General features: G+C 52.6%; 2 protein-coding genes across 2 annotated transcripts; one reads left to right on the forward strand and one right to left on the reverse strand.

Moving 5' to 3' along the window:
• The first annotated feature begins 8,016 nt into the window (after window positions 1-8,016).
• Window positions 8,017-53,746, forward strand: SETD1B (SET domain containing 1B, histone lysine methyltransferase). Its single transcript, XM_084297326.1, has 18 exons — window positions 8,017-8,128; window positions 8,471-8,625; window positions 9,074-9,172; window positions 9,645-9,915; window positions 13,114-13,226; window positions 15,876-17,051; window positions 33,977-34,756; window positions 38,278-38,448; window positions 39,077-39,164; window positions 40,347-40,564; window positions 40,818-40,971; window positions 41,413-41,883; window positions 43,617-45,173; window positions 46,365-46,531; window positions 46,816-46,947; window positions 47,699-47,818; window positions 48,174-48,311; window positions 49,053-53,746. Exons 1-18 carry the CDS (start codon window positions 8,056-8,058, stop codon window positions 49,224-49,226), a joined length of 6,057 nt encoding a protein of 2,018 aa, XP_084153452.1. The 5' UTR covers window positions 8,017-8,055; the 3' UTR covers window positions 49,227-53,746.
• A 1,971-nt stretch (window positions 53,747-55,717) lies between these two features.
• Window positions 55,718-58,177, reverse strand: HPD (4-hydroxyphenylpyruvate dioxygenase; the record flags this gene model as incomplete). The annotated part of the gene is made up of 11 exons (XM_084297371.1): window positions 55,718-55,828; window positions 55,975-56,091; window positions 56,212-56,334; window positions 56,617-56,688; window positions 56,818-56,980; window positions 57,125-57,202; window positions 57,291-57,394; window positions 57,499-57,588; window positions 57,731-57,813; window positions 57,885-57,927; window positions 58,097-58,177. 11 exons carry the CDS (start codon window positions 58,175-58,177, stop codon window positions 55,718-55,720), a joined length of 1,065 nt encoding a protein of 354 aa, XP_084153497.1.
• Between the last annotated feature and the right edge of the window lie 1,995 nt (window positions 58,178-60,172).

A 60,172-nucleotide genomic window follows, 5' to 3' on the forward strand; every position in this document is an offset into this window, starting at 1 on the left:
AAAGAAAAAAAAAACAGCCCTGGCACATGTCCAACGTGTCCATCAAAAGTTGTATGGATCTTAAAATAACTGTTTGTCCCCCTGTTGGGTGTGAAGGTATCTCTCTTTGTACCCAGGCAGTTGGAACAAGACAGCAGACCAGTACCTCCCGGTCGTTATTCAGTCCCTGTATCCCATACGTCCTCAGAGCGTGCTGGAACACAGGTGCCATCTGTCAGGAGGTTGCGTATTTTGGCTGAGAAATTTCCTAGCTGTCTGATCTGCTGTACTTAGGAAGAAATGAAAAATGTCATGGCCAAAAAAAAAAAAGACTGAACTGGCAAATACCCAGGCTGTATTCCTCCTCAATGTTCTTTCGGTATTTTTAGCCTTGTTTCCTAAAATTAAGTCTAACGTGACCGTGTAGTTCTGTGCCATTTTTCCCCTTCTTCCTCCAGCCTCCATCAAATTTGGCAGTGGGTGAGCAGCCCCAAACATGCCTAGGTCTTGGAAGAGCAGCTGAGCAGAGCGGTACAGGAGGCACCGTGGAGCTGCAGGGGAAAGGCAGCAGGACTCTGCCCAGCCCAAGCTGGCCCCTGGCACGTTTCTGCTTGCTCAGCCGAACTGGAAGGTGAGTCTGGGAGATTTCTACTGCAAGTTCACCAGGGCAGAGCTCCGTGAGCTTAGCTGCTGAGAGAGAAACTGAAGAAGCTTCAAGATTAGATGATTCAGGTAGTATCACTAGTAGGAGATGGCTGATATGCTATACTTCAACCCCTGCGAAGCATTTACATGATCAGGAGTAGAGAATAAAAAACCAAGACGGCGCGATCACATGGAGTAAAATCCATCTAACAACGTCTCAAAGTGCAGCAGTAATCACCGTGTCCTACAGCTGTTATCTTTCTTTTATGGGTCCTGCAACTATCTGGTTCGGGCCCGGTGTTATTCAATAGCTATGCTATTTAATAGCTATGCTTTAGTCACCAGGGCGGGCGCACGCTGCAGCGAGCCTCAGGCTCCCTTCCAGCTCCTCAACTGGGCTTTCCTCCCACGGGCTGGGTGCGGCACGGGATGGCGTAGATCAGATCTCCTCCTGACTCAGTATTGGCAAGGCTGAGGCACGCACACACCTGGAACTGGGACACTCCTACAGCAGGGGCAGAAGCAGCGTTCATCAACGAGCTGAGAAGAAAACTTGAAGTAATTACATGTCCCCTACAGACCTGGTTGGTAACAGCAGCAGGATGTATAAAAAAAGGCCACTGCAAGCAAGAATGCTGTCTCAGGACTGCCCTTTTCAAGTGCAAGGCCATTGACAGAACAAAGCAGAAGCCGACAGGACGGGGATGCTGTCCCAGGAAGGAGCAGGTTGGATAGCATTTCAGGAGCAGTGCAGGAAAACCAGCTGAGCACGGGCTGGAGCAATCCCTGGCTGCGTAACAGAAACCTCAGCCGAGCACGCTGCCGGCACCGGGTGCTCTGTCTGGTTCTGGGTGCCCCGATCAAAATGGGAAGAACTGGAGAGCTCACAGGGAAGCACGGCGGCAGCAAGGACAGGATTGGTAAACCTGGACCCGAGGGGAGCTCTGTGAGCCTGCAAAGGGAGCTCTAAATGCTCAGTTACCAGTCTGTACACAGCTACACAGGGACAGAAACCTGGTAATGGAGCGCTCAGTCCAGCAGACAGACAAGCAGCAGTGTCTGATAATTGAAAGCAGAAACCAGACAAAGCTCACTTTTAGTAAGGTATCTTAATCTCCAGTCTGTCAGGTCAATTTTGATGGAAGCAATCTGCCAACTCTTATTTTACGCTGTCTCAGAGGCCATTTTAAAATGAAATTCTGATCTCTTTTCTAAGACGCTGCTATGCTATTGTTAAATTCTCTGAAATGAAAAAAGGCAACTCCCAAATATCTTATGACCTGCATAATGCAGGAAGTCTAACCAGATGAACCTAGGTCCCTTTTGTCCTTTATAAGCTATTAATCTAGTCTGCTTGCACAAGCAATGGATTGTGACATGCAAACCTTCGATATAAAGGATTCTGTGTACAAGCCAGTCTAAAACAAAACGCTGTAAACAGTCACGATCATTGTTTGGCAGAGCAGCTGCATATTTTTTATTTCACTTTGCCTCTCGATCTAATTTGCTTTAGTTGCTACACTTTGCCAAAGAAATTAAACAACTTCTTATTGATAACAGACACTAAAAGAATTAGCATAAGAGTTTTCGGCTCAACAATATAGGGGAGGGACGCTGTGGGCAAGAACAAACCCTGCTGCTTTAAGAATGTGCGTAGAGCCACCACAGGCCATTCGGAGGAAAAAATCTTTTTTTTTTTTTTTTTTCCCCTGAAAGATCTCTTTCTTTCTCTAAAGAGTCTCACGCAGTAAACCAGGGTCAATCTAACTCGGTATGAAAGTCTGGTTTGACCTTTCTGGGATTTAAACACGCTGTACCAGAACACTCAGCTTTTCAAATACGAGCTTCAGCCATTAAACCACCCACTCCGGGAGCGCAACTGGTCTCAACTGCCTGGGTGACTTTTAAACTACACCGAACATTACAGTCATTTAGAAACCCTGAAAACGTAAAGAAATTTTTTCAGTTCAGACTTACAAAAGCAATTTCCAGCAGTGCTGAGGACCCACACCAAGCACTGGGGCTGCTGTACCCCGCTCGCCGCCTCGGCAGGATCCAGCCCTGCCAGCACCAGGCACCAGCTCCAGGACCTCCAAATCGGAGCCGCTCGCGGATGGCAGCGTGGGGACACCCGTCCCCAGCGGGGACCGAGCACTCACCGAGATTACAGCCCTGGAAAAAGGCACAGGAAGGTGCACGTACAGACAAAGCTGTCTGAGCTCCCGCAGTATTATGGGCTGGCTGACTTGTTTTGAAGCCTGGGCTGTGTCAGGCAGAGCCAGTTTGCTTCAGGGTTAAATAGACTGAAATTGAGGTTTAAGTTAAAATGCGGAGATTGTTAATATCCAGATACCTACTTAGACGTCAGCTTAAAATCCCAGGGAATTTAATGGCCGATGCTGTTTAAATCAGCTAATTTTCTTAATCGCTTTACACGTTGATTGAACTCGTGATGCGAGTGGTAAAAAAAGAACAAAAACCAACAGTTCCAAATAGGAAACAGGACACCAGAAGCCACCCTGCAAACCCAGGCACGGCTCCACACCGTGCTCTGATCTCCGTGCTGCCAGCTTCGGCCATTTCGTCCCATGCCGGGAGGCCGAGGCGCTCCCCACAGGGCTGCCGGGGGGGCTGCTGGCACCGAGGGGCACCAGAGCCCGAAGGGAGCCCGTCTGCGAGCAGTTCGGAGGGTTTGGTTTTCCTTTTTCCTTTTTTTTTTTTTTTTTTCCTTTCCTCCTGGTGGAGATGTGTTGTGTTGTGCAGACAGGTTTGCTGCTTGCTCCGAACTGCCTGGGGTGCGGGGAGCACTGAAGACCGAAGAGGGGGGTGAGGGTGGGAAGGGGAAGGAGGAAAAAAAAAATAAAAGAAAAAAAAAAAAAGGAAAAAAGAAAGCGTAACCTGACGTTGTTGCGAAATTACCTCCTTGGCAGGGCAGCAGGGCTGGAGCCTCGGCACGCAGCACGGCACGGGTTTAACCAAAGCTGCGGGGCCCGGCGGCACTTACCTTCCTCACCTCCTCACCTCCACCTTCCTCACATCCTCACCTCATCTTCCTCCCCTTCCTCACCTCCTCCCCTTCCTCCCCCCCTGCCAGACCCGAGGGGTTTTGCTCGCTCCCCTCCCGGCCCTGCCCCATCTCGTTTTGTCACGAAGGACACGGCGCAGCTCCCCAACGAGGCTCACGAAGCTCCGAAAAGACAAAAGCACCAGAACCCCACGCCTCCACCCGAAGCGAGCTGCAGGGAAAGCTGCTCGGGATGAAGAAAAAAAAAAGAAAAAAAAAAAAGCCAAGGATGAAAAAACCACCACCAAACCCAAGCACAACAGGAACACCTCAGCGGGGCCATGGCGGCCCGGCAGCGAGCCCTCGGCTGTGGGCGCCTCAGGCCGGCCCCGCTCGGGCCGGGCCGGCTCCTCCCCGGCTGCAGGCGGCAGGAGGGACGGCAGCGGCCGCAGCAGCTCGGCGGTGGCGGGGCGAGGGTGTGGGGAAACCCGGGAGAAGGAAAAAAAAAAACAACCGAGGAGCCGTGTGACGAGCGGCGGCCGCGCTCCCCCGGCACGTTGGCGGGGCGCAGCCCGCTCCAGGCGGGGAGCCTGGCGACGCCGCCCTGCTCCTCCCGCGGCCAGCTCATTTGCCTGCCTTTCTCCCCCCTCTGATTTTTTTTTTCTTTTTCTTTTTTTTTTTTTTTTTTAAGCAGGAGGAGGTTGTTTGTTTCTCTTTTTTACCCCCCCCCCCCCCCCACCTCCCCACCCCCCACCGCATTAGGCTGCTTCCATCTTTTGGTATTTATAAAAAGCCAGCCGCAGGCTGCGGCTGAGAGGGGGAAGGGAGGCAGGCGAGGGGCGGGCGGCGTTATTTATAGGCTCCCAAGGCTTGGGCTGCATTTTGCGAGCTGCCTTTGTCCTCCCCGCCCGGCCGGCCGGCCTGGAGCCCCGCCAGCCCCGCCGCCTCCCCGCTGCTGCAGGGCGCTCCCCGGCCGCGGCCATCTTGTGCGAGGCAACGGCGGCGAGAAAAAGCCGCCGGGCGCCCCGCTCCCTCCTCGCCTTCGCCTTCCACAACCCCTCACAAAAGCCGTGGGGGAAGTAAGGGGGGGGGGGCGGGGAAAAAAAAAAAAAAAAAGCAAAAAAAAAAAAAGCCGTTTCCCTGCAGTGATCGCAGCGCAGCGCCGGCAGGCAGTGGGGGAGAACCCGGCTCGCCGCCGCCCCAGCCCTGAGGAGAACGCGGCGAGGAAGGAGAAGCCATGATGGCGGCTGCCCTCACACAACATGGAGCGCGACCGGGAGCGCCCTGCCCGCCGCCAGCCGCCCCTCCCGGCGCCCCGAGACGCGGTGCTTCCTCAGGCTTTTCACACAATAAAACCACCAGACTTCGGCGGGGAGGCCATTTCGTGGGCTGGGTGGCTGCACTAAAGCACAACTGCTGTGAATTACCAACTGCGTCACGGCTCGCCATCTGTAAAACTCAGGCTGCAAAGGGTCCCTCACTTGGAAGGCAACTCCCTCATTTTGGATTTACTTCCAGACCTCATTTTTCCCCCTCTCTCCAACCCACTGCCTCTCGGTATGAAGGATTTTACAGTGCTTTTCAGTGAGACATCCGCCATTAAGACTCACCGTCCTGAAAAACAGCCCCCCCCACCCCATTTTGTCACTTGCTTTCTTTTTTTTTTTGGTCGAGCTTCTGTAATTAGACGGATAAACATGTAAGGGAACCCTACCACCACCACCACCGCCTTTTCGCCTTTTTAAAAATCAACCTCAGTAACATCTTACAGTTCACAGGCAGATTTTTTTTTTTCCTCTTTTGTTCAATTGAACAGCCACGTAATGCCTGCAATGGATTCACGGCGTCTCTCCGCAAACAAAACAAAAAAAAAAAGCAGGGCTGCGGACAACCAAGCGCTTTGTGCAGAAAAAGAAATCCCTCCCTGAAAATAGGACATTTCAGATGTGCTGTAGATGTATCTGAGGAGAAGGAGATCGCCACCGCTCTTAAGACGACCATTAGGATCTCTCGCCCAGGACAATAACGTTAGCCGCACAGGCCTGGTCTATATGTTCCTCTGCAAGGGCAAAAGGGTTTACTTACCCGCGCACCATAGTTGAATGCAGCTCTGAAGGTGAAGTTGTTACGCTTTTTTTTTTTTTTTTTAAATATGGCTATAAATATATATGATCTGTATCACCACTTCTCTCATAAGTTTGCAAGTCAAAGCAGATCTTGTTGAGATTGTTATGGATCTTTATATGGCAGTGGTCTAGCATTAGGAAAAAAAATCAACCAAAAAGCAAGCTATAGAAAACGTTGTCCAGCTATGTTGACTGACCGTACGCAGCAAGGAGTCCTACTCGAGGCTTAAATCTACGTTCCCGTGGCAGATTTACTCTGTACATAAAAAGGACGCTCAGTGTTTTTCCACGGAGCACGCAGACGCTAAAAATGCTCTCCTGCATAATTTTAGGCTGCGTATGTTAGTGTGAAGACACCTGGTTAACAGTTACTGGTTGTAAACAGCTGTAAGCATCTCTTAGGTAGATATTTGGCTTTATAAGTAAAATATTTCAAAAGCATAAATGGGTTTAGATAAACAGACAAGAACATAGAGACATGCAAATGAAGGCTTAGAAATAAGGACCACTTCAGTAACATTAACATGAAAACTACACTTAGCAAGGACAGAATGGATTGGGTACTTACAACGTAAGCAAAGAGAAAAGAAAGCTTATAGTACAATTGCCTTTTTTTTTTTCTTTTGCCAGAATTCAGTATTCCTATGTCTATATTTAAAACGTTACCTTTAAAAGCACCAGAGGAGTTAATAAAAATGGCCAGGAGTTAAGTGTTTAATACAGGAAATACTTTCTAAAATTTATTGTTCAGTCATCACAAAGCTCTATGAAGCTTCGAAAAAAAAAAAAAAGAAAAAAAAAAAAGAAAAAACAGAACCCAAACTGAACAACGAAAAAAAAAAAAATCATGTATTTACTTTTTTTTGTTGTTGTTTTGCGTTCAAAATTGTTACTGCTGACAAAGGGTGTGCCATGACCTAGTTACACAAGACAAAGATGGATCCCGAACCATAAGGGAAAAAAAAATTTTTTTTTTTTGGGGGGGAGGGAGGGCAAAAAAAAGATATCTTCCTTCTTCAGCGAGCTCCTCTAAGCCTGCTGCCAGACCTTAAACACCCCCCTGGGCGCTCCTGCGGAGTGGCTCCTCAAATGGCAGGATCCCCCCTTTGTGGAACAAAGGAAAAAGCCCAGTTGGCCACGGCCGCTCCCTGCAGAAAGATGGCCGCCCGCGCCCGTGGCCTCTCCTGGGCCGTCTGCTCGGGGCCGCCTTTAGCGCGCCGCCTAAGAACGCCGGCTCCGATGCAAGCCGCGCGCTGATTGGCCCGCGCCCGCCCGCCGCCGCTCCCCAGCCAATTGCCCGCCCGCGGCCCCGAGCTGCGGCCCCGCGCCCGCCGCCGCCGCCGCCCGGCTCCGAGCCCCCCCCCGGGGGGGAACCGGGGATAAGGGGAGGGAGGGGGGGGGGGGACCGGGAAAACGGAGGGGGGGGGGGGGCACGGGGCAGCCGCGCGGCCTTTAAGCCCTGAACAAAATGGAAGCTCGCCGCTGATTGGCTGGCGGGGCTTTAATAGGCAAAACCGGCCCCGTTTTTTTTTTTTCTTTTATTTTTTTTTCCTTCTTTTCCCTCCCCCCTCCGTTCTCTCTCGGTGTCCTCCCCCCGCCGGGTGTCGCCGTGTTCTGTGTGTGTGTGTCCCCCCCCCCCTCTCCATCCCCGCCCCGGTCTTCGCCGAAGTCTCCCCGAAGTTGTCCCCACCTATCGGTCCATCTTGTTTAGAAACACTCAGCGCTAAGGTAAACGCAGCGGGCAGATTCCACGCTGCGAGAAGAAGAAAAAAAAAAAAAAAAAAAAAAACCACCCCGCCGCACATTAAACCGGCAGCGAAGAACCTCAAAAAAAAAAACAAAACCCGAATTAGACCGAAAATAAAAAAAAATCACCTCAGGGTGTGCCGCGGGGAGGAAGCGGGGGGGGGGGAACTGATGCCGGCCGAGCTCGGCGGCTGAGGGGCGGCCGGGGGCTGCCCGCCGTGAATGTGCAGGCGGCGGAGGGCGGTTGAGGCGCTCGCAGCGGTGAATTGTGGGAGGGCCGCCGCCGCCAGCAGCGAGCGCACACACACACACACACCACACACACACACACACACACACACACGCTCACCTCACACACTCTCACACTCACACACACACACACGCGCGCACAACAATATGTGGTGGCTCGCGAAAACGGCAGGCAGGAGCCTGGCGGGCAGCCCGCGCCGGTAACCGGCCCCCATGTGAGGCGGAGAAGGAGGAGGAGGAGGGGGGGGGGGGGAGAGCTGCGCCTTTTCGCCGCCCGGAGACGCACGGTTCGGCCGCCTCAGCGCGATGTCTTTCCGAGACACCAAGGCGGGGGAGAGAGCCAAGCACCCCGAGGATCATGGCAAAAAGCAGAGTTCAAGTGAGCCTGGGGCTTTTCTCCTTCCTTTTCCCCTTCCTCCTCCTCCTCCTCTCGCCTTTCTGCCTCTTGTCTCGCCGGGGTGGGAGAAGGGAGGGAGGGAAAGGAGAGGGGGGGGGGGGGACCCGGCTCGCGATTCCCCCATTTTAGGGCTCGCTTCGCTGTGGATTTCCTCCCTGCCTGGGTGTGTGTGGAGCTCGTTTTTTTTAAAAAAAAAAAAAAAAGGAAGAGAGGGAAAAAAAAAAAAAGGGCTCTTTGTTGGATATTTTTTTTTAACTTCACGGTTTTCTGGGTGTTTTTGTCTTTTCCCCTTCCCCCCCCCTCCTCTCTCCCCCCTTTTCCCAGGTTGGATCAACGGAATGGAGAACAGCACGCAAGCCAGCACTTCTGTCGAGAAAAGAAATCACCATTGGAGAAGTTACAAGTTGATTATTGACCCGGCTCTGAAAAAAGGACAGCACAAACTCTATCGCTACGATGGGCAACATTTTAGCATGCCGGTGAGCGGAGGGGGGGGGGGAGAGGGGGGCTGTGGTGTTTCCCCCTTTGTATCGTGCCCCCCCCCAGCCCTGCACGCCTCACCCCCTGTCAGAGCCGGTGTTTTGGGGGGCTGGGGGTCTCCCCGGGTCGTGGTCACCCCCCGGCACGGCTGAAGGGGGGCCTGGGGGGGACAGGCACCAAAGTTACCGCCACCTGACACTGTGCATTCAACTGTCAGGAGCCCTACGAGGAGCCCAAACCTGCAGCTTTCTTTCTGTGTTTCCAATCCGTGTGCATTTCCCAGCAGTATTGCAATTTGACACGTGTGTGTGTGTATGCGTGTGTGTGCTTTTCCCTTCCCTCGAGACAGCCCCTGCTTCCTTGGGGTTTATGTTTTTGTTTTATTTCTGCCTGAAATTTCAAGCACTGTTGTTGTCGGTTTTGTGCTTTTTCTCCTCCTCCTCCCAGAACTCGGGAATCGCTCCTGTGGATTGTGTCAGGGATCCCAGAATAGGGCGAATATGGACCAAAACTAAGGAGTTGGAGCTGTCTGTCCCCAAATTCAAGGTACTGCCCTGACTTTTGGCTTTTGCTTTGTATTCTTGTTTACTCGGGAGTGTAGCCTGACTTCCAAACAGTTTAATGAACCGTTTAAATGACAGTCGTCTCCCTATTAACATTATTATTCAGCAAACCGTTTAACAATAATCCTGTTCTATAAAGATAATGAGAAATCCATACATCTGCCTAACGAGATCCCTTGGACGTTTTGGAGCCGTGTCTGGGGGGCTTCTCCTTGGGTTGGGGGGCAGCAGAGGGGGGCTCTGCTGACAGCACTGCTCCAGCCAGGGAGCCAGCTCCGGTCAGCAGCTGTGGGTTCATCCCCTTCATCCTACAGCCTCGGAGGCAGCTTTCTTTCCCCAAAGTTTGCAGGAGGCTTTAACCCTCTCCCTCCTGTGCCATCCTAATGCCCTCCTCCGTGCTCTTTAACGCCGCCGGTTATTGTTACCTCCTCCTCCCCGCTTGTGCCCTCTTCCAGATTGATGAATTTTACGTGGGGCCAGTGCCTCCCAAGCAGGTCACCTTTGCCAAGCTGAACGACAACATCCGCGAAAACTTTTTGACCGACATGTGCAAGAAATACGGCGAAGTGGAAGAGGTGGAGATTCTCTACAACCCCAAGAACAAGAAGCACCTGGGCATCGCCAAAGTCATCTTCGCCACCGTCAAGGGTGCCCGGGAGGCCGTCCAGCACCTTCACAACACCTCCGTCATGGGCAACATCATCCACGTGGAGCTGGATACAAAAGGTGAGGGGCACGTTTCGGCCCGACGTGGTGGCGGTTTGCAGTGCCCGTGCCCATGCCCTGCCTCTCCTCGAGCAGATGCTGTTGCAGGACCACAAGGGCTCGGCGATTAAAAATACAGAGGGAGCGCCCCTGTCCCCCCGCGTGCGTGTCTGGTTTCTGGGCCCTTTGCAAGTCACGTGGAGCCAAATGTGTTGTCAGTTGCTAGGAGACAGCCCTGTAATTTGCAAAATGCTGCCATCCTGCCGCCCCTGCTCCCCCAGCACCCGCCGGCCGCTGGGTCCTGATCCTGCTCAGCCTCCTCCCAGGGCTGCCAGATCCCCTGGCTGGCAAAGTCTGGGGTTTGGGGCAAAACTGGGGGATCCTGGCACCCAAAACAGGGGGATTCTGGCGGTGGCAGCGGGGCTGGGTGCCGTCCTCCGCGTGCCTGGCATTTCATTGATGCTTCGTGGCGAACTCCCGGCTGGCAGCAGAGGAGTGCACAGCACTTGACAGCGTGAGTGTGCGTGTGAGTGTGTGTGCAAGTGTGAGGCTGGCTCTTAAAGCCACAGGAGCCCCGCGTCCTGCACGTAACCAGCCCCAGACCTGAGCACTGGGGAGCCCGTAAAGTTCCTGGAAGCGTGGAAACGCTGCGTCTTACTGCTTTCTCTCTTCTCTTTCCTCCAAGCCTGTTAGTGAAAGACTTGCCTAAAATGTGCCCCAATCTTAAAAATCCTCTGCAGCTGAAGGGGTGTAGACATAAACACGGAGTAGATCAGTTGTCACTTGGACTTACTCCTCATTGCAACCCCGGCACTTCCAGCTTAAAGCAGACCTGCTGCACGTTTTCTTGGGAAGAGGACGTTGTAAGCACCATTTTCTTCCAAAAGAGAAAAAAAAAAAATGTGCAATGCTGATGCATTTGTGCTGTATTACATGGTTTTGACAGTTTTGTGTACAACCTGTGCAGCAGTTGGTATGCCACACGTGGTAAGAGGCTGTAGTAGGACGTTAACTGACGTGATTGAGCTCCGGTAGAGGAAAAATCACAGCAGCACTCTAATATTTTCTCTTCTAAGCTAACCCTGGCTTTACAGATGTGTGCTTTGAAATTCTAATACCATTCCTTTTTACAGGCAGGCTCTTTCCCTGCTTACTTTGAAATTTGAAGGTTAAAATTCCATCAAACAAAAAATTAACCATTTGTAGTTTTAATAATGCAAGCTACAGCAGGGTTACAAGTAGAGATACCTTAGTGACAGGCATTTTAAACGAGCTGATCGTACTACATTCCTCCTTGTTTTCCTCCATTCATAAACTACTCACAAGTCTTGGACAGACAGCTGTTCAAGAAAGTTAGCTGCCCATCAGGGAAAAGAGGGCTTCTGAAGCTTCTGTTTCTTGGGAGAAAACATCAAAATCTTAGTTTTAAATTGCATTTTTGTTTCATTTGCCATCTGTGTGCTTCTAATCTGTTTTTTTTTTTTTATTTCTTTTTTTCCTGCAAATGTATCTGTTTGGCTCCAAAAGAGTAAGACTGTCAGTGTTTTATAAGCTCACAGAGTCAAGTGAAAATATGATTCCTAAAGTAGCATTAGCAGGTTAAGTCGTTCTTCATGTATATCTGCCTCTATATATATATATTTGTATGTATTTCAAGCTATATATAATATCCCAAATTTCTTCCTAGTATTCAGCTTTTCAAGAGCGTGGTAAAATTAATGTTTGATTGAAAGCTTGATTTTTGTAGTCTAGCAAAATAAATATGAGGAGTAAAAGTGTTTTATCTGTCTGACCTGATCACAAGCCTGGGAATCTGGAGCTAATAATTCCAGTTCCCTAATCTAAGACGGGCTAATTTAAAGCAACTTCTCTGCCTCACTTTGTCCCGCAGGATGGACACACTTAATAATTACCTGGCCTTAGAGAAATAGCTGAGAGTAGTTTCACGTTCATAAAGCTCTTTGAAAATGAGATTTGTGACTTTTATCAGGGATCCAAGAGGAGTCATGAAGCTTTCTAACAATTATTTTACATTTATTTAAAAAACGGTTTTCAAGTAAACCCAACGCTTCCGTATCCACGACGCTGTGGTTTCCTGGGGGTGTGCATGTGTTAATAATTCCAAGCATTTTAGGCCTTGTCTTGAAGAGATCTATTTTGTTATGACTTCACTTGAACTTAAACAGTTTACATAGTTGATGATGTGGCTCAAGGCTTTATGAAATGAGATCTGAGAACCAAATAACCTCATCTACAGCATTTATTCAAGAGAAGTCAGTCCTTTCCCTGTGCAGCATCAGGCTGTGGGTGCTTTGCTTTCAGATTGCCCAGAGTGATTTGCAGTCAGCTTGGGGTCTGATCCCTCAGCGTTAGCCAGGGAAGTTGTGCTGTTCCAGGGGAGTTGTTGCCTGAATCCATGCTCTGGGCTCAGGTGCTGGCCCTGTCCATTTTCCTGTCTATTCTTTATCTTCCAGAGCAAAAGCCAGCAAACAGTCTTGGAGTCTGGTTCTGTTCCTTTTGAAGCGGATGGCAAATTTCTTACAGACTGCAAAATAAGTAGGATTGGGGTTTTGTGGTCATGAAAAATCCAATTTTAAGAACTGGGTCTTACCTAGAGTTCAGGGATGAGCTGGGAGTGGAAAGACTGAGTCTCAGTAGCGATACAAGGGCCGTTTTGGTTCTCTAGCTTTTATTCTTTGAAGGATGCCATTGAGCACACCTTTAACTGGGGGGAAAAAAGGATCAGCCAGTGTCTTTTTGGAAAAGCACTGCTAACGGTTTTGTCCTTGGCATTCCCAGGCATCGTGTGTGCATTAATAGCAGCCAGTTTCTGCTAGCAAGGTGGGTTGCGAGAGCTTTCTGAAGTGGCTCTGGGTGTTGGCAGAGGCTTGTCCCTTTGGTGAGAGTTTCACTTCTCAAATCTGCAGACTATTTGCTTGGCACGTTGGAGAGGAGGGAAAAGTGGTGCTCTCCAGAAAGCATGGTAAAGAGCAGAGCTGCCAAGCAGACTGAGAAGGATTTAGGAAACCTCCTTGGCTTGGCTTGAGAAAGGAGTGTCTGACTTTGCTTGCCCTGCAGATTATTTAGAAACGATCCCTACAAACCTCGGAGGTGATGCTTGTTCCTCCGTGGCAGGGATGTGCAGATGCCAGGAGTACATATTTTCATGCAGGCTGTGTTATTTCTCTTTACTAAACTCTCCCGTTGTGGTTTGTGCAGGTGAAACCCGCATGCGGTTCTACGAGCTGCTCGTTAATGGTCTTTACACTCCTCAGACCCTTCCCGTAGGCACCGAACAGGACGCGTCGCCAACTGTGAATGAAACCCTCCAGGTATGGTTTGCTTGGCTTTTTTTCTAAGAGTAGCATTGTAGAAAATTCTAAACAGCCACTTCATGAAATTTAGCTTTTTAACACTATTACTTTAGCTTCATTTCTCCCACCATAGTTTCAGTGGACATTACTACTCCCCATTTAAATACTCCTTGCTCCTAATTGCCATAGCGTCTGTAACTGCAAACACAATGCATGTGGCCAGTCTCTGCCTGTGTCTGCGTAGCGTGGTAAGTGCTCTTTGTATTTCTGCATGAAAAATACCTGCTGAACCGACAGCACGTGCCCTGCTAATGTTAGAGATTCCTGCAGTTAGGGGGACAGATCGGGTCTGTCCCTGAGATGAGATTATTCACTTGAAGACAGGGGGAATGATTTAAGTGGTACATTTGGTGTCTGCAGTAGGCAATCCTTAGAGTGTGTGCTCTGCAGCTGGAAGAGGGAAAATACCAAATTTTGAGTAGTGCCATCAATTCTCCAGAATCTTAATTAGTCACCGGGATCATTTTTTAAGAAAAGCAGTGTGCAAAATTGCTGGGTTTTCTTAGTATTTAGGGTATGATTATCTGAATGGGTTTGTGCAGGTAGCTGTTCCCCTACAAACCCCACTAGAACGAGGGGGGTGAAGGGAAACGAAGCCTGTTTGTGTGGGGTCACCAGCCTCCCTGGCTTATCTCAGTCTACTTTGGCTCTGATCAAGGCTTGGGAACCCATTTTAAGGTATCAAGTTTTCAAAGAGATCTGGCAGAAGTTTTTGTAACTTTTAAGTATAAATTTATTCTCTCAACTTCTTTGTGCTCTTAGGGCTCCTTAAAATGCTGTCATTTCATTAAATTTGCAGGCAGGTGTTTTCAGGACAGATTAAGAGATGTGTATTGAATGTGAAAATCCCACTGATCTGAAAAAATAAAATCTTCCTGTCTCACTGCTCACCCCCATGGGAACGAGGCAAAGCCCCTGCATCTCTTAACAAAATCATAGAGGCTGATTCTTCCTTACCTCCCAGCCAGGTGTTTTTTAGGGCAGAAGAGGAATAAGTAATGATTTTGCATTGAGCAGGGCCTGGCTTTGCTTTTCTGCCCGTTACAGCACATCCCAAAGAAAATTGGCCAGACTTGTTTACTACTTTTTCAGGGTTAACAGCAAAATGCTTCATTGATGATATCCCCCCAAGTAATCCCTACTGTAATTAAGATAGATTCTCTGGATATTGTGTTTGGATATTGTATTGTTATCCTGAATTGATTTTTCCCCCAATTACCACCATAATTACTGCTTTGTGGGTAACTTTAACTGTTTGCATCTTGTTCCTGTCACTGGGACCTGCCAGCAAGCTTGTTTGCTGTGGTACTTCAGTAAAATGCTCCCGCCGTTTGCTTTCCCCCTCGTGCAGAACAGCAAGGACCTGACACATCTGTGAGCCACAGTCCCTCCCTTGAGACCGTATCCCAATCCCTCTGAAAAAGAGTTCACACCTCCACGAGAGGTGCGGAGATGTGGGCTTTAGCAGGGAGCACGGTGTGATGTGGCTGCTTGCTGAGCTGCTGAGGAAGAATCCGTCCTGATGTCCGTGTCCCTAGGGGTAGGTGAGAGCTCAGCTGGGGGTTGTGTGTGACAGCAGGTCCTCTGAAAGGCCTCTGCACCTGCCTGTGCCTGGGAGAGCAGCAGTCAGCACGCAGGGACACATCCCCGGGTCCTTTTTGGGAGCTGGAGCTCAGTCCTGCCTCTCCTGCTACCAGGAGGAGTCTCCGTGAGCTCTTGCTTTGCTTTATAGAAAATTGATTGTGGCGCTGATGTTCAGCAGGGCACTGTTATGACTCAGCAGTGTCTGAGTGGGAGCAGGGCTTCTCCTAGAAACCCCCTGAATGTGCCTGTGAAGTGAATTTCAGAGCAATGACTTGGCTGCTCCGCAGGCTTGGAGGGTTTCAGTTTTCAAACGCCATGTTCAGGAGTGCTCTACCTGAGCATTGTCTTTGTGCAGGGCTCACAACGTATTTTTAGCAGCTGGGAACTTTGTCTTCCCTTTCTGCCTGTAGCCTGCTCCTTCCTTGATGCCGAGGAACGTTTGGCAGAGGGTGATGGTGAGCAGCTCCTGCAGCTGGACCAGCACAGAGCCCTCTTGCCTTCAGCAGGCCTCCGCAGGCAATTTGGGGGCGATAGGGGGGTTTGATTGCAGGTTTGCAGTTTGCAGGTTTGCAGGTTTTGATTTGTTCACACACAAAGTTTTCTGAGATCTGAAACTCTCAGATTATGTTCTCAGACTTCGCAGTTTTAGCGCAGGATTTTTATCATTCCCTCCTTGCCGTGCAGACGAGCTGTGTGTAGTTGCTAGAAACCTAAAGGTAGCTGTATGGCTGCGAGTCTTCTGCTCACCTGATGCTCTTGGGCATACAAGGATACTGTTTTATCTGCTTTCTTCCTTCTCTTACAGACAAGTTCCTCTTTGCTCTTTAAATTTTTATTTTCTCTTTAAATTAAGGGGAACTGTTTGTAATGGTTTATGTTTTCAGGGATGCTGTAACCTATTTTTCTTTGCTACGGAAATCAATTCAAACTCTCAGGTACTCATCTCCGAAAACCAGGCGGATTAGACAAACGGCTTTTCAAAAGTGTGTGTTTTAGGTGCTTTTCTCTTCCCTCTTTTTGTAGTTGACAGATTCCCTGAAACGCCTGAAAGACAGCAACCTTTCCTCTGCGGGATCGTCCGTCACCCCGAACAGCAGCACGCCGTTCTCCCACGACACCGCCTATTCCAGCTGCCGCCAGGACACCCCCAACTCGTACAGCCAATTCACCCCGCAGTCCCAGGGCACGCCCCACACCCCGCGGCTGGGGACGCCGTTCTCCCAGGACTCCACGTATTCCAGCCGGCAGACGACGCCGGTCTATCACTTCGGGCAGGACAGTGGGTACAAACCCAGGAGACACGAAACCAAATTTACGGATGCCTACAACCGCCGGCCGGGACACCACTACGTTCACAACTCGGCGGGTGTCTTCCGAGGGACGGAGCATCAGTTCGGCGCGTTCAAATCCCATCCGCAGGAGCCGGTCCAGTTCTCGCACACTCCTCCCCTCAGCCACTCGGGTTCTTCGAGTTACAAGTCGGCCTTCTCTCCCTACCAAGCACCAGCCGTGTTCCCCCAGTCCGAGGAGCAGCAGTTTCCCCAAACTTCCAGGGAGACGGAGTACCGGAGACCTGCGCCGCCTCCTGCCGAGATGGTTGTGGAAAGCAGCGCTGCCACGAACATCGATTTCGTGCCGGTGAAGGAGAAACCGGAGGAACCTCCGCCCTTGCCAGATTCGAACTCTGCTCCTGAGCCGAGCACTGCGTCCTTCTCTCAGACCCCAGAGAGGAGCGAGACCCCTGGCACCCCCACCATGGAGTCTGAAATGCAGCATAACAGTTTAGACTCGAGGATTGAGATGCTCTTAAAAGAGCAGAGAACAAAGTTACCCTTCCTTAATGAACACGACTCGGACACCGAGGTCCGAATGGAAGGTAGCCCCATCTCCTCCTCTTCCTCCCAGCTCTCCCCGATCCCGATGTACGGTTCGAACTCCCAGCCCGGTTACAGGGCTCAGACACCTTCCTCGCGCCCTTCCAGCACAGGCCTGGAGGACATCAGCCCCACGCCCTTACCCGACTCCGACGATGACGAGCCCATCCCTGGGACGGCTTCTCTCAGCCAGAACTCCAGGGGGACGTCGGAGGCCGGCATGACCCCCATCGAGCAGCTCAACAGGACCTCCAAAGTCGAGCCCTCGGAGGCTAAAGAAATGGTGCCTGGTGACCAGACCCCAACGTCCGAAAAAATGGATGAGGTAAGTGAGCTGGAACCGGGTCACCAAGCTCCGGACCTGGGCACGGAGGTGCTCTTACGGTGTTTTTTTTTGTGTTGTTCCGAGCGTAGGATTTTCTGGTGGCTTTTTCTTTTGCTCAAGGCAGCTGGAAACGAGCTAAATGTGACACCAAGTGATGGGCTTAACTTGCCGGTCTCCAGGTTTCTTTGTTTCTGACAGCAGCCGGCTGCAATTTATAGCTTCAGGAGAGCTCGGGGACTGAGCAGGCCCTGGCAGTTTGGCCACTGCTCACGCTGTGAATGTCCCGAGTGTCAACAGACACTTAAGCCCCTAGAGCAGTTGATGGAGCACTTTCTGCCCTCGCTCTGGTCTCTGGACGTGGGGGTGTGCGTGCACACACTTGCTGAACGGGGCCGAGGTATTGGACGCAGACTTGGTGCGAGCTCTGCAGCTCTGTGCCAGCTGCCTGGAGCAGGAGGCAGTTGCTGGGCTTTGGTGCTCCCTGCGCTCGGAGGGAGCTGCGCGGGGTGGAGTGGGGCCAGCAGACAAATGACGTTGCGTGGTGTCTGTTTGGGACCTCTGCAAAAAACCTCTCAGTGGCGCTGCAGCAGACGTGTGGGTCCTGTTCGGCTGTGCCAAGGAGCAGTCGAAACAGAGCTTGGTAAATGCCAGAGCCTTTCTCCTCGGTGTTTAGGGTAGTAGTGCAGCAAGTGAAGCTGCTGTCCCTGCTGCACCAGGACTGTGCGGGAAGGAGACCCCAGAGATCCGGGATCTGATTTGGGTGAATGCCCCGAGTGTGAGAGATCGGTGCCACGTACTCGTGAGAGTTTGCTGGGGTTCAGCTGGCAGGGTGGGTTTCTCTCCAGTGGCCCACGGTTTTGAGGTTTTCACCCCAGAATTGGCTGCGTTTTAGGGGAGGGGGAGCTCCTGCAGAGTGCAGGTGGGGAGGGGAGGCGTGCAGCAGTAACAGTGCCTGTCTCAGGATCAGGTAGGAGAAAGTGTAACTGCACTGGATAGTTTGTGCTTTCTCTATGCCTTTCCAAACCAGCCTGGCCTGGAAGTTGTTGTTTAGTCTTTGAAACAATTCAATCCCTTGGGGTCTCCTCATCTGGGCTGGCCCAGGCTCCCCCCAGGGAGGCACATCCCGGCCGGTGGGAGCTGGTGATGAGTTAATTAGGAACAGGATTCTGATTCCTTGAGCTTGGCCTGGCAGCCTGAAGAGGGGATGCTCCAACTTGTTAAAACCCAGGAATAAATAAAACGAGGAAGGCTTCCCACCTCTCCTCGCCCCTCTGGGCTTGGGTCTGCCGTCCGTACCCTCGTGCAGGAGAGTTGTGGGTGATCCTGCCGACATCGAAGCCCGTGCTAAGCCTTTGTCTCCCCTTAATGAGATGCTGGTGTCAGAAGTTCACGCCGCCGGTGCTATCACCACGACAGGAGAGCCTCGACCCTCCCAAGGCACAGCGGTGGGAGCGGGGGCTCCGGGCGGGTCCTGCTGCCTTCCTCGTCTCCTCTCCTTCCCCGAAAAGCGGGCTGCTCGTTCTCAGAGCTGTTTGTTCCATCCTCCTCTCGGTTACAAATCACGCTAAGCTGTTCTGGCGCGTTGGGAGAGCTGCCTGCGCCTTCCCTTGCTCCTCCCGATGCGCAGAAACCATCTCCATGTGGTTTTGCTTCCTTTCCCCGCCCTTCTCTCCCCCCCCCCAGAGTTGTTTTTTTTTTTTTTTGCTTCAGAAAAGGCTCTCCTGGCTTCCCTCTCTTTTGCTGGAGGAGCAGAGCCCAAGAGTGACTTAAGGCAGGCTGAAATTTGAGCTGCAGCTTCCCAGCTGAGCCGGAGAGGGGCATTGAGTGTGGCGGAGGGCTGGGAAGCTGAACCTCGGGCTCCGGCCCCTTGCGATAGCACCCAGCAGCTTCCAGTCCTGCGGGGACTCCTCCGGCAGGGTGGAGGGAAGGCAGCCCCGAGTGTTTCCAGCGATTTTGGCGTGGGGAGCCGAGCAGAGGTGATACATTAGAGCAGGGAGGACTTGTTGAGTGTCATAAGGAAGCAATAAAGGGCAGAGTTTGAACTCATTTGCTTCATATTCAGCTTTTGGAGGGCCTGAGCAGCCCCTGGCCTGCCCCCCTTGGTGGCTGCTCCAGTTGGGAACATCTCAGGGCCTGCAGGGACAGCAGCGAAGTCGCGGGGAAGTTTTACGTGAGGCAGCAGCAGCGTGTGAAGGACCTCCTCCTGCCCCCAGCAGAGCAAGCAGCATTTCTGTCAGTGACTGCCGGCACAGCGCTGTTTGTCCTGCAGGTGAGGCGCTGTCAGATCGTCAGGGAGGGCTTTTCAAAACCTAAAAGATGTCCAAGAAGGAAGACAAATTGTGTAGGTATTTTAATAACACTCCCGAGGGTAGCGAATTGCCAAGTTCCCTTCCTGTGTTTCTGAACGATAACAAGGCAGGAGCTGTGACGATTTCTTCATCGTGGGATCTTCCTGTGCCGTTCCAGAAGCTCAGAGGTTAAGGAAGCACCCTTTGACGTTCGGACATCCCATCTGAGCCAGGGTTTGTTTTTGCTTGGCTCGGTACAGGAAGAGGCCCTGCCTCTGTGCCGGGGAGGGTGGCAGGATTAGAACAGGTCACGTTGCCGCGTATCGATGATGCCTTTCATGTTGCAGCTCACGAACGTATTGGTTTGTGCGCGTAGCCTGCGTGTAACAGGAAGGCCGTGTGATTGACAGAGGTATTGTTCCAGATTTACAAGTCCAAAAATGCTTCCTGAGCAGGGCTCAGCAGCCTCGTGTCTTCCCGGTGCTCTGGCTCAGCACCTCGTTACCGCGGTGGGAGGGGTGCCTCAGCCACGCCGAAGAGAACGATAAAAACAAAGCTCCTGAGACACCAGCGAGGGGCGAGCGGCCCTGCTGTGAAGTTCAGGGAGAAGCCTGGAAGCTGAGGAGCGCACGGCAGCCCTACAGGCACCTCACTTATGTGCTTTTGTCACTTGTGCTCCGTGCTGGGCGGCCGCGGTGGCTTTGATGCCGTGCGGGACGCCGAGGTGCATCCTGCAGGACAGCGCCGGCACCGCTGTGACAATCCTTGTGTGGTCACGAGCAGAGCTGGGAGAAATCTCTACTGAAACATCACACCGGCCCTCTGGAGCCTGAGCAGGACGTGGTGACAGCCCTCGGGGCACCGCATCGAGTCCTGCACCTCCCCACGTGGCCGTATCCCCGCGCTCCAAGGGCCCTTCCTGGGCTGCCGAGTGCCCAAGTGATGTGTTCGAGGTAAATGGTGGGGAAGGCAGAGCCTGGGAGCTCGGATCCCTTGGTTTCCACAGGAACTGTGAGAGCCCTCGTGCCATCAGGGGCTGGTAGGGATGTGTGGTGTGTACGGGTCCACCTGGGGTCCGATTTACAGCTGGCGTGGGATCCGGCACCACTGGGGGGAGACGGGGGAAAGGGATGTGGCGGTTGCTCTGCATTTTGTTTTAATTGAAGAAAGAAGCAAAAACGGAGAGCGGCGGCGTGTGCCCGGGCTCATAAACACTTTTTTTTTCAAATTTTCCTGCCTCCCGAGCTCCTGCGAACGCGCTCACGCCTGACAGAACCGGTTCCCGATGGAAACTCCAGCAGGAGGTGTGCGTGGTGACCGCGAGTTTCCAGAAAGGCAGCCAGCCCGTGCCAGGCAGCAGATTCGGGCGGCTGCTGTGGTTCCACGCGGGAATCACATAGGGCAGCCCAAAAATCCCCCAGCAGATGACTTCAATACGGTCCCGTGAGCCTGCAGAGATGCGCTCGGCGCTGCCTGTTCTTCAGAGCTGATCCTGGAAGGCTGCAGGCAGGGAGTGCTGCCTCGTGCACCCTGCTGCTGCTGCAGAATTGCAGAAGGCACAGGGCTCGGCTGGTGTTTGCTGGGTTGTGGCCGACTTTCGGCTTGTAGCAGGCTCGGGGTTGATTCCTGGAGCTCCAGAGCAAAGGGCCGGCCGGCTCGTGGGGAAAAACCTCAGCTGAGGGATATTTGGCTCCACAATTTGGTTGCTCCGTGATGCCTGGCTACTTCAGGGGCAGCGTGTCTTGCTGGTAAGGCAGCTAGAAGCGGTGAAGTGCTTTGGAGTGTAACTGAAGAATAGAAAGCAGGCTGTGGTTGGGAGGCTCAGTGCTTCTCTCACTCTCTCATATCAGGCCAGGGCTTTGAGGCTTTTCCATTTTGCATATCTCATAGAAATGACACTGCTGTCCCTTTTTTAAATCACTGTTGCCAATTATACTCTCGCCACCAGCTCGGTTCTGCCTTCATTTTGCCACTGGTGCCTTCCTGTACGTTCTCAGTTCCTAGCGGACCGGGCGCGTGGAACTGAATCCCTCGTTCACAGGGAGAGCGCCGCTCCCTTCGTCTTCACGTGGCGTGTAGATGCTCTGCTGCTCTGGAAAGCTGAATCCAAATCACAATGTTTAACCACAGCACGCAGCTCGTGGTGGAACGGCGCTCGCAGGTGAGCTCTGCAGACCCCTTCAGCCTCAGATTTCGCTGCCTGTGGGCTCTCCCTCTTCTTCTCAGCACTGGGATTTGGGCTGTGACGCTGTCCAAATGCCATAAACGCGACCTGTGGGAGCTGCCACCGAAGCAACATGTTTTTTCTCGGGGTTTCTCTGCCCCATCAGCCTTCTGGTTGTGTTTCACATCCGAGGCTTGTGCGGAGTGACCAGGGCGAGGTGCTGGCTGCCGGGCTGTGTCGCAAGGCGCGCCGACACCGAGAAAACACACCAGCACGTTGGGTAATCGGGAGAAACAGGGAGAAAATAATGGCTGGTAACACACCGTGCTGGCAGCCGCCAGAAGAGCACCGATCTCTGGGGCTGCTCCTGGCTCCGTGCGCGGCTGCATCTGACATGGGGCGGCGAGCAGGCGAGCGCCGAGTCAAATTTCTGCAGGCTGCTGCCTCGCCTGCGGCCCCCAAGCAGGCACCGCTCCTCAGCAAGAGGCATTTTGCATACGCCTCAAGCTGGAGCCCCAAAACTTCGCTCCCCCCCCCTTCTATTTGTTCTGATTTTCGGCTGGTGCCTGGCGAAGACGGGGCGAGACTCAGAACGAAAGCCGTGGGGCCGTTAGCTGCGTGCGTCACCCCCTGCCCACGAGGGCTCCCGCGGCCCGGGCGCGTTCCTGCTGGCTCAGGTTTTGGTGTGAAAGTGCAGCGCTGGCTTCGGGAACTGCTCGTTCATCACCAGAAAGAAAGGTTTCTCACATTTTTCAGCTCCTAAAAACAAAGGGGGGTTAGAAAAGGAAGAAATGGGTCGGAGATAGAAATCTTCTAAAATGTTTTTGACGTGCTGAGCGCTGGTTTCCCAAGCTGCCAGCGGTGCGGGCAGGCCCGAGGAGGTCAGGATGCCAACAAGCAGCCAGGTGGCAGGTCGGGGATCCCAATTTCTCCCCGGCTGACACGGGCTCACTCCTGTGGGCGTTGCAGGAGGGTGGCCCCGGGAGCAGCGAGCGGAGGAAGTCGTTCACGGCTGGGGCTCCGGCGCTCGCTCCCTGCGCAGGGGAGGAAACGAAACTGCTGCTGGACCTGGGCTGGAGGCAGCGCCCGTGGCTGGGAGGCTGAGCTGCAAAAGTGGGTGGCAAACGGCTGCAGGACGGCGTCCAGCTCGCCGGGACCCCAGCCCTTTGCTCAGGTGCTTTGTGGGGCGTTTGGATGTGCAGGCAGCTCTGCCCACGTGTGTTTTGTGGAGTTTGCATTTCTGCGGTGCCAGTGGCTGCGTGCTAAGTGATTTCTCGCACACCTTTGGCTGGCTCACGTCCCAGTAGCTCTCCGTGCCCCCGTCCTTCCCCCGCTGTGCACGCTGTGTGTCGGTGCTGCTCCCTCCGGAGCCTACACAGGGACCGCTGAGGCAGGCGGCTTCTTTTCAGGTTTCCCTTCTCCCCCAGGAGCTTGTTATTTCTGGTGCCTCGCGTGTGCCAGGCAAAAAAAAACAAAAAAACAAAAAACCCTACATATTTCTGGTGATAGCTGTGATACTCAGGGGAACAGGGAGCTCAGAGTGCACGGGCTGGGCTTAATGTTGGTGCACACCTCTGGGGATGGCTCTCCAGCCCCTCTTGCTGTGTGGTTGCCACAAGCTGGCATTTATTTCGGTCGGTCCACATGCGTGGCTGGGATGTCCTGGTGCAGGTAACGGAGATCTTGCCTTAAAGGAGGCAGCTAAATGCCAGCAGCTGTCACCGTGGTGCCACGAGCATTTTGCTAGCGTCCAGGTTGGGGTTTTTCAGGGTCAAGCACCACGCAGTCAGTGCCATCTGGTGTGGGATCTGAAAAGGTTTTGGTGTCTGGGCTGGAGAAACCCAAGCTTTAGATCGCACTGTGCCATTAAAAAAAATACATATTTAAAAAAATAACACAGAAAACAACAAAAACCACAGAAGAGCAGCTCGTAATAGTCTCTAGATTCATGAATTGAGTTGGAGCTTTGCTGTGAGTGACTGTTGGGCTGAACGCCCGGCCGGGTGTAAGAAGGGTGAGGGTTGGGCCCTGGTTGTGACCCAGTTTTTCACGCGGTGTTTGCAGCTCTGTGCCAAAGTGCTGGGGTCAGCAGCTCGCTGCGGTGCCCCCACGTCTCCGCGGGCACAGCCCCGCCGCTGCTGCAGCCAGTGTGGTGTGGGGGCGATGCACGTGGTGGGACGAGTGGCACGGCAGTGAGAAGCTGCTCCTTGCAAACCACGAGGCCAGCTCTGCCTCAAAATTATTAAAAAAAAGAAAAAAAAAAAAAAAAAAAGAGCCTGTGCCTTCTAGCTGGTTGCCCAAATGTGCAGCCCAGCAGCCTCGGGTTGGTTGGGAGCCTTTCTCACAAGGGTTTCCTGCAGGTCCCTAAATGAGCAGCCTGCGTTTTGGAGATATCTATAACCTCAGGTTAATGGACCGACCTGAGGGGAAAGCTGTTTTATTAAAAAAAAAAAACACCAACAAACCCCCAGCTGTGTGGTTCTGAGCGTGGTCTGGAGGTGGAGGAGAGCGCAAAGAGGGTTTGGAAGCGGTGCGGTGAGCTCCTGCGGCACAGCCCCGGCGTTTCAGCCCAGCTCTGGGGGCAGGCACAGAGGAGGTGAGCAAAGCAAGTGGCAGCGACCTGGGGACACCCGACTGAGCCCTGGGACCGGGCTGGCAGTGTGAGGAAAGGAGCAGGGCTCACCAGCTGCTCACCACGGCCGCTTTTCCCCTCCAGTGGTCGGTGGTGGCAGCAGGCACCGGGAGGAGACTTTGCACTAACTCACAGCAAGCCAGGAAGGGCCTGGCTCTGCCTTTTTTGGGCTGTTTTGGGGTTATTCCCTGCGGATAAATGGCTGTGTGCAGTGCTGCTCCCATGGGATCACCACCGGGCTGGGCTGATTCCCAACTGGGAGCTCCTGGGGCCGCTCCCTTCTCAAACCCACCCACGCAGCACCCCGTGGCCACGAGCTTCGCGGCTGAATTTGGCTCTAGGTGAGAAGCGTTTCCATGCGCCCGCTTTCAACCTCCTGCTCGCTAATTAAGGGACAGGTGGGGAAATCAGCACAGCACAGCACAGCACAGCTCACCTCTGTCTCCCCGCCTCCCCTCCCCGGTGTATTTTCTGCCCGAACAAATGGCAGCGGGAATGCAGCCCAGCTGCAGGGTATTTCCACCCTGGTAATTCACAGCAGTTGTGGTTAGGTGCTGTAGTTTGCATATAGCGGGGATAGTTCAATAGCCAACGGTTGGTACCTTCTAGAAGGCCATGAGAAATGTCGTGTCACGTCCCGCGCGGGGATTATTTTCGTTAGGGGCTCAGCCAGTAGATGCCAGCCCCAGGGGTTACCTTTCCATCACCTGAGAGCAGCTGTAGGGGGAGAAAGTTGCCTTCCCGACAGAGCTCTTCCTCCCTGAGCATCATCCGGAGAGGGGGAGCTGGAAGGCGTTGTGGCTGGATGCTGCTTTGGGTTTTGTCTTAGGAAGATTTTTCCTGGTTTAATGAATGAGCTGCATTCCTCAGCTGCTGTGCTCAATCCCGTGCTGTCCGACTGCCTGTTGCTAAATCGGCGTGGCGAGAGAAGGGAAAAGCTGAGCAGGAAATAAAGCAGTGAACAACTCAAGATGCCTCCGGAGAGAAGATCTGTAAGAGAAGAGGAAACGGTACCAAAGGGGAACTGTCTCACTGGCCTCACCCTTACTTTTGAGGAAGAACGCCTCTGCTCAGCCTCTTTAGCTGTTGAAGTAGGCTCCTCGGAGTGAAGCAGCTCCTGTGGTGTGACTGGGATTTAATGCCCCCGCTGCACTTTGCTGAAAGACTCGTTAGCCTGCGTTACGGGGCTCAGCAAGGGAACGGAGCCTGCCGAGCTCCTTAGGGTGCCACTCATCAGCTGTGGCCGCTGCTGCAGAGGGCTCCGAGCCTGGCCACAGCGACTTGCCGAGAAGTTTGCCTCTCGAGCTTCTCATTCCCCTGGGCCATTCTCTACTGCTGCACTTACACCAGGAGCACTTACACCACTTGCAACGAGAGCTTCGGCCTCACTGCTTCCATGCTTTTTGTGTCAGACGGTCGGGATCGAGGCTGGCTGAGTGGTCTCGCCTGCAGCAGTTCTGTTGGGAGCTTCCTACAAGCCCCAGGTGCTTGTGTCCTCCCAGCTTGGGGCGGTGGCAGCGGCTGTCTCCAGAACTGGAGGCCAGAAGTTTCCTTAAAATCTTACCATGTGCCACCGTGACTGCAGTGAAGATGATGATAAGATCCTGGGATGTTATTAGCAGTTTTATTAGTATTTTCCCTCAGGAAAGGGAAAAGTTAAGGTAAGAATTAGGACTTGAACTCTCTTCCCTCCTTGCTCCATGCCTATCAGGTAGCAAAAAGCTGTTCACGTTTGGGGAGTTGTTCTGGGCCACCTCCACCAGCCGTAGGGTTCAGGCTCCCAGGCTTTCTTGCAGATGCCAAAAACAGTTGGGCCTCATTGTTTCCCAGCCGTACGGACAGGTCAGGGCTGCAGCCTAGAAATTCAGGGCAAGAACAGCTCAGGCTGCTGGAGAGGGGATGGAGAAGCCGGGCTCATCGTTTGGGATGCCTCTGGAGAAGGAAGGGCAAAAGTGTCCGCGCTGCTGCGTGCCTCGGGATGCTGACAGCACCTGGGTGGAGAGCAGCGAGCAGAAGAGCATTAAAGGACGATGTTGATGGATGGTCTCACAAAAGCTCCTCTTTTTCTCTTGCCTGGTGTCCTTCAAGGCCTCGATTCCTTGGTTTCTGCCTTCCCTGCTGAGCAAAGTCCACGCCGTGCAGGCTGCACTGCGAACGTCCAGCTCCTACAAATGAAACTGCCGTGGCTGCTAACGCTGGAAATGCAGAGAGATGAACAAAGTGCTGAAAATGCTGCCACAACAGCAATAGCCCCGTGATTTCAGGTTCTCCAGGGTACAGAAGTAGTGTGTAAAAGGGGGAAAATATCAAATCGGCCTCGTCCTGCTGATTAGAGCTTGTTTAAATACAGCGTGTGCACAACCTGTTCTTCAATAGGCCGATATCAGCTGGGGAAGCCAGGCTGTTTTCCAAGCTTATCTGCTTTCTTATTGCCCTGTTGGTAGCGAGATCTGAATCCGTGGCTCCGTTTGACCTGTGCTTTAAGTACAGGAGAGAGCTCAGGGGATGGCAGAGGAGAGAGCCTGCTTGGCACCGAGCTGCGAGCTATCTGTGTACTCTGCACGCTCGCTTATTGCATCCCTCGTTATGCTTATTGCTGGACTCTGATCTACGGCTGCTAATTCCCCTCTTCAGCTCTGCTTGTAAAGTGCCTTCTGCTATCTAGGAATATCGGTGTGCTCCTGCAGCACCGTGAGGAACGGAGCAGGGCATTTCAGAATCGCTCGGCACATCGGGGCTCTGCATCTCCTGCGCTTGCTCCTGAGCTGAGCAGTTTGCTTTGCGTCTTTGGAGGGGGAGATGCTGCTTCCAACTCCAGATCTCTTCACGTTTTGGGAACGTTCCCTGACTAATTTATCTGTAGGGGGTATTTTCTTGCCACTCTGCCATCCTTTTATGCATGACTTAGCTTCCCAGCCGACTGAGGAAGCCTTTGAAGTTAGATTGCAAATGGGCTGTCCCTTCCCCCCCCTCTGAGGTAGGGAAAGCAGAGCAGCCATGGCTGGGGGAAGAGCTGGCCATGTTACGTGGCTCCCCACTGTACCACCTCTTCTTTTCCTCCTTCCTTTTCCCTACTTCCCCCCCAAGAAACCCTTTTTCCTCTTAATGAGATCTCCTTTAAGACTTAAGGGAAAAGGCCGTGGCCCCGTGAGAAGGTAAATCCACTTTTCGGGCGTTTTGTCTGTGATGAAACGTGAGCAGCCTCCCGGTTCTCCCCCTGTCCTTAAAGCACTGCTGGATTTACGTGTGGATTTCGTGTCAGAAAGCCCTGGAGGTGAGCGATGAGACCTTTTCCCTCTGGGAGCAGCGGTGCTCTGTGCTTCCCCACCTCCAGCCCTCCCTCCGTGCACCAAAAAGCCGCGAGGAGCTCCTTCCTTCCTCGCCTGCTTCCAAACCACGCCGTGCGGCATTCCCAGTCTGTGGGATGGTCAAACGAGGGACCAGCCCCTGAGCCAGCACATTGCAAGGCACAAACAAGCATCTCCTCACCCCCATCCCCGTGTTTTGGGACTTATGGGTTCCTGGGGGATCCACCTCTGTCCTTCTGCGGTTTGAGGCATCGACAAAGCTTCCTTTTGGTATTGGGGGGGAAAAAAAGGCATGAGTTAGGCTGGTGTTTACAGCGCTGTTTGTTTGTAATGAGCAGCTGAATGTTTTTGTTGCTTGTTTTACCTGTTGGGCAGCCTTGGAGGTGTGAGGAGGACAAATGAGCACCAGACCAAAACACAGGCTGAGCCAAGAGAGTGTGTGTCAGGTAGGGTATAGTCACTCCTTGCAGCCTGAGTTCTCTTTTTCAAGCAGTGAGGGAGAATTTTGCAGTCAGCAATAAAGAAACCCAAACACCCAGGTAACTTCTCACCCCCTGCAAGAAATCCTTGCTGTGTTGCAGCCGTTTTGGTGCCTGTTTTTTGCAGGACACGGCGACGAGTGGTGGAATAGGATCACAGAATCGTTACCGTGTTCTGCTCTGCTTTGTTTGCAACCTTTGCTTGAGAGTCAGATTTGCAAAGAGCCGTATGAATATACAGCTGTGTAGAAATCGTGCTCTTCTGTTCTCGAGGTAGCAACACATGTCGTGAAGGTATTCATAATCGCTCATCTGTAATGTGTTAATCTTTTAATTTGCCTTTTCCTGAGCCGGGCATTTCATTACAGCGCGAGTGCACCTGAAAGCTATCTCTGTCCCAATTAAAAGCTGCAGCGATCCTAATCGCGCGCTCTGGCAGTGGCAGGAGGAGGACGGGAGCTCCCTTTGCTGCTCAGAGGAGGAGGAAAGACGTGACTAACCAGCCCGGGGAGGAGGCAGCAGACAAACTTCAGCGTCGATGCAGGCTGCAGTGGCCGTGTGCTGGCCAGAGCAAGCTACCATAGGCATTGATGGGGCACGGGTGCCTGAAGAGGCTCAGGAGCTCTTCCAGGAGCTGGCAGGAGGATGCAGGCAGCGGTTTACTCCACTTTTTGCAGCTGGTGAAGCCCCTCAGGTGGCTCTGCCCTTCTGCACGCCGCTTGGGCAGCGCCGGCACGGTGTCACCCTCGTGCAGGTTCCTGCAGAGGGAGACCTGTAATTACAGGGAGCCGAGTCTGAAATGTTCGTGTGTGTTGTCGGCACGGGGCTGAGCCCCTCTGGGTCACGCCTGACACCGAGAGGTGTGGATGCTCAGCACAGCACAGCACCTCTGCCGTGCCATCGTGCCCGATCCCGTGAGCTGAGGGCAGCTGGGAGGCACGGCTGCTGCTCGGTGCTGCGCATGCGAGCCCTTCTCTAGCCAAAGACCAGGTTAAAAATGGGTAAAGCAATGCTCCCTGAAGCCCTCGCTCTGCTCCGGTATGTAGATTTTGGACAGCAAGGGGTATTTCACTGTGTGAGCCGTGTGAATGGTGGGATTCTCTGGGCTGAGCTTGAATAGGCTTAAATATGTTTTGTTTTTTAAAGGAGTTTTTCATTGAAATTGTGCCTCTGAAGGAGGGGTTGCAGGCGGCTGGTTTGCGTCCTCAGGCTTCCCTTTTGTTCTGGAGATGCTGTGAGGAATGTCAGCGACAGGTTTGAAGTCTCTCGTCCTTTAATGTGTTCCGCGGGAGCCCGGCAGAGCGAGCGGCGCGTTACGGGGCGCGTGCTATTCCCTCCCTGGGGTCGCAGCCTGGGGAGCCAGGGCCGATTCCCTCGATTCCCTTGTCAGGCCAGCAGCACGGCGCGGGGAGGCAGCTGGAGGGACCCAGAGCCTCCTCCCGGCGCTGTCACACACTCGCTGTGTGACCCTGCTCAGTCAGTCCTCATCTCGCTGCCTCTCCCTCGCCTCCGGAGCTTTTCCTTTCCCTGCTTTTTTGTCAGGATAAAGGCCGAGGCGTGCTCGCTCGCGGATGTTTTTAGATCCTCGCATGGACTTCATCCAAAACCAAGCAACGACTGTTTGACAGTCAGTAGGGTTATGAAAACTTTTCTCCTCCAAGAGCTGCTTCTGATTTGACATCTCGCTGGATTGAAAAGCTGCTGCCTAACACTTCAAGGGGCAAAGACTGCCAGCATTCAGTATGCAGCTTTCGAAGTTTTGGGTGATTTTTTTTTCCCCCCTGTATGGTTTCTGTGCGTGCAAGTTGCAGTAGGCTTGCAGGTTGCCTTCCTCATGCAAGGGATGCTTCATTTCGTCACAGCTGATGACCTTGCATGGAGCTGAATGCCCCTGGCCCTGCCTTGCAGTGTTTTGGTGCACCACAGCTTGGTAGCTGCTGTGTTCTGCGATACAGCTTGCCCACCTGGGCTGCAGGTAACTCGGTGCCGATCAGAGCATTTAAACAAAACCAGCTGCGAGCTGATGGGCTCCAAAATGCATTCTGAATTCTGAGCAAGCTCTTAAACCCATGTCAGGGCCGGGAGAGAGCAGCTCTGCACGCCTGCAGCAGCCAGTGCTGCCTGCTGACACATTAGGACGTAGCTTCATTTTTTCTGCAGGTACAAACGTTTGCTTGCTACGTGCTGGGGATTGCTCCGAGATATACACTGCGTTCAGCAGCTCTCTGCCCTGCTCAGACCAAGCAGAAGCAGGACCTTGGGGTGTTCCCCCCGTGTAGCTGAGGGTGGCAGGGAGCGTTTGGGGGAGCAGCGAAGGATGAGGCCGTTTGTAAGCAGTGAGGCTGACTCGAGTCTCTCCCAACAAATCTGCATCGTTCAAACACCTCTGGAAAAATGTATCGCGCATATAATTAAATACCTGTTTTGCTAACTCTTAATTTAATTAATGCAAAGTGGAGATGGCAGCACCAATTAATTTAGTTGGAAATGGCTTTGCTCTCAGTGGGCTGAAGGGAGGCTTTCCGGAGGCACGATACCAGCTGCCCTGGGAAGCGTGCAGGTGAAGCCCAGGACTGACTGACACCGTTTTTTTGACAGTGATGGAAATGACATCCCCAGAGCAGCGCAGATGCCAGCTCTCAGATCGCTTTTTTCCCCTGTAAAAGCAAAGAGGGAAGGCAGCGAGGAGGCAGTTGCTCTGGGAGGAAAGCGTAGCTGCTTTCAGCCCTACCCTGAGAGGCATTTGGTAGCAGCCGCAGCAAATCCAGGTTCAGACAGGTGAACGAAAAGAAAACCGTGTAACAAAAGACCTTTCTGTCTCCCCCTGATTTCTCTTTCCGTGCCTTTATCTGTCTCGCTCAGTCGGTGCCCGTGTTTTTCCCCCTCAGACAGAACTTTCCTCTAACTGCTCATCCGCTTTAAATATTAATTCCTCTTAACTTTCTTTAAAGACTTCCGTGTAGAGGATCTTCTTTTGGTTTGACCTCTTTGCTAACCTCATGTATTCCTTTATTTTCTCCCCCCCTCCCTGCCCTTTTGGTCTTTTTCTCCCTGCCGTTAAATCCCTTTCTCTTTCCCTTTCTGTCTTGCTTGGGTTAAAACTGGAGCACAGATTGTGTTCGCTGTGCAGGTGAGCTGTCAGCCCCGCGCCGCAGGAAGCAGGGAACGTGTCGTTGCTTCTTGCAGACCCAAATGAGCACCAGAGGAATTACAAAATTAAAAAAATAAATCTTTTGGTCTTCCAGAAGTGCTCGCTGTTGCTTTAGCAGCTCTCATTTCAGCTCAAGGGAAAATAAATGGGTGTATGAATGAAGAAAGGTAACGTGCACTGCAGCGTGGGGGCTGCCACCCCCTTAGCTTCAGGTCTGCTGCCCGAGGCAGATCCGAAGCCAACTTTGTCTGTCTTTGGGCTGGATGCTCCTGGCTTCCCATCCCGTGCTGCCTTTTAGCTTTATCCAGCTTTTGGAGCCGGCCCCAGCGCTTTTAGCGGTGCCTTTGGTGTTTATTACTGACAAACGGGGTCTGTTTCGCGGGAAACTTGTTGACACCTGCTGCGGGCATCTCGTTTGCTCTTCCTTTGCTCCCTTCAGTGGAGCTGTGTTAGCTGAAGCCGCGGGATGTCCTTTCATTGCCCACACCCTCGGCGTGGGACGTGACTGCGGCCGAGCAGCCAGGGAGGGGACACAGGGTGTGAAACCCCAGACCTCTTAGTCGGGGCGGGGGGAGAGGACACAGTTCAGCTCTGGAAACACTCGAGCACCACAGGTTATTACTTCTTTCTTAGCAGTTTGTTTCAGGGGTACACAACAGCCCTGGGAGCGCCTCCCTGGTGTACAGAGGCACCAAAGCAGCTCCAGGAGAGCCCCCGCTCGTCCCGCGGGCAGCGTTTGGTAGCACTCACTGCAGGGTTTGCCAGCCACCAGTGCTGCTCTGTGCTTTCAGCTGCTCTGCAGGGCTAAACGGGGGTCTCCTGGGAGAGCTGAGAGGCAGGACAACTTCAGATGGGCATCTTCACTCAAGCCCTAAGTTGTTTTTTGGGGTGACCCATGCGGAGCGTGGTGCACGAGCCCGCGGGCTCGCGCTGCAGCAGAGGAATGCGGGGAAGCCGGGCCGAGGGGAGGTGCTAGGACAGGAGGATTTGCAAAGCTGCTGCTGCCAGCGTTGTGCTCAGCCTGCTCTCTGGTGGTGGCTGCCGTAGCAGAGATGACCTTTGATAAAAATGTGAAGCATTTGGGTTGATCTGGGTAGCTGCGGTTGCTCAGCGCCGTACGGCCGCAGCTCACAGCAGAGTCATCAGCCCGGCTGCTGGTGCTTTTGTTTCCTCACCACTGTCCAAAATCGCGAGGTAAAATAGGAAATCACGGCAGAGAAGAAGAAAACTGCCGCTGAAGCTGTTTGCCAGCAGCTCTCCCTGTGCAGGTTCTCCAGCATCTGGTGCGGGCTGAGCTTCATTGCTCTTCCTTTCAGATCAGGGAGACCGGTAGGAGAGCAGACACCAGCACCTGCTGGCACAAAACGTGGAAGAAACAAACATCTTGGGGATCTTTGTTGAAATTTGGCTGAAAACAGCCAACAGGTTCCAAAAAAAACTATTGCCAGGAGTGAGATACAGAGAGGCACAGCAACGTTACCACTTAATTGTGGTCTCGTTTCCTCAGCTGGGCTGCAGCCCACGGTGCCCAGGAGAGCTGCTGCGCCGAGCAGCGTGGGGATGCTCTTCGTTTAGATCAGCTGGGGGTGACACGCAACTCTTTGGGCTTTCTCGTGCGAGGCTGTGGGGAGGAAGGAAGTGCTCGGTGCGTCGTGTGAGGGGTGCGGGCTCCGCACGCTCGGAGGGAGCCTGGGAGAGAAGGTCACGATGAGTGCTTCTGCTTTTCAGCCCTGAAAACAGCCGGGTGGTGGCTGCTGTCGCAGGAGTGGTGGGTTTTGCCACTTTTAGCTAGGAAAAAAAAAAAAAGAAAGGAAGGAAGAATGGGAGAAACAGTTTCAGAGAAGGTAGTTTGGGACCCTGTCATCCTGCTAGTAAAAGGTTAGCCCCGTTTGTGTCACCTAGATCAGCTGCTGGCGTGTTGGATGCGTCTTCCAGCAGGGTTTGGTCGGTGTGTTTCGTAGCAGGCTTTGGTTTAACGGTACCCGAGGGATGTGGCTGCCATCCCTGGGGTTTCTTGGTGCTGGGGACACCTTCAGGCTGAGGTGCCCGTCCAATGTCACACACCGGTGTCACCGCTGGCTGCGTACCAAGGCTGGGGCTGGTGGGGGGCCTCACCTGTACAGGACCAAGTCGGGCAGCTCCGAGGCTCCAGGACGAGCAGACGCCCTTTGCTTTAATCTCATTTCCATCCTTTTGGTGGTAGAGGTTGCACATCGTTTTTGCATTTTGTATAACTCCGTCTTTATTTCACGAGGCTGGCATTCATTTTGCTTAGAAATACGACGTGCTGTGTCTTTGAATTATGGCATTTAAGACTCTGAAGTTTAAAGGCAATTGAAGCAGATTCAGGCTCTTTTTTTCATCATGAATTGCTTTGGCCCGGTAGACAACTTTCGGCAGCAGCAGCCGTGTGGAAGTATTGTCTTCCCACAATTAGAGGTTAAAAGTTGACAGCAGATGAGCTGGGGAGGATGATACAAAACCACTGACGTTTTTTGCGCGTGCTGCAAACTGAAAAAGAGCTCACGGTGCAATGCACCTGTCGGGGTTAGATGCAAATAGGAGGCAATGCACCTTGCAGAGAAAGGCGGTCGGGCTGCGGGTGTTCCGCCGATCACGGGAGCAGCTCTTCCTCGTGCACAGAAGCCAAGGTTTGTGTTCGGTTGGGATCGATGCCCTTTTAGGAAACTGCTACCTCCCTGCTCCCTGAGGTCTGACATGGGAGGGAGAAGCTTCAATGGGCACCAGCTGCTCACCGGGCCCTGGCTTTGTGGATCATCACTCGCTTTCCTCCAATCCCAATTAAAATGTGGGTTAAACTTAGCCTTTGTTTAAAGCAGCTGGTGCCGTGGTATTTAACGCAGAAGGATCGTGCAGCTCACCTTTCCTCTCTCTTTTCGCAGGGTCAGCATTCTTCGGGGGAGGACATGGAGATCTCCGACGACGAGATGAACCCCGCGCCCATCACCAGCGCCGAATGTGCCAAAACCATCGTGGTGAACTCCTCCGTCAGCAACACGGCCGTCATGGCCCCGTCCATCCCCCCCATGCCGCCGCCGCCGGGATTCCCTCCTCTTCCTCCTCCTCCTCCTCCACCCCCCCAGCCGGGCTTCCCGATGCCCCCACCGCTCCCCCCGCCGCCGCCCCCCACCCACCCCGCCGTCACCGTCCCCCCGCCGCCTCTCCCGGCGCCCCCCGGGGTGCCCCCGCCTCACATTTTGCCTCCTCTGCCTCCTTTCCACCCCGGCATGTTCCCCGTCATGCAGGTGGATATGATAAGCGTCTTGGGCAACCAGTGGGGCGGCATGCCCATGTCCTTCCAGATGCAAACTCAGATGCTGAGCCGCATGATGCAGGCGCAGAACACCTACCAGTACCCGCCTTTCATGGGGGGGCGGATGCAATTCGTGAATCTTCCGCCCTACCGCCCCTTCTCGATGGGAGCTGCTCTTGCTCGTGGGCAGCAGTGGCCGCCGCTGCCCAAATTTGACCCCTCGGTTCCGCCGCCGGGCTACGAGCCGAAGAAGGAAGATCCCCACAAAGCCACTGTGGACGGAGTCCTCCTGGTTATCGTGAAGGAACTAAAGGCTATCATGAAAAGGGACCTGAACAGGAAGATGGTCGAAGTGGTAGCGTTTCGGGCATTTGATGACTGGTGGGACAAGAAGGAGCGGCTGGCAAAGGTAGGCTCTCACCTGCTGTGTGCTGGGTCCTGGGGAAAGCTCTTCACGGTGCTCGTGGCCGGGGTGTGGGCAAGCAGGGGGCTGGGGCTGAATTTAAAACCAAAATAAAACCTGAAATGTTACAGTAACTAGAGTAGAAGCAAAAAAATAAGCCGCAGAATAGCTGTGCTGTGAGAAACCCCATTGCTTGAGGCAGCTGAAATTAAATGGGAGGCAGGTATGTCCCTCACCTGCCTCCACGCCTGCCCACGGGGCTGGTTTCAACCCCAGGAGGGTGGCAGGAGCAGCCTGGGAGCAGCAGACGTCAGCCTACAAGTGTCTGGGAGGTGGTGCTGCTGCTGCAAGGCTCATTTATTTGGTGTCACTCCACGTGTCCGGGGATTTCGTGCTGCTTTGCCATCAGAGCAAATGCAGGCTGGGAATTTTGGTCCTTTCCCGGTGTCACTGCAGCCCTGCTGGGTGTCTCTGCAGAGCTGTCCTGCCGGGGGGGGGTTTGAGCTCTCCTGTCAAGCTGAACTCCAGCGAGCAGCAGTTGTAGGACAGGGACAGCTGCTCCTGAGACAGAGCAAGGGAAGAGAGCTTACAGTACACACCCGGGAGTCCTCTGCTGTGCTCCTTCTGGGAGAACCTTCACAATTAAGGGGCCTTGCTGTTAAACTCTAAACGCCCAGCCCTATCCCACCCTCCTCCTTCTTTCCTTTCCACTCTTTGTGCAGCAGTTCCAGGGCCTGAAGTTTGAGAAGTTTAGCAGATTTCATTTTTTTTTTCATGGTCTGGACCACTGGTGGCTGCCTCCAGGAAAGGGTCTGCAGGGGGAAATGACCCCAAAATCAGGAGGCAAACAGGCAAGGGCTTCTTGTGTCTAAGAGGAAGCTAAACTTTTGCTCCAATAACACAAAGTCAGATGCAGCGGGAGTGCTTGAAACCATGGCGCTGAAACTTTGCGTTTCCCACTCCGTGTGACAAGGTCCGTGAGTATTCCCAGTCCCCTGCCCTCCTCCCGCCTCCCCAGCGCTCGTACACGACAGCAATTAATTCAGGAGCTGAACGTTGGCCAAATACACGAGGAGTTCCAGGGATTAGTTAAGGCAGCAGCCTCACATGAGTCGTCTGATCCTTCCTCAGCCAATTTCCAGCGTGCCTCGGCCAGCGAACAGCTCTCGTTTAATACGCAGTGATTCTGACACTAGCAGGAGAAACTAATGCTATAGAAAGGGCCACGCGGTCCTCACGGTGACTACTACAGAGGGTTGCTTTAAGAAAGAAGAAAAGGAAAGGAAAAGCAGCACCACAACCTGCAGGTACTTTCTGTTTCTGATGCCAGTTCTCCGGGCAGCACCCTCACCACGTGCTCTTGCAGCTGGCTGCGTGCTACCTCTAGTGCCTGGGAGAGCTCCTGGGCTTTCCGGACAGCTCGGTGTTGCTGCTGCCCAGCAGCTGTTTTATGGCAGTGCCTTTTGCTCTGGGTTAGAGCTGGCTGCTGTGATGTGAGGCAGGAAACCCAGTCCTTCTCCTCCTGCCTAACGTGCAGAGCTTCTGCCTCCTACCAGTGCTGTGTGCTGACAGCTTCGGGGGAGGCCCCCGAGCTTCCAGGGGAGCGAGGGGACAGATCCCACAAGTAGCTGCAAAGCAGCAGTTGAAGCACCCAAGAAATTGGAACTCTGTAGTGAAGGAGCAGCATCAAGTCGAGGCAGGACTTTGGCGGCTGTTCGGGCTCTTCTCTCTCACCCCAGCTGGATTTTGCACGTTCCTCACCTGGAATTCGCAGCCCTCGTTGGCCAGGGCAGCCGACTGCTTTTGCCAAAGGAAAACAAAAGAGGAGAGTTCAGCTTAAATGGTGCCTTCTCGTTCCTGGTGTCTTTTATGACCGTGGGCTCCTCAGTGGCACCTGGAGGTCAGTTCTCCGCACACTTTGCCCTCACTGGTTCTTCTAGAATGGACCAAGACCTCCAGGCACTGTTTGAGCTGGAAGGTTATCAGCACACAAATCCACCAGAACAGGCCCTGCGTCTGCATTTCCTCCCTCCTAATGATTTTAAGTGGAGCTCCTTATATAATTTTTCCTTACTGATTATTAGTAGTGAAAGAAACTGTATTATTTTCAGAGGCTTGCAAGTATAAATAAGACAGCATATGTGCTTGTTTACATCTTTTTTTTCCCTCTAAAAATAAACGAAGCAGATCTGTAGGGACAGCTATCTTTTAATATCTCCTGTCCCTGGCCCACCAGCTGCAGCAGCCCTCCTGTTACAGGAGAAATCTCGTCTGTGGCAGTGCAGGAGCTCCACCACATGCCAGGTCCTCCAGCAGGCATGTCCCTCTGGTCAGAGGCTTCGTGGGTCTGCTATCTCCCTCCTTGACCTTCCCCAAGCATAAGGCTTCTCTATTTTTTTTTTTCCTTCCCTTGTCTGGCTGCTGTATTCCATCGAAGGAATTGCCTTGGCTGCTGGCTGACTGCTAAAAGCTGTGGTGCTATAGGAGAAGGGTGGGAAAGCTCGAGGTAAGACTGGTGTGCTAGGTCAGGCGTGATGGAAAATGCAGAGGAAGAATGCTGCCAGGGAAGGCAGCACGTACCATGGGCCTCCTCTGCCTGAGCAAGGGCAAAACTTCCCCAAATCTAGTGCTGGCTTTAGGTTCGAATGCCTGAGTAAGGTGCTTTTAGCAGAGTGCCCCAGGTACAACCAGCTCCCCAGGCCGGGCAGGGCTTCTGCTTGGCTTCCCTGCTTGATATTCCCACTAGCCTCGTTCTTTATTAGCAGGAGAGCTGAGCTTAAGCTGCCTCTTCGGTGATTACAGTCAGCTTCAGCAAATTAGCTCTGTTAGTGTCGGTAAGAGAAAATGACTTGTAGGCAGTGTTGCACCACGGACTGATGCCAGTGAGCGCTGCCTCCAGTGCCCTTGGCTGAAGACAAGCGTGAAATTATTGATTTTGCTTCCAGCATCTGTGCTGGATTCTTGGCTATTCCAAAGGAGGTCACTGTGGTCCCCTTGCTGAGGAAACCTGAAATGGTCCAGAGGGGCTAGTGAGGACTGCTCGTTTCCCTTGTTCTCCCTCGTGAAGCACATTGGCCAATGTTAAGCTGCGTGCAAAGAAATTGAGATCGTGTTTTAAAACACTCGGTGAAGAAACCAAGAGTGGTGCTTTGCTACCTGACATCATGATGACTCCAAACACAAGACCATGTGGTATCCCAAGCCACTGCTCCAAGAATCCCAGCAGGTTTGTCTTGTAGTGCCTTGTGCAGTGCAGAGAAAATAACTTCTTAAAATGCAAAAGGGAAAAGGCTTCTTGAAGATGGCAAGGTCTCGTTATCAAGAGGAGCTTCTGCACCTTCTCCCTTTGAAGTCGTGTGGCCAAGTGGTGCATCTCCAGATGCCCTTGCCTTCAAAGAAATTGATGCCTGGGCAGGGGAGTGGTATTTCAGAAACCTCAGCCACCTAAATGGCTTCTGGACTTCGTGTGCTCCTCAGGAAACTTTTCCTGTTTTAAAGTATGTTTTTTGTTTTTTTTTTCTCTGCAGGCATCTCTCACTCCAGTGAAGTCTGGAGGCGAACTGGAGGAGAAGCCAAAGCCGAAGGATCGAATCACATCTTGTCTCTTGGAGAACTGGAACAAAGGAGAAGGCCTGGGATATGAGGGGATCGGCTTGGGCATTGGGTTACGAGGGGCCATCCGGTTGCCATCTTTCAAGGTAAAAACAAAGTTGTCTTCGTTATTTCTAACATTCCCTAAAGGAGTATTAGGAGGACAGATGGAAAGGAATCAGACTTGCAACTATAGGGTCACTTGAACATCTTTACTTTCTGGCAAGAAGTAGAAGTATAAAAAACAAAGTTTCTTAAATAAAATAAAGAGGGGGTGGGGGTGTGGTGAAGGGGATAGAATGGAGCCCTTCATTAAAATTGAACTTTTGAGTGCAAAGATGCAAGTAAAGGTTTGGGACTGGAGACTCTGCAGTCTTGATTTAGAATGAAACTTTCATTGAGGCTCTCTAAGATGTCACAGACTGCAGGCTCTCTGTTTGGTTACAACTCAGACACATCCATTTGCCAAAAGCATTCTCTGTCAGATTCAGAGTACCTGGTGATGACATGCACCATGCTGGTATGGGAAGTGTTTTGATGCAAATTGAAGGGGTAGAGTTTCATTCACAGTGAAATTCTGTTTGCAAGCAAATAAAGGGATCAAGAGCCGGGGAAGTGGCCCTTGATTTCTTGGTGTAAGTCACACTGGCAAAGTTAGGCAGTAGCAGTTTATTTAAGAAGTTGATTTCTGCTGTTTCTAAACTCTTAGAAATGCTAATTTTGTCTTTTGTTCAGGTGAAAAGAAAGGAGCCACCTGAAGCTGCCTCAGCAGGAGATCAGAAGAGAATCCGGCCTTCTACTTCTGTTGATGATGAAGATGAAGGTTTGCAAAGCACATTTGTTTGAAACACAAGAGCAGATGCAAGCCACATGCGAGCTGAATCCTTTTAAACTTCACAGCAGTGTGCTCACTTACAGTTAGACACAGAATCAAGGATCTGAGCCAAAACCCTGCCTCTCACAAAACTCTAATCAGCTGGGAGATGTCTTCTCTGGATTTAGTTATCTTAAATTCACTGGCGGGAAATTTAAGACCTGCATTTTATGAACGCTTGTACCCTGTTTTAGATTTGCTGATGCAGAGCTGGTCACCCAGTAGAGGGAGCTCAGATTAGTTCATGGACTGTGTTCCGGAGGCATGCTTGCAACTCACCGTGTATGTTGAGGGAGAAAGCAAGTAAGAGACAGTTTGCTCTGCTTATTTATTTATTCTTAAGTAACTTATTTGCCAGAGGGATCTATTTCCAAAGATTTTAACTTCTTTTTTCTCCCTGGGAACAGGGAAGAGTAGAGATAAGAGTACTCAAAGCTTGATGTCTTTATTTTGCATTAAACAGTGGATTCAAGTTAGTTGTGCTATAAACTTGGTTCAGACTAACAACTCGTTTCAAGCCGAAGTACAGAAGCAGGGTTTTGTTTAAAAAAAGAGAATGAAAGGCATTAAATCATTAAGTTTAAAAAACGTAAGAACCAAGGTTAACCAAGCATCTTTCTCATAACACAAACCCATCAGTTCTTCAAGAAATAAAACAAACCCAGAGTTTGTTAAAGCATTCGTATCCCATAGCGTGTCCCTGTTTAGGGAAGCAGCACAGGGAGTTTCCCAACATGAATCAAGTATTCTGCTGTGGCACTGCACGTAGTGCTCTTCTCCAAGCAGTACCCAGGCAGTGTTGGGTAAGACAACCCCTTGGCAAGGTCCCTGTTGGCGTACCAGTTCTGATCTCCATGGTGCCACGTCTCCTTGCTGCTCTGCCTGCAGCTTGTCAGCTTTGGCTACCTTTTGGCATTTTGCAGTCCTTGGGACTTTCAACACCCTGCTCCCAGTCTCACCCTCACTCGTGCTGTGAAATTAAGTGCCTGTGAGCCTGGGGACTCTCACACCGTGTGCACGCATTGCTCCTAACTTTGATCTTCCCAAAGCAAAAGTTCCTATGATGTGATCAACCCTTTCCCTCCCTTGAAAGTATTTGAGGGCAATTTCCTCCTTGTTTTTGCTCCCCAGAGTCAGAGAGGGACAGAGATGCTTCCGATGCAACGTCTGACTTGTCAAAGAAGGATGCAGAAGCAGTGGGGCTGAGGCGGCGACCAGCAAGGCCGCTGGAGCTTGACAGCGAGGGGGAAGAGGGAGACGAGACATCAGAGAAAGAAGAAGAGTCCTCCTCAGAGAAGGAAGAAGAGCAGGAGGAAGAGAGAGCCTTGGTGAAAGCAGCACCTGGAAAGGTGTGTTGGTTTGTGATCATATTTTTGCATGCAGTCTGTCATTAAAAGGGGTCCTGGTTATTCCAGATCGCAACGTTACCTTCTCTAGAAGGTGTGTGCTCCTCTTTGGGCCTGTGCTAAAATAATTTCTGTAGGATTATTCACCCTTCAGGTTCTCTGAGCAGTGTCTCTGAGAATCATTGGTGATGACCACAGTGACAGCCAGGTCTCAGGGTCAGACACTGCTCATTTTTGGCAATATTTTCCTGTAAAGGAGGAAGAGGAGGATGAGGATGAAGAGGACGATGAAGAGGATGATGAGGATGAAGATGATGATGAAGAGGACGATGAGGAGGAGGAGGACGATGAGGAGGAGGAGACAGGTGTTGAAACAAGTGACAAAGAGGAAGAGCAGGACTCCGAGGAGGGTAAGCAATTCCAGGGAAAACAGCGAGTGTGGTGTTCGGGCCAGGTGCAGTCTCCCTTTTTGTCTTCCTACTTGTAGGCCAGGTTTTATTTGTGCACCCTCTTTCGTTGAAAGGCAGTTTCATACAAGATAATTTATACAGGTATAAATAATCTGGGTAGAACTCCATTAAAGAGGCAGTCTGCCAAGAGACCCACGTGGCAGTGCGCCAGGCAGCGCTAGGTCTGCTGCTCACGGAGCTGCTCGTTGCACGGTTGGAAACATCCAAATACTTGGTTTACTAGGCCCTGCAAAAGTAAATAAACTGTGAGGTGATTCCTTCAAACCCACACGCTGTTGTTGATGCTGTTACGGTGTGGGAATGATATTTGTTCCTGTAGAAGGCCCTGAGTAGTTCTGCTTTCTGATGTCACTAAATGATGGTAACTTCTTCTTCTTGTAGAAGACGTAGCGAGTCCCTCATCTTCCAAGGCTGAAGTGGAATCGTCTGATGAAAGCGAGGACTCCTCTGAATTCGAATCCAGCTCTGACTCAGATGAAGATGACGATGAGGATGATGAAGAGGAGGAGGAGGAGGAGGAGGAAGAGGAAGAGGAGGAGGTGGCTGAAGATCAAGACAGAGAAGCCATGGTTGCTGAGACAGAGCATGAACCTTCCAGTCACGAGCTTCCTGATGATGAGAGGGAGACCATTTTGGAGCTGTATCCTGTGGATGACTACATGGATGCAACAGGCTTGGGACTCACAGAGCCAGCGTTGGTGGAGAAGGATGAAGGGATGGAAGAAATCAAGGCAGGAGAAGGTGAATGTGGTGAAGTCCCAGAGGCATCTATTGCTGCTGAAACACTCAAACACTTGGTTATGGAAAGAGACCAGGAGACAAAACTTGCACTGTCTCCCATCTGTGGGCCAGGTATGGTCTTCCGTGTGGTTTGGCGCACATCACATTGCCAAGTGCAGTATTCTCACAGCCTCCAACACATATGGTTTTGTATTTCCCTCGTTCTCTCTTCCTCCAGCATTGGCTCTGGGCTAGGGATTATCTGTACAGAGGAAGAGGCCTGTGCTGAACTTTGCTTCCTAGTAAGGAGTTCCGCACAAGGCATCTGGTACTAAAAATACGGTGGTTATTGTATCCAGAACCTTATCCTGGGCCAGTGCAGTTAGTGTGCTGCAGGAACTGAACAGTTGGCATCGTCCGAGGGTGACTGACTGGGTGGTGTGGTGGCTGAAGCTCAAGATAGAAAAGTCGTGGCTGCTTAAACACAACAGGAATCTGTGCTTCCTGAGTCACTGCTGGCTGTTGTTGGCTTTAATATCAAAGGAGTGTGTGGAAAGCTGTATGGGGCAGGTGGGCAGAGTCTTAGAATTACATCTGACTCCTTGCTTTTCACTTAGTCATTTTACATGAATAATATTCCCAGGTTTGCTGGAAGAAGGAAATTGTCTTGATTCTGTACAGAGCTGTATATAACCAGTGAAGGCTAGAGTAGGAGTGGGATGCATAAATCTCGACAAATTCTGCAGCAGGAAGCAGGGAATTAACAAGCAAAAATCTGGAGCCAACATCTTGAGCAGGACGGGTGTCTGAAGGCTGCAGCACTGGGGACTAGACAGTATTTTGGCACCTGGAGAGCTGGAAATCTGGCCCCTGCCCAGGCTATCACTCCTCAGCTATCATAAAATTTGAAAGGCTAATAGGCAAAACGCCTGTTTTACGCAGCTCCTTTCTAGAATGTGTTGGTGTCCAGACAGGATATAAATCTGGGTAGAGCTGCGTTTTGGGTACCTTGATGTGTGGAGTGAGCTTTTCAGGTAAGCTAGGCACAAACTCAAACTGCAGCATTCTTCTCGTGCTGCCCAGCCTGGCCGTGCAGGAGTTGGATGGGTCTGACCTTTCTGCAGCGAATCTCTGGTTCACTCCGCACAGATGGATAACACTTCCCCTCCAACTCTCCAGGCGTTCCCACCTCCTTTTGCTCTCCCACTTGAAAATGTTATTTTGAGCTGCCTAAGAAGATTCACTGTTGATTCCTTTTGGCCCTGACTCTAAGGAGGTAAATAAACTCCAGACAAATGAGCCTGCTGCAGAGAGAGCAGCATATAAATTGCCTCATTGATACCATCTGAGTGTCTCCTCATTCATTACAAGGGCTTTCCATTTCCTTCACGTGTTGTTCAAGAGCATTATGCTGCTCCCCTCCTTGGAGAGCCGAGGGTGCTTCTTGGCCCCACAATTAGTTTACCTTCCCACATCAGAAAGGCTGATAGCTTGGGGCTCTGACAGCTGTCCTCCAAAGCTCTCACCCTACAAGCCACTAATGCTTTTCGTGCCTGGAAAAAGGTGGGCAGGGGTTTTCAAAGCAGAAAACCTTCATTCTGGCCTGCGTAGTAGCTAATCCTCAAATTAATAGTGCGTTTTTTTTTTTTAATGGTCCATTAGGGATGTCTGTGGTGGTGTCTAATTACTCCACACTCTGTGCCTCCAAAATGTAAAGCATTGGAGTTTTTAAAGCCTCCCTGTGGAATTGAGCTGTTCCGTAATTGCAACATCTTAAACATGCCTTTAGTGGCAAGTAACCAAGTGGAAGCAACACCCCTGACTTCTTTTTTCTTTCTTCCTTTCTTTTTTTTTCCTTCTTCCAGAGGAAGAGCCTGAACACACTGCCATGCTGGAGCCAGAGGTACAGGAAGGTCCCAAGCCCGAATCTCAAGATGAGGATGGGCCACTCTGCCTCTCAGCTCCGATGGGAGTCTTTGGAGAACCTCTGCCCAGTAAAAGCAGCTTCTTTAGCAAGTCTGATGGCAGCACCTTAGAAGCTCGTGTTAAAACAAAGCTGCCCTCTGCAGCTGAGGAGGATGAGCGGCTGCCTCGCACGCCGGGGCGGGAGGTGGTGGTGCATCCAGAGACTGATATTCTTCTGCTTCCAGCCCACAAGGTGCCATCCTCCACGCTTCCCTTACCGTCGACTCCCGGTAAAGAGGAATCTTTAATCCCTCCAGAGAAGTTCCCCGAACAATTACTGGTGACCAAAACATCTGTGGATGAGGAGATTCCTAGGACTCCTGGGCGGGACATTTTGGCCAAGTCTTCGCACCCCTTTGCAAAATCCCAGAGCACGGACACTGTTCCAGCAACGCCAGGAAGCGACGCTCCCCTTACGGGAAGCAGCTTGACCCTCAGTTCCCCTCAAGTCCCAGGGAGCCCCTTTTCCTACCCATCCCAATCTCCTGGCATTAACAGTGGCATTCCTCGGACTCCTGGGAGAGATTTCAATTTCACGCCTACTTTCCCAGAGGCTGGTGCTACCATTCCTTGCCTTCTGTCTGGCAAGAAGCCGTCAGAGGATGAGCTAGATGAGAAAACCTTTAAAGAGCCTCTTGGTGCTTCCCTTACGATCAGCATGAACAGTGTTCCTTCCCCTATCCCCTTCGCCAGCCCCCCCCAGGCAGATTTCCACACAGACGTGGGCTTGCCACCTGACGAGCCAATACCCGTAGCAGCCCTGCCGTGCATGCCTGGAGATGGAAGACTGCCCATCGAGGAATGCAAGGCAGAAGTAAAATCTGTTTTACTCTCGCCAGAAGCACCCACTGGGGCTTCTATTCTTCCTCCCCCCCCACCGCCTTCTGTTCTTCCCAAAAGGAGGCCGGGCCGACCGAAACGGTCGCCGCCTTCTGTCCTCTCCTTGGATGTGTACTCGGGCAAAACCATAGAGCCACCTCCCGTCCCAGTGACCCTGGTGGAAAGTGCTATGAGCAAAGAGCTCCTGAGTGCACACCCCGATGCTTTCTATGGACTGAAAGACCCTGAAGCCGTCACCCTGGACTTCAGGAATGACGGCTTCCACGAGAAAATAGCGGCTGAGACAGTCGCAGAGAAACTGCCATTCAAGGAATTGGAGAACCAGTGGAACGAAGACTTCAAGGAAGAAGAAGCTCACGCAAAGCCTAAAAGACAGTGGCGAAGGCAGAAGAAGTCACCTGAGGACCTCCCGGTGATTCCTTCCCCCGAGTATTCCCCACCCCGGCCTCAGTTCAGGCCACGCTCCGAGTTTGAGGAGATGACCATTTTGTATGACATTTGGAACGGAGGCATAGACGAGGAAGACATCAAATTCATGTGTATCACATACGACCGCTTGTTACAGCAGGACAATGGCATGGACTGGCTTAACGACACCCTGTGGGTATTCCATCCTTATATCCTTTCTCAGCGGCTCTCCGTCACGCACCACGTGTAGGATGCGCTCGATGGGCATTGGGTTGCGGGACTTAGAATGCGAAAGCCAAAGGTATTTGGTAGATTTGCATGCTGGAATAGCAGTTGCTTATGTCAGCAGGCAGTTTTAAACCTAATCCCTGAAGCTGCAATACAGAAGTGGCTGTTCTTGCTGCATTTTCCATCTAGAACTGCAGGGAAAGTCTCTGAGCACCTCTTCTGGGGAGATTTCCTTGCTGGTTTGGGAAGCTTCTGTTTTCATTTAAACCACTTTTTTTTTTTTTTTTTTCTCCAGCTTGATAAACTAATTACTGAAGCCAGCAATTTCTAGTTGGTACGTAGAGGAGTTTAACTTGGGGCTAAAACTTGCTGTAAAAATAATCCTGCCATCTGTGCCCAAAATGATGTTAGTGCTAGGAGCTTTAACTTGCTTCGAGCCCAAAATACTAATAAGCAGAAAAGGCTGGCTTCTAGGCAGCACGTCGGGGCAGACACAGCCCCAGGCTGGCTGGGAGAACGTCATGCTCTGTGCTGCAGCAGGACACGGTCATCAGGGAGCATGTGCAGCACCTCGTGCATTGCTAGAGGTGTCTGGAGTTAAAATATTTCATCCCTGACTCCCTGAAAGACCCTGCTTTTTTTATTATTATTAAGCTTTCTCTAAAGCAAAAGCAAACCAGCCAAAGCCACTTAAAACTGTTGCAGTTTTTTCTTGGTGGATCAGGACAGTGGGGTTTGAAACGTCTGCGTGGGGTCTTCCCTGTCCCACCAGGTGTGCAGGAGCAGATCTCCCGAGCCTGGTGAGAGCAGCGTGTCCCACCTGGTGGGCTGAGGAGTGTCTCCAGTACATCTGCTTTGCACCTCGCCCAAGGCAGGGTGCCAAGGGCTGGGATTGCTGCGAGGTCAGCGCGGTGTTCTCGGGGCCTGGGGTGGCTGCAGGGAATTCCTGGAGGGAGAACAAGTTTCCTGAAGCATGCAGCTAAGAAGGAAATACCATGCTGGGCTTCCCTGCAAGCTTTTTTTTTAATAGTAGTGTTATTTTTTTGCAGCCACTTCCCCCCTCCTGCCCCCAAAAAAACCCTTCCGTGTTTTCTTGGTGTTAGCTCCGCGTAACCGCAGAGGTTTGGTCTGATGTCCCCTGGTAGCCGTGTTGCCCCTTAACTCCTTCCCACCTACCAGCTTTTCTACCCCCAAGAAAAAGAAGCGTGACGATGGCATGCGGGAGCACGTGACGGGCTGCGCACGAAGCGAAGGCTATTACAAAATTGATAAGAAGGACAAACTGAAATACCTCAACAATAGCCGAGCTTTTGCAGAGGAGCCTCCTGCAGACACGCAGGTGAGGAAACGTCCTCTGCTGGCCACCAGGGTGCTAGCAGGATTTGGTTTCAAACATCATCACACTCTGGCTGCTCTCTGCCTTTTGGCAAGGTGGAGCTGCAGCTACGCCTGCGCTGAGGTGGCCGTTTGGGTGGTGCTGGGGCAGTGGGGGTGTTTGAAGTGGGGTGTTTTCGGGAGGCCATGTGCTCAGTGATGATGCCTTGTAGCACAAGGGATTGCTCGTGGGGAGGCTGCAGGGTGCTGGGCGAGTTGGGTCAGCTCTGATCACCCGTTCGTCCTCAGGGCATGAGCATCCCTGCTCAACCGCACGCTTCCACCCGGGCTGGCTCCGAGAGGCGGTCAGAGCAGCGCAGGCTCCTCTCCTCCTTCACCGGGAGCTGTGACAGCGACCTGCTCAAGTTCAACCAGCTCAAGGTAGGTCACCCCATGGGGTGGCTGCTCTGGGCAGGGGCTGGCTGGGAGCAGGCTGAGACCAGGCAGGGATGGGCACAGAGCTCAGTGCTGGGCACCTCTGCGTGTGTCAGGGGGCTGCGTGGGGCCCAGAATTAAGGTCTTGCCTTGCTTCTTGGAAAAAGTCTCCACAGAGCAGGTCAGAGGTGCTTGGCTGGGGAGCTGGGCTCTGCAGTCAGAGCAGCTGCAGGGAGCGTAAGAGATTGTCTTGAAGGATCACCCAACGCAGAACCTCTCTGGGGTACCCAGCTCCTCTGTGCTTCCATATAAACCAACTTGAAGATTTCTGTGATCTAATTCACCTAAAAATAGGAACAGAGCAATTGCGGGGAAAACAGGACACTCTGGTCCAGTGTGCTCCCCTGTGAGGAGAAGAGGCGTGAGCTGTTTGATAAATGGCTGTAAGCACACAAGCTGCTTTAGCCCTAAGCAGAACCATCAGGGCTGTGCAGAACAGAGATCGATGGCCCCAGTGGGTCTGTTCTCCCAAATGGTGCAGCATGGTATAAAAACCCAAGTATTACAACTATGTGGGACCTCTTACGTCCCCCATGCTGCCCTTCTGTCACCAAAAGCCAGAAGGAAACCAAATCAGGTTGAAGCAGCCCAGCACTGCTTGTGTGTTGCAGCGTGCTGCTGGAGCTAGGGACAGCCTTTCCCTTTTGATGCTGTGGCTAACGCAGGGCTGGGATTTTGGGGTGTTTTCTTTGCGCAGTTCCGGAAGAAAAAGCTAAAATTCTGCAAGAGCCACATCCACGACTGGGGCCTTTTTGCTATGGAGCCCATCGCAGCTGATGAGATGGTGATTGAGTACGTGGGTCAGAACATCCGGCAGGTAAGCTGGACTGGGGGCGAAACGTGAGCAAAAAGCAGCCCTGAGAGAAGTGATTGAGTGTGGCAGCTGGGGCTGGCGTCCCTGCTGCAAGGCGTTAGCTATGTGAGCTAGGCAGAGGCTGGCATGTGGCTTGGAGGAGCAGGGGTGGGATCTTCAACAACAGAGAAATTCAGAGCTCAGACCCTTAGGAAGCAAGCTCTCCAGAAGCCCATCCTGAACTTCTGTGGTTTCAGTGAAGTCTGTTCTGTTGGGGTATTTGGGACTGTGTATCTTGGGAGTGGCACCAGCACAGGGTAGATCTCTGCTGACAGCTCGCTGCAGCCCGTTCTGACAATAAGTGTGGGGTTTTCTGTAGGTCATTGCTGACATGCGTGAAAAGCGATACGAGGATGAAGGCATCGGGAGCAGTTACATGTTCAGAGTTGACCACGACACAATCATCGATGCCACGAAATGTGGAAACTTCGCCAGGTTTATTAATCACAGCTGCAATGTAAGTACCAGTTTTTCGCATATAATTGTACTCTGACATGCTGATAAACCCACTGAGTCCTTGCTAACTCTGATCAGGGACACATTCAGAAGTAGCAAGGGGTCACGGGGTTATGATTAACTTAATGAGCTGCAGCAGATCAAAGCTGAGTCTAAACTAGCCTAAGGAACAGATGAGAGACCTGAGAAATGAAACATGCAGCAAGACAGAGCGTGCTCAGAATCCTCCTGACCATTTTGTAGGACCCTGATGGCTGCTGTTCAACCACAGCTAACAAGTATTTCCTTAAAACAACAATTCTAGCAGTTCTGCTGCTGTGGGAACAGTATCCTAGTGTCCGCATGGGAAAAGTACTCTTGCCCTGGTAAGCAGAGAAGCTGCTTTCCTGGCTGATCTGTGCTGCAGCATACATTCAAGGGCTTGGATTCCTGACCACGTTACCAAGCATTAGTTGAGCTGCTCTCTACCAGAGACAAACGTAGTGGAGCACTGTGAGGGCTCTCGTGCACTGCGAATGACCAGAATGTGTTTTGGAGGAGCACAAGGAGAGCTCTTCCAGTTTCTGGCTTCATGCCTCCTCCTCTCAGCTTTCTGCTGAGTATCCTGGGTCTAGCCTCTGGAAGCGTGGCTGAGACTGTCAAGTGAGTGCCTCACTCCATTTTAGTTTAGTTAATTGTGTGGAGGCTGGGAAGCCGTGGCCATCAGGAGCCTAAATCATTACCTGTTCTGTCACCTTTGCAGCCAAATTGTTATGCTAAAGTGATCACAGTGGAGTCTCAAAAGAAGATCGTCATCTACTCCAAACAGCACATCAATGTGAATGAGGAAATTACCTATGACTACAAGTTTCCGATTGAGGATGTAAAAATCCCGTGTCTATGTGGCTCTGAGAACTGCAGGGGAACCCTGAACTGAACTCGAGGTTTCTCGTCACACTTGCACCTTCGGCCATGTCAAAACTGTGGTAACCAGGTGTGGTTGCACTTTGCCAAAAAAGAAAAAAAAAAAGAAAAAAAAAGAGGAAAAAAAAATAAGGAAAAAAAAGGAAGAAAAAATTAAAAAGGAAAAAAATATATATTAAAAGGAAAAAAGAGAAGAGAAAACCAAGCAAGTTTCGCACTTCTGCCAGGATCACGAACGAAAGCAAAAAGCGCACATGCTTACGAGGACTGTTCATGTTTCAGGTGCTCTTTCCTTTTCAGATCCAACACGCACACAAAAAGGTGACTACCGTTTTGTGGCATGGTCTATCCAAACACTAGCTTCTCTCTGTTCAGTCCCTACGTTAAGGCTCCTTCATGGGATAATGGTACCTTTTTTTAATTGTTGGTATAAACCTTCATCTTTTCATAAATGCTGCTACCTTTTTCTCATCAGTTTTGTTGGTTGAAAAAGACATTCAACGTTTAAATGTGAAGCAGAGACTGAAAATGCCATATAGGGTTTGTTGGGAGCTTGATTGGCTGAAATTGCACAGATTTCTCAGAGTAAGCTGTAAATAAATGTAAGGTTGATGTTACAGAGCAAGCCAGAGGCTTGAGGGAGTGTGAATGGGTGTGTGTGTGTGTTTGGGTGCGTGTGTGTGTATGGAGACGTGTCTGCAACGAGACTATAGGTGAACTGTCCTGCCTTTTCGTTAGGGGTGAGCCCAAACACGTCCCCTAAGCCAGACACCCCGGGGAACGCCAGGTCAGCCACAGACCTGAGCTTTAGCGCCTTGGGCTCACCGCTGATTTTCATATGCCATGCTGGTATATTGGGGGATCAAAACCTCAGCACCCCTGCAAGAAAAACAGGGGGGTCCTGCAATCAGTAGTAACGAGCTGAGTCAGCTGTGCAGTCCGTTTGGCACCACGTATGGCCTTCTGGGATGCCCGTTTCTCGTAGATTGGTTTGCCTAGTGTTCAAAACCAAACCTGAGGCTGAAATTAAGTGGGAAACAGCCTCAGTTACACTGTAAAACCTTACCCTCCTTTTAAGCATACACTACGACCCATGTTTCTAATAGGAGTTTCTAATAGGATTTTCTCCCTGTTGATGGGAAACAGAGTGATGTATTCCTCATCTTAATTTTTCTCACTTCTGTCTGCATTTCCCTGCCCTTCCAGCATTTTGCATGGAGTGTTTGCCCTGTCCTTGAATGGGGAAGATTCCTCCTGTGATAGGAACAAGCTGGACCTCCCCCAGTTACTCAGTAACTTGCCCCGGGGTAGTCCCATCCTTTCGGTAAGACCAAACGTGGTGGAAAGTGCCCCGAGCGCAGGCTGCAATAGCAATCCCATCCTCCCTCATCTGCAGCGTGAAAATGAATTCTTCTGCAAACTAGGAAGCCCGTTTTGAGATGGTTTTTCAATCTCTTTTGACCTTGTAGACGTGCTGAGGTGGTGTTTGCGGTTCTTAAGGGGTTCCATTTAAAAATGGGCCAAAGCACCAAAGAAATGCTTCTTTGGATGTGATCTGGGAACGTTAGGCGACAGGTCAGGTATAGACAGGATCAGGTTTTTCAACTCACGTGGAGTTTCTCCTCCCTTAAAAGTAGAGATTAGTTGTGCTGAGCCTCCCTAATTGGCTTACAGGGGAAACAGCAGCGTAATTGTGAAACGCAGACATCGTCTGCGTAACTAAAACCCTTCTCCCCGCAGAACAAATGGGCCGGCTGTGTTCTCGTAGCCTTGTAAAATTAGTGCTAATTGCTCTCCGACCACAGCTCCGTGATCAGAGGTTGCAAAAGAGTTTCCTGGAAGTTTTTTTTTGCCGCTGTGACGTGGAATTGCCAGGCCTGTGCCGCAGAGCAGAGCTTGCGATGTGGGTGAGACCTCTGTGCTTGAATTCCTTCCTCAGACCAGAGGCTGGCAGAGCAGGAGCATTTAGGCTGCCGCCGGCTGCCTTCTGCCTGTGGCTCTGTCTGAGGGCAAGGAAATCGTCCCGAAGGTTGGACAGTCCGTGATCTCATCTCTGGTTTTCTTTCGTTGTTTCCTTTTGCTTTGGGGTTTTTCCCCCTGCTTCTTTGTAAATCTCTCTGGCAATTGAATAATCGTGACCCAGAGCTTAAAATTATGAGAAGCACAAATAGTTTGTCGTCGAACTCGGGTTGTTAACAACAGCTGTGGCAGGAGAACTTGGGGATTAAACCAGCTGCTCTGTTTCTTCTTTTTTTTTTTTTGCTTTCAAATGAGGTTCCTCTTGTGCTGATGCTCCAGTTGGCATCTCCACAGCTCAGCCTTTTACTTCTGAAGCTTTAGAAAATGCACAGAAATGTTGTGTCTCAGAACCGGAGCCCCTGCCTGTCGCAGTCCTGCCCCTGCTCTTGGCCTCCTTCCTCTCTGGCCCATCAAACCAGAGCATGAACTGGTTTTGGGGGGGGAAACACCCAGCCTCACTTAACCCCAAAGTACCTGCTGGTGATTCTGTACCTCCCAGCACCTCGGTGTGCCCTGGATGGGGTCAGCCCCGGCAGGTTGTTGAGGAGGGGAGTGAGGCAGGGAGGCAGAGCAGGGCCCTGTGGGACAAGGCCTGCGGCTCGGGCTCCTTTGCGGTGTTTGCAGGAGTGCCACAGGGATCTGGGTGCCAAAGGCCTTGAGCACTGAGATCCCTGGGGTGCTCCTGAAACCACCTGTAACCATCCCTCTGCGGTTTTTCGGGTGGATAACGTGAGTTTTTGAAAGAGCTGAGCTCCCGGGAGCCCCCAGGAGGAAGCGGAGCTCTTTGCCAGCACTTCTGAAAACCCACGTTAGTCCTCAAAGCTGAGGCTTCTCTTTTTTCCCCTTAGTTCTTGGCTTGCAGAGCCCTCCCTATGCAGCTGGTCAGAGCAGCCCCGTCCCCATAATTTTATAGTGGGGTTTTAGGTCTGATCGAGGCGTCCTGTGGCTCTGTCCCTGCGGGGCCAGGGAGCCCTGCAGCCGCAGATGTGGTTTGGGAAGGCAGCCCCATGGAGCCTCCTTCCACATCCCCGGCTTCTTTGGCTTGTGCTGCTTGACGGAGAGGTGTGCTGGAGTCGTTCTGTTCGCTGTCCCAAATTTATTTTCACTTAAATTGAACCCTAAAAGAGAGAGAGAGACGTTGACTGTGCTCCCTGTGAAATCGCAGCTCGCTTGGGTGGCTCTGCTGGGTGAAATGATCGTGGAGAGCAGCGCGGAGGCTTTGGAGGTGTCCCTCCAGCCCGTGGTGTCCCCATGGGAGCAAGCTGGCTCCAGGTCCATGTGTGAATCCCGCAGCAGCTGGCGTTCCTAGGAAGTGTGCTCTGCTTGCAAACCCCACCTGCCCTCGCCCTCACTGCCCCCACGTCCTTCGGTCGCCCCCAAAGCGCGCTGTAGCCATCGGGGGCGGCGGGGCAGGGGCTCATCCTGCAGATATTTATATTGTATAGAGCAGCTTATTTCTACAAGGAAAAGAAAAAAAAACACAAAACAGAACATTTTTAAACTCCAACAAAGTATACAGTAGTTTCAGTTCCGGTTTTTGTGACCTTTTTCAGGGATCATTTCAGTGCATTTCTGTATAAAATAAAAATTTAAGGAAAAAAGGATTTTGAAGTATATAAAAAAATGCATCTTCTGTACATAGGCAAACTCAAGAATCTTCTCTTCAAACACTGTTTCTTGTAGAAACATGTTGAAATTTTTTTGCTGATTTCTTTGTACTTCAAGAGCATGTAAATAATTTATTAAAAGTGACTATTGTAATTTGGAGTTCTTTTTAAACAGATTCCAGCTCTAATTCTTGTCGAGAAGGTGGGGAGGAAGAAGGACTGAGTATAGCAAAGGAGCTGGTGGCATTTACAGCTTGTGTCAAGCTTTGTATAATGTAAATTCTGTATAAATGTTTCTTTTTTTTTTTTTTTTGTCAAATAAATAGACGGAATTAGCAGCATTAAGAAACTGAAGACAAAAAGTTGCCAAGTCAAGGCTTCTTCTTTGCCCCCCCACCCCCATTCCAAAACCTAATGTGCAAAATCTATTTATTTCAAGCGAGGAAATGTGTACAGTCTAATAGACAACCTAAAATGTATTTAAGCGAGTTTGCAACTGGATTTTTTTTTTCATTTTAATATTTGTTTTTGTTTCTATGAGTTTCCTCCTTAATTGCCACTGTAGTATTTGTCCAAGTGAAAAGAAACCCTCTGGAACGGACACTCAAACGGGCAGTTTTAAAAGCAAAAGGGAAGAACACCCGGCTCCAATCCTGCAGTTTTCTGGTTCCTTAAACAGGTTGTTTTAATTCACGGTGTGAAAATAAAGGGCTTCCTTTAAAAGGAGGCAGGTAAAATGGTTTGCAATAAATGAATTTTTTTTTAAGTTCCTTTAAAAAAAAATCTGCTTTGAAGATTTAGGATTTCTGCTTTTTCTTTTGTTAAGCAAATTTATAAATTTAGGGATGTTTTGTGCATATAGAATCTGTCACCAGTATGTATCTTGTTTTGAAGAAAGTGTTTTTGTTGTGGATGTGTCATGCTGTATATATTTGTTCATATTTTTGTGAATTGAATACTATGTACCATTGTATTATAGTAACTTTTATAAAGCAAACCATAAATATACTGACTTTTCTTACAGAAACATTATGTTGTGCTTGATGTGTAGCCGGGGCAGCTTTTTGCTCTCGGACCCGTGCTGGGAACCACAAGAGCTGCAAATACTCAGCCCGTGTCCAGGCAGGGGCTTTAAGCAACGTCGTACAACTATCGTGTGGAAGAAATGCGAGCAGGTCGGGGCTCTGAACCTGCAGGAAGTTAAGGTTACTGCTGAAATTATCCAATTATCCTGCCAGCTCTGTGCTGGACACAGCCACAGGGGGAAGCCTCAACACGTGTCCATGCCGGAGCAGCCACACGACGGGCTGAGCCTGCCCAGCGGTCAGAGGCAGACAGATCTCACCTTAATACATTCTGCACTGTGCTGGGTGTCCCAGGGCACTCTGACCATGTCAGTTTTTCTGGCTTCATTTTATTTATTTATTTATTAATGCTTTGCTTTACTTTGTGGAGGTGAAAGCCCTTAGCCTACCAAGAGAGGTACAGCAGAAAAGTGGCTTCTCTGAATTTTGGAGTAGGAGGTATGCAGGGCAGGGATGAATGCAGCAGCTGACAGGTGGAAAACGAACCGGCAGGAGAGAGCCTCGGCTGCTGGTGCCTTCTCCTGGCTCCCTTTTCCCCGGCCACAGTGAGGAGGCTGCTGCTGGCAGGGCTCAGCCCGGGGCTGGCTGGGTCGGGCAGGGGCTCAGGCTGTGGATGGGCTCACATCATGTCCTGGGAGCCCAGCATCAGCCGGGTGCTTGGCTTAGGCGTTGAGCAGCTTCCACACTGGGAAACACAAGGAGCAGCACTGGGAGCTGCGGAGATCTAGGGGGCAGGTTTGTGACAGCAGGGAGACCTGGGGCCACCACGAGCCCGTGGTGATCTTCGGCTGGTGCATCCTGAGGTCTGCAGGTCCTCAGGGAGCATTCGAGGTTGTTTGCAACTCTTTTCCTTATCTGTGTGGGACTTGGGATCTGCAGGTACTTTATTAGCAAGGCTGGTTGGGTTTGGGTGGTGTTGGCCACTTGGCCCTGCCGTGGGGCACCGGTTCCTGCATGGCACCGAAGCCATTGCTGAATCTGGAGCCTCAGCTCCTCCCTGATACCCCACAGCCACGGGGCCTGCAGCCCTGGCAGCACGGACTTACCAGGCACTCACACTGTGACAGAAACGGATTTTATTGTCAGTGGGGAAAGCCCCCTTGCCAAGGACTGTGACGGTGCCCAGGGCGATGCCCCGAGGGGAGTCCTCACCTGCAGCCAGGACTGAGCTTGGCAATCGCCACAAAGGCAGCGATTGCTTCTTGAAGCACTGGAAAACCCCAACCCTCTTAATTCGGGAGCTTATGGGAACTGGAGCAAGACTGGGGAATGGGCAGGAAGGCTGAAATGTGCACATTCAATCATCTCATTCCAGAATGCTGCAGCTACCCCAAAATCATGTTTACTCTCAGGAAATTCAATTTCAAGATTGAACCTACAAGTAATAATAATTAAAAAGAGACACGCAGAGAGGCAAATCCCTGAATGCTTTCCTCTCTCAGCTTCCCGCATAGCTAAAATTAATGGAAAAGTTCACTTAGATGGGGTTTAAGCGCTCCAGTTGTTTCCTGTGTCTTCCTCCAGAGCTGCATGTGTCGGGCACGTGCCCTGTGTCAGGAATTGGGGGGCTCGGATGGGGTTAGGCTGGTTTGTGGTCACCACTTTCCACATCCCCTCTTCCAAGGGCACCCCTGGGCTGGGTCAGGATCAGTCCTTGCACGTCACCAGCTTGGCAATGACTTCCCTGGGCTATTTACCGAAGCATCGGCCCGGTCCCTGTTGTGTTTATGAATCAGCTCGTTAGGGAATCAGCTCATTAGGGGCCGGCGACGGAGGCTGGGCGCGCTCTGCCGCTACATGCGCTCGCTCTCCCCGTTGGGGCTCAGGACCGTCAGGTTGCCTCGCGCGTCCTGGTCGATTTCTATCGCTTCGAACAGAGACTTGAAGTTGCCGGCGCCGAAGCCCTGCGGGGAGGACAGCATTACCTGGACGTGGTGCCGGGCTCCACGGGGTCCCAGCACCACCAGAGCTGGCTGTGTGGTGGCACCAGGCCCCGCTGAGGCCCCCAGGCCAACTTTATTGCTTTTCGCAGTGCAATCCTGCAGCCTACCTGGTGGTTGTGCCGCTGGATGACCTCCAGAAAGACCGTGGGCCTGTCTTGAACTGGTTTGGTGAAGATCTGGAGCAGGTAGCCTTTCTCATCGAAGTCCACCAGGATTTTCAGTTCCTGGAGAAAGGCAATAGGAAGATAACCCCGAGACGCGCCGAGGGGCACGGAGCTGCCTCCACACAGCCCTCAGCCCTGCCAGACGCCGTGGGGAGCCAGCCCAGCTGCGGCCCGACCCACCTCCAGCTTGTCGATGTTCTCCTTCACTTTGATTTTGGCAGCCTTCAGCCTCTCCCGCAGCAGCTGGTAGTAGCTGGACGGCACGTCCATGAACTGCATGCCGCGCTGCTTCAGGTTGGTGATCTGCAGGGTGGGGGAGAGCTGAGTGTGGGGTGCGTACGCGGGGACAGGCGGTGGTGGGAAGAAAGTTGACGTTTTCCTGTGGATTTGGCCCCAAACGGAGCATGGGCCCTGTCCCACCCTCTCCCTTTAGGCCCCAAGTGCCCTCTCCAAGCAGTGTGGGGTTGGCCACCATGCAAGGATGCCCCCGATGCCTCCAGAGGCTCTCTGGCCTGGAGAGGAGCCAGGGACAGGCAGACCATGCGCTGTGGTGGCACGAGGCAGAGCTGCCATGGTGGCACTCACCGCCGAGATGATGTCGGAGGTGTTGAGCGCGATGTGCTGGACTCCGGCCCCTCCGTAGTAGTCGATGTATTCCTGTGGGGAAAAATCTCACTGTGCTGGTGGTGCTGTGGCTATGGCACACGACCAGCAAGCCACTGCCCCGTTGGTCCTGTTCCTTTTCTTCACCAAAGCCCTGCTGGTGACCCATCAACTCGTGCTCACCTGAATCTGGGATTTCTTCTTGCCGAACGCTGGCTCGTTGATGGGCATCTTAATGGTCTCCTCGTAGTTGGTGACCACGATGGAGCGCAGGGCGCTGAACTCGGTGTGCAGCTGCTTGTCGTCCACCGACCAGAAGCGGTGGAAGAGGAGGTTCTTCTGGTACCTGCCGGGCCACAGGGGGCACGTGGAAGCCCCTCGCTCCATCCCCGCACTAACGAACCTCTGCTCTGGGTTAATTGCCCTCAGCAGCGAGCATCGGTGAGGCAGCAGAGCGGTGCCGCCTCCTCCCAGCCCTCCCCGCTCTTACCAGTCGGCCACTGGGACCATCTGGAGGTCGGGCTGGTTCCCCACCACATGGTCCACGAAGCTCAGTTTGGCGCTCGGCCTGCGGGGAGGGGGACAAGGGCAGTGCTCAGCGGGGCTGGGGGGGCCCTGGGGGCTGCAAGGAGGTGCTGGAACGCCTCACAACTCACAGCCTGGGCAGCAGGGGGTCCTTGAAAAGGGGCGCGTGGTACCCGGGCAGGAAGAGCCCCTTGTAGTTGAGCTTCTCTATCAAGGTGTGGGTGGTGTCGCCGTACTGCAGCGGGGAAGGAAGCGGCTCCGTGCCCACCCTGCACCTCTTGGTGTGCAGACCCCACTACGGATTGGGGGGGCTGAGTCCTGCCACCCCCCGGCACTCACCGTCTGGATGACAGCAAACTTCACCTTCCCGAACTTGTCCTCCTCCACCCAGGGCTCCTTCACCACCACGGCTCCACGCTCCTTGGCTTTCTGGGCAGGAGGAGAGCGCCCGTCCTACCGCAGCGCCCAGAGCCTGGGGGGACGCGGCCCCAGGACCCTCCACCCCCGCTCGTTTCCCCCTCCAAAACTCACCGTTTTGGGGCCCCCACTGCATCCTGCGGGCGCTGCCTACCTGCACAATGAAGTCGCAGTCCTCCACTTCGAAGGCCACGTCCTTCACCCCGTCCCCGTGCTTCACCAGGTGCTCACCCATCTCTGCCGGCAGCCGGTGGGCATGAGCGGTGATGCTGCACGCCGCCCAGCCCCTCCGGCCCCCCAAAACCTACCCTCATTCCCCGGGTTGAGCGCAGACGAGAGAACGAACACGATCTGGAGAGGAAGAGGATGAAGGGCTCTGGGTCGGTGATGGGATGTGTGCCATGGATGCGGGGTTTAACGCTGAAAACGCCTTTGGGCAGTGTCAGCGCACATCCAGCATCTCCCCATCACCAGGGGGTGCCTCGGCGGTGGCACCACCGTCGGGGCTTTGTCACCGTACCTTGTCCTGCTTGATGACGTGCGACACCACCTCCCGGCTGCCCGTCTCCAGCCCCCGGTATGCCAGCTCCTCGAAGCCCATCTTGTTGCAGTAATACGAGGCAGCCTGCCATGGCAGCACGGGTAAACCACGGTGTGTGCAAGGGCCATGTGTGCACGTGTGTGTGTGTGCACACGCGGGGTGTTTGCTGCTTCCAGCAGCACGGGGCTGAATCTGTCACCACCCCGCTCTGCCCCTGCGTGCCGAAATGAGCCCCTCGCCCGCAGGCACGCTCCTCGAGCAGCCCAGGAGGAGCAAGCAGGGACAAGAAAGCGGCACAAAGAACCCCAAAACTCCACAGCGAGCGCTGCCTGGAGAGCCCTCCAGTGCTGGGGCCGGGCAGGGGGGCAGAGGGGTGCGCAGCGGGGCTGCAACGATTTCGCTTTTCATCTGCACGCTGGGGGCCTGTCCCGCACACACCCCCAGCCACCGCCCCTCTCCTTGCGCAAGGGCCCCAAGGCCGTGGCCCCGAGCCAGGGCCGGGCACAGGGACAGCGCCAGGGGCCACCAGCCGCCCCCCCGGCAGCCAATGGACGCAGTGGCCGCGTTGTCCCCAGCACGGCACCACCACCGCCCCTGCCCACACGCGCGGCCGGCCGCAGCCTCCTACCTGCTTGGCATTCCCCACCCAGAAGGTGATGGAGTGGAAGTGGATGAAGCGGCCTCGCGGGGGCTAAAGGGAAGGGGAAAAATTTGTCCTGGCTGCCCGGTTATCCTCACCGTGCCACTGGCTGCGGCACTGCGGGTACGGATCCTGCAGGTGCAGTTCCTACAAATGCAATTCCTACAAACACGATTCCTACAAACACAGTTCCTACAAACACAGTTAGTTCCTGGTAGCATGGACTTGTGAAGCACCCGTGCAAGGCAGGCAGGCTGGGGCAAGGGAATGCAGGGAGGAACGGGAGGGGAGAGCTGGGAAAAGAGTATCTGGAGATGCCGTGGAGCCCACGTGCGGACAACCCCTGTGGCCCTGCAGCTGCTGCCAGGTGCCCTCGTTAACCTCTATGTTAACGATTTACCCAAGCGGGGTAGAGCGCAGCGAGCCCCTTTGCTCTGTGTCATCCCCGCCAGGCACAGCACTGGGAGAGAAACGGGACAGGAAAGGGGGGACTGTGCCGAGGTGTCAGGTTTGGCTGCCAATGCCCATAGCATCCCGCTGCACCAAGACAGAACCGAGCGTGCCGAGCAGCTGGAGTCGTCCTCTGCAGCCCACACAGGTGGCGGCCGGAGCGAGCACAAGGGGGGCCCATGGTCGGTGTTCCCCCCCCCCGGAGTGCCGCAGCCCAGCACCTACCTTTTCTCCCTTGTCTGTGTAAGTCGTCTGGAAAGAGAACCGGAGAGGGGCAGGTTAGCGGGGCACAGCTGAGGAGCAGCTGCCCCAGCACCTTCCCTCCCAAGCCCAGCTTCAAGCAGGGGGGAAAAAGCGGCGAAATTCCCCCAAAACCGTGTGATTTGGCATCCGGTCCCAACCCTCACCATTGCTGCGACCCGGTGATGTGACAGCGGCGAAGAGGGCGCGATGCTGTGCGCGGGCCTGATATAGCGGGGCAAGGGACGGCTCCTCCTCGGCTCCACCCCGGGCACTGCCCCATCCCCATGCGTCCTGCTGGCCCCATGGGTCCCATGGGTCCCCTCCTGCGCCTGGTGACCTCCCTGCTGCAGCCAAGCCAGGGTGACGTGGGTGCGCGCACGGGGCAGGGGACACTCAGTGGCTTCTTCAGCCACGGTGACGGCGGTGCTGCAGGGCTGGCAGGAGCAGGGACACGGTGGCTGGTGGCAGCAGCGTGGGTCTGGAGCAGTGGTGGTGGGTGGTGGCACCGTGCCACCTGCTGCTGCTGACACCCCATGGGGATGGCAGCGGGGATGTGGTCACCTCCCGGCGATGGCATCGTGGTGCCACCTATGGCATGGCCACCACCGCGTCCCCCCGAGGCAGCGGCACCGCTGTGTCACCCCATGGAGATGTCACTGCGGTGTCACCCCATGGCACTGCCATCGCGGTGTCACCACATGGAGCTGCCACCACCGTGTCAC

Source organism: Netta rufina (assembly GCF_964035555.1).
Source record: "Netta rufina genome assembly, chromosome: 17".
NCBI lineage: Eukaryota > Metazoa > Chordata > Aves > Anseriformes > Anatidae > Netta > Netta rufina.

Coding starts and splice junctions, on each gene's coding strand:
- SETD1B (XM_084297326.1), top strand. CDS start 8,056: ATGTCTTTCCGAGACACCAAGGCGGGGGAGAGAGCCAAGCACCCCGAG. Junction 46,948..47,698: donor TCAAGTTCAACCAGCTCAAG/GTAGGTCACCCC, acceptor TTCTTTGCGCAG/TTCCGGAAGAAAAAGCTAAA. Junction 47,819..48,173: donor TGGGTCAGAACATCCGGCAG/GTAAGCTGGACT, acceptor GGTTTTCTGTAG/GTCATTGCTGACATGCGTGA.